The following is a 56,322-nucleotide window of genomic DNA, read 5'->3' as shown; positions in this document are numbered from 1 at the left end:
CCTCCCTACACCCCCCCTCATTCCCCCTCCCTCCACTGCCCCCCCCATCCCCACCCCTCCTCCCTACACCCTCCCCCTCCCTATCCATGGGTCTGATTCTGGGGGTGTCTGTGACCCCACTCTGTGGGACGTCCTGAATATAGTGTTGACCTGTCACATGTTGGGAACAGAGCAACGACCCCCCCCCCCCCCCCCCCCCCCCCCCATCTAGCAGTTTACTAATCATTGCAACATTGGCGACATTCTACTAATCCCCGGAATATGAAAGTACAGTTGTTTAACAATACGTGTTTAAATTAAACATGGGCAGTTGCTTTAGATATCCCTGTGTTTGCATCTCAATTCAGTCCGTACTACTTAAATATTTCAACTTTGTTTTTTTTGTACAGAATGGGACTCCCTGGCATCTTGTACCAGTCTCTGCACGATGAGCTCTCTCTCCCTCCCTCCCTCCCACCCTCCCTCCCTCCCTCCCGCCCTCTTCCCAAATCCGCACTGTACACATTGCCCCAGCTCCCACTGACACGGTCTCCGTCCCTCCCTCCCTCCCTCTTCCCAAATCCGCACTGTACACATGGCTCCCACTGACACGGTCTCCCTCCCTCCCTCCGTCCCTCCCTCCCTCTTCCCAAATCCGCACTGTACACATGGCTCCCACTGACACGGTCTCCCTCCCTCCCTCCGTCCCTCCCTCCCTCTTCCCAAATCCGCACTGTACACATGGCCCCCACTGACACTGTCTCCCTCCCTCCGTCCGTCCCTCCCTCCCTCCCCTCCCTCCCTCTTCCCAAATCCGCACTGTACACATGGCCCCCAGCTCCCACCGACACTGCCTTCGTCCAACACTGAAAAATTCACGGACCCTGGAAGTGCTCTCCAAAACCCCGGAGCTCATCCAGCCCCGGTGTGTTCACACCGTGGGCGAGATCCAGGGAACCACCGTGGGCGAGATCCAGGGAACCAGAGTTTAAATCCCACTCCGGCACTTTGAGAATTTCACTCCAATTTTAAATAATGTAAAAAGTGACCATGAAAAGCTGTTGGACTTTTGTACAAATCCACCTGTTTTCTTTAGAAAGGATTCCGACCAGATCCGGGTTCAGCCTGTCTGAGATTCCAATCCCAGGTCAAGACGTTTGACTCTTAACTGCCCCTTGACTTGTTTTTACGGGCTATGGGGCAGTGCTGTTCCAGCCAAGGTTTATTACCCATCCCTAATTGCCCCTGAATCACTATCAATGATTCAGCAATAACGTTTATTATATACAACCCTTAACTTAATAAAACATTCCAATCAGGTGTTCCAAGGGAGCATTGTAAATCCAAGTCTGATACTGAGACACAGAAGGGAAAGGTGGGTCAGTTTGATCTAAGAGAGAGATTTTAAGGAGCATCTTAAACGTGGAGATGTTTAGGTCTGAATTGCAGAGCTTGGACCATGGACAACCGAAGGCCCCGCCACCAACTAATATGGGGATGCATAAAAGGCCGAAGTTGGAGGAAGCACAGATATCCCGGGAGGGTCGTGAGACTGGAGGAGGTTAGAGATAAGGAGGGTTGTAGGGGTGGAGGCAGTTACAGAGATGGGGAGGGTTGTAGGATCTGGAGGAGGTGGCAGAGATAGGGGGGGTTGTAGGGGCAGGAGGAAGTTACAGAGATCAGGAGGGTTGTAGGGGCTGGAGGAGGTTACAGAGATAGGGAGGGGTGTAGGGGCTGGAGGAGGTTACAGATATCGGGAGTGTAGTAGGGGCTGGAGGAGGGTGGCAGAGATAGGGAGGGTTGTAGAGTTGGAGGAGGTTACAGAGATCAGGAGGGTTGTAGGGGCTGGGGGAGGTTACAGAGATAGGGAGGGGTGTAGGGGCTGGAGGAGGTTACAGATATCGGGAGTGTAGTAGGGGCTGGAGGAGGTGGCAGAGATAGGGAGGGTTGTAGAGTTGGAGGAGGTTACAGAGATCAGGAGGGTTGTAGGGGCTGGAGGCGGTTACAGGGCTAGGGAGGGGTTGTAGAGTTGGAGGAGGTTACAGAGATCAGGAGGGTTTCGGGTCTAGAGGAGGTTACAGAGATGGGGAGGGTTGTAGGGTCTGGAGGAGGTGGCAGAGATAGGGAGGATTGTAGGGTCTGGAGGAGGTGGCAGAGATAGGGAGGGTTGTAGGGTCTGGAGGAGGTGGCAGAGATAGGGAGGGTTGTAGAGACTGGAGGAGGTTACAGAGATAGGGAGGGTTGTAGGGTCTGGAGGAGGTGGCAGAGATAGGGAGGGTTGTAGAGTCTGGAGGAGGTTACAGAGATAGGGAGGTTGTAGGGTCTGGAGGAGGTGGCAGAGATAAGGAGGGTTGTAGGGTCTGGAGGAGGTTACAGAGATAGGGAGGGTTGTAGAGTCTGGAGGAGGTTACAGAGATAGGGAGGGTTGTAGGGTCTGGAGGAGGTGGCAGAGATAGGGAGGGATGTAGGGTCTGGAGGAGGTGGCAGAGATAGGGAGGGTTGTAGAGACTGGAGGAGGTTACAGAGATAGGGAGGGTTGTAGGGTCTGGAGGAGGTGGCAGAGATAGGGAGGGTTGTAGAGTCTGGAGGAGGTTACAGAGATAGGGAGGGTTGTAGGGTCTGGAGGAGGTTACAGAGATAGGGAGGGTTGTAGGGTCTGGAGGAGGTGGCAGAGATAGGGAGGGTTGTAGAGACTGGAGGAGGTTACAGAGATAGGGAGGGTTGTAGGGTCTGGAGGAGGTGGCAGAGATAGGGAGGGTTGTAGAGTCTGGAGGAGGTTACAGAGATAGGGAGGGTTGTAGGGTCTGGAGGAGGTGGCAGAGATAAGGAGGTTGTAGGGTCTGGAGGAGGTTACAGAGATAGGGAGGGTTGTAGAGTCTGGAGGAGGTTACAGAGATAGGGAGGGTTGTAGGGTCTGGTGGAGGTGGCAGAGATAGGGAAAGTTGTAGGGGCTGGAGGGCGTTTCAGAGATCAGGAGGGTTTAGGGTCTGGAGGAGGTTACAGAGATAGGGAGGGTTTAGGTCTGGAGGAGGTTACAGAGATAGGGAGGGTTTAGGGTCTGGAGGAGGTTACAGAGATAGGGAGGGTTTAGGGTCTGGAGGAGGTTACAGAGATAGGGAGGGTTTAGGGTCTGGAGGAGGTTACAGAGATAGGGAGGGTTTAGGGTCTGGAGGCGGTTACAGAGATGGAGAGGAGTACGCCCATGGAGGTACGCTCTACAACTCCACAGCCCTAGGGTAGAACCTTGCGTCAATCGGGGCTTGAAGCACTGTGCAAAGTTCTCATCTCCGGATAATCAAAAAGATATTGATGTATTGGCGAAGGTGCAGAAAAGATTTAAAAGGATGATCTCCGAACTGAGAGATAACTAACAGCAAAGGTTGGACAGACTGACTCTGTTCACTGGAAAAGAAAGTGTGTGGTGATCTGACTGAGATAGATCGTTAAATAGATCCCGATAGAGTCTGTCGGCAGTGAGGATGTTTCCTCTGGTGGGAGAGGTCAGAGCTAGGGGGCCATAAATATCAGACAATGACTAATAAATCCGATTGCAAACTCAGGCAAAACTTCTATACCACAGGGAGTGGGGGGAATGTGGGACTCGCTCCCACGGGGGAGTGGGGAGAATGTGGGACTCGCTCCCACGGGGAGTGGGGAGAATGTGGGACTCGCTCCCACGGGGAGTGGGGGGGGGAATGTGGGACTCACTCCCACGGGGAGTGGGGGAGAATGTGGGACTCGCTCCCACGGGGAGTGGGGGAGAATGTGGGACTCGCTCCCACGGGGAGTGGGGAGAATGTGGGACTCGCTCCCACGGGGAGTGGGGAGAATGTGGGACTCGCTCCCACGGGGAGTGGGGGAGAATGTGGGACTCGCTCCCACGGGGAGTGGGGAGAATGTGGGACTCGCTCCCACGGGGAGTGGGGGGAATGTGGGACTCACTCCCACGGGGAGTGGGGAGAATGTGGGACTCGCTCCCCACGGGGAGTGGGGAGAATGTGGGACTCGCTCCCACGGGGAGTGGGGGAGAATGTGGGACTCGCTCCCACGGGGAGTGGGGAGAATGTGGGACTCGCTCCCACGGGGAGGGGGAGAATGTGGGGACTCGCTCCCACGGGGAGTGGGGGGAATGTGGGACTCGCTCTCACAGGGAGTGGGGAGAATGTGGGACTCGCTCCCTACGGGGAGTGGGGAGAATGTGGGACTCGCTCCCACGGGGAGTGGGGAGAATGTGGGACTCGCTCCCACAGGGAGTGGGGAGAATGTGGGACTCGCTGTCACGGGGAGTGGAGAGAATGTGGGACTCGCTCCGTCGGGGAGTGGGGGAGAATGTGGGACTCGCTCCCACGGGGAGTGGGGGGAATGTGGGACTCGCTCTCACAGGGAGTGGGGAGAATGTGGGACTCGCTCTCACAGGGAGTGGGGAGAATGTGGGACTCGCTCCCACGGGGAGTGGGGAGAATGTGGGACTCGCTCTCACAGGGAGTGGGGGGAATGTGGGACTCGCTCCCACGGGGAGTAGGGAGAATGTGGGACTCGCTCCCACGGGGAGTGGGGGGAATTTGGGACTCGCCCCCACGGAGAGTGGGGAGAATGTGGGACTCGCTCCCACGGGGAGTGGGGGGAATGTGGGACTCGCCCCCACGGGGAGTGGGGAGAATGTGGGACTCGCTCCCACGGGGAGTGGGGAGAATGTGGGACTCGCTCCCACGGGGAGTGGGGGGGAATGTGGGACCTCGCCCCCCACGGGGGAGTGGGGAGAATGTGGGACTCGCTCCCACAGGGAGTGGGGAGAATGTGGGACTCACTCCCACGGGGAGTGGGGAGAATGTGGGACTCACTGTCACGGGGAGTGGGGGGAATGTGGGACTCGCTCCCACGGGGAGTGGGGAGAATGTGGGACTCGCTCCACGGGGAGTGGGGAGAATGTGGGACTCGCTCCCACGGGTAGTGGGGAGAATGTGGGACTCGCTCCCACAGGGAGTGGGGAGAATGTGGGACTCACTCCCACGGGGAGTGGGGAGAATGTGGGACTCACTGTCACGGGGAGTGGGGGGAATGTGGGACTCGCTCCCACGGGGAGTGGGGAGAATGTGGGACTCGCTCCCACGGGGAGTGGGGGGAATGTGGGGACTCGCTCCCACGGGGAGTGGTCTGGTGAATATTTAGGTACTATTAAGGGGATGCTGGTTAAACAAATGGGGGGAGAGAAGGATTGAAGGATTTGGAGATAGGGGGAGAAGATCTGGGGTCAGAGGGGGCTTGTGTGGAACAGGAACAACACCGAGCAGATGGGCTGAATGGCCTGTTTCTGTGCTGGAAATTCCATGTAACCACATGATTAGCAACAGGTAATACGCATGGGCAAGTGGCACAGTGGTTAGCACAGCTGCATCACAGGTTCAACTCCAACCTTGGGTCACTGTCTGTGCGGAGTCTGCGCCTTTTCCCCGTGTCTGCGTGGGTTTCCTCCGGGTGCTCCGGTTTCCTCCCACAGTCCAAAGGCATGCAGGATTAGCCATGATAAATTGCCCCTTATTGTCCAAAAGGTTAGGTGAGGTTCTGAGGTTCCAGGATGGGGAGGGGGGGGGGGGGGCCAGGGTCGAAGGCTCTTTCAGGGGTTCAGTGCAGACTCAATTCTATTCGATGAATATCCCAAGTCCTGAAAATAAATTGAACGGAATGATTCAATCAGAGTGGGGAAGCAACACAGGGATTTGCTTTGTGTGGGTCCACAATATCACTGACCGCAGTCAAACATCTCCCTCTGGTTTGAGCAAAGATACCTCCTCATGGGCACCCATGACATCAGCACCCTGCCTCGGTTACCCCATCGCACTGGCACCGTGACGTCCGCCTCGGTTACCCCATCGCACTGGCACCGTGACGTCCGCCTCTGTTGCCCCATCGCACTGGCACCGTGACGTCCGCCTCGGTTACCCCATCGCACTGGCACCGTGTCGTCCGCCTCGGTTACCCCATCGCACTGGCACCGTGACATCCGCCTCTGTTGCCCCATCGCACTGGCACCGTGACGTCCGCCTCTGTTGCCCCATCGCACTGGCACCGTGACGTCAGCCTCTGTTACCCCACCGCACTGGCACCAGTGACGTCCGCCTCTGTTGCCCCATCGCACTGGCACCGTGACCGTCAGCCTCTGTTACCCCATCGCACTGGCACCGTGACGTCAGCCTCAGTTACCCCATCGCACTGGCACCGTGACGTCCGCCTCGGTTACCCCATCGCACTGGCACCGTGACGTCCGCCTCTGTTGCCCCATCGCACTGGCACCGTGACGTCCGCCTCGGTTACCCCATCGCACTGGCACCGTGACGTCAGCCTCGGTTACCCCATCGCACTGGCACCGTGACGTCAGCCTCGGTTACCCCATCGCAGTGGCACCGTGACGTCCGCCTCGGTTACCCCATCGCACTGGCACCGTGACGTCCGCCTCGGTTACCCCATCGCACTGGCACCGTGACGTCAGCCTCGGTTACCCCATCGCACTGGCACCGTGAAGTCAGCCTCGGTTACCCCATCGCACTGGCACCGTGACGTCCGCCTCGGTTACCCCATCGCACTGGCACCGTGACGTCCGCCTCGGTTACCCCATCGCACTGGCACCGTGACGTCCGCCTCTGTTGCCCCATCGCACTGGCACCGTGACGTCCGCCTCTGTTGCCCCATCGCACTGGCACCGTGACGTCCGCCTCGGTTGCCCCATCGCACTGGCACCGTGACGTCCGCCTCGGTTACCCCATCGCACTGGCACCGTGACGTCCGCCTCTGTTGCCCCATCGCACTGGCACCGTGACGTCCGCCTCGGTTACCCCATCGCACTGGCACCGTGACGTCCGCCTCTGTTACCCCATCGCACTGGCACCGTGACGTCCGCCTCTGTTGCCCCATCGCACTGGCACCAGTGACGTCCGCCTCTGTTGCCCCATCGCACTGGCACCAGTGACGTCCGCCTCGGTTGCCCCATCGCACTGGCACCGTGACGTCCGCCTCGGTTACCCCATCGCACTGGCACCAGTGACGTCCGCCTCTGTTGCCCCATCGCACTGGCACCGTGACGTCCGCCTCGGTTACCCCATCGCACTGGCACCGTGACGTCCGCCTCGGTTACTCCATCGCACTGGCACCAGTGACGTCCGCCTCGGTTACCCCATCGCACTGGCACCGTGACGTCCGCCTCTGTTGCCCCATCGCACTGGCACCGTGACGTCCGCCTCGGTTACCCCATCGCACTGGCACCGTGACCGTCAGCCTTGGTTACCCCATCGCACTGGCACCGTGACGTCCGCCTCGGTTACTCCATCGCACTGGCACCGTGACGTCCGCCTCGGTTACCCCATCGCACTGGCACCGTGACGTCCGCCTCGGTTACCCCATCGCACTGGCACCGTGACGTCCGCCTCTGTTGCCCCATCGCACTGGCACCGTGACGTCCGCCTCGGTTACCCCATCGCACTGGCACCGTGACGTCCGCCTCTGTTGCCCCATCGCACTGGCACCAGTGACGTCCGCCTCTGTTGCCCCATCGCACTGGCACCAGTGACATCCGCCTCGGTTGCCCCATCGCACTGGCACCGTGACGTCCGCCTCGGTTACCCCATCGCACTGGCACCAGTGACGTCCGCCTCTGTTGCCCCATCGCACTGGCACCGTGACGTCCGCCTCGGTTGCCCCATCGCACTGGCACCGTGACGTCCGCCTCGGTTACCCCATCGCACTGGCACCAGTGACGTCCGCCTCTGTTGCCCCATCGCACTGGCACCAGTGACGTCCGCCTCTGTTGCCCCATCGCACTGGCACCGTGACGTCCGCCTCGGTTACCCCATCGCACTGGCACCAGTGACGTCCGCCTCTGTTGCCCCATCGCACTGGCACCGTGACGTCAGCCTCGGTTGCCCCATCGCACTGGCACCTTGACGTCCGCCTCGGTTACCCCATCGCACTGGCACCGTGACGTCCGCCTCGGTTACCCCATCGCACTGGCACCGTGACCGTCAGCCTTGGTTACCCCATCGCACTGGCACCGTGACGTCCGCCTCTGTTGCCCCATCGCACTGGCACCAGTGACGTCCGCCTCTGTTGCCCCATCGCACTGGCACCAGTGACGTCCGCCTCGGTTGCCCCATCGCACTGGCACCGTGACGTCCGCCTCGGTTACCCCATCGCACTGGCACCAGTGACGTCCGCCTCTGTTGCCCCATCGCACTGGCACCGTGACGTCAGCCTCGGTTGCTCCATCGCACTGGCACCGTGACGTCCGCCTCGGTTACCCCATCGCACTGGCACCAGTGACGTCCGCCTCTGTTGCCCCATCGCACTGGCACCGTGACGTCAGCCTCGGTTGCCCCATCGCACTGGCACCGTGACCGTCAGCCTCTGTTACCCCATCGCACTGGCACCGTGACCGTCAGCCTCTGTTACCCCATCGCACTGGCACCAGTGACGTCCGCCTCTGTTGCCCCATCGCACTGGCACCGTGACGTCAGCCTCGGTTGCCCCATCGCACTGGCACCGTGACCGTCAGCCTCTGTTACCCCATCGCACTGGCACCAGTGACGTCCTCCTCTGTTGCCCCATCGCACTGGCACCGTGTCGTCCGCCTCGGTTACCCCATCGCACTGGCACCAGTGACGTCCTCCTCTGTTACCCCATCGCACTGGCACCGTGACGTCAGCCTCTGTTGCCCCATCGCACTGGCACCGTGACGTCCGCCTCGGTTACCCCATCGCACTGGCACCAGTGACGTCAGCCTCGGTTACCCCATCGCACTGGCACCGTGTCGTCCGCCTCTATTGCCCCATCGCACTGGCACCGTGACGTCCTCCTCTGTTACCCCCATCGCACTGGCACCGTGTCGTCTGCCTCGGTTACCCCATCGCACTGGCACCGTGACGTCAGCCTCGGTTACCCCATTGCACTGGCACCGTGACGTCCGCCTCGGTTACCCCATCGCACTGGCACCGTGTCGTCCGCCTCTGTTGCCCCATCGCACTGGCACCGTGACGTCCGCCTCGGTTACCCCATCGCACTGGCACCGTGACGTCCGCCTCTGTTACCCCCATCGCACTGGCACCAGTGACGTCAGCCTCGGTTACCCCATCGCACTGGCACCGTGTCGTCCGCCTCTGTTGCCCCATCGCACTGGCACCGTGACGTCCTCCTCTGTTACCCCATCGCACTGGCACCGTGACGTCTGCCTCGGTTACCCCATCGCACTGGCACTGTGACGTCCGCCTCGGTTACCCCATCGCACTGGCACCGTGACGTCCGCCTCGGTTACCCCATCGCACTGGCACCGTGACGTCCGCCTCGGTTACCCCATCGCACTGGCACCGTGACGTACGCCTCGGTTACCCCATCGCACTGGCACCGTGACGTCCGCCTCGGTTACCCCATCGCACTGGCACTGTGACGTCCGCCTCGGTTACCCCATCGCACTGGCACCGTGACCGTCAGCCTCTGTTGCCCCATCGCACTGGCACCGTGACGTCCGCCTCTGTTGCCCCATCGCACTGGCACCGTGACGTCCTCCTCTGTTGCCCCATCGCACTGGCACCGTGACGTCCTCCTCTGTTGCCCCATCGCACTGGCACCGTGTCGTCCGCCTCAGTTACCCCATTTCACTGGCACCGTGTCGTCCGCCTCTGTTGCCCCATCGCACTGGCACCGTGACGTCCTCCTCTGTTGCCCCATCGCACTGGCACCGTGACGTCCTCCTCTGTTGCCCCATCGCACTGGCACCGTGTCGTCCGCCTCAGTTACCCCATTTCACTGGCACCGTGTCGTCCGCCTCTGTTGCCCCATCGCACTGGCACCGTGACGTCAGCCTCGGTTGCCCCATCGCACTGGCACCGTGACGTCCGCCTCGGTTGCCCCATCGCACTGGCACCGTGACATCCGCCTCGGTTACCCCATCGCACTGGCACCGTGACGTCAGCCTCTGTTGCCCCATCGCACTGGCACCGTGACGTCCTCCTCTGTTACCCCATCGCACTGGCACCGTGACGTCAGCCTCTGTTGCCCCATCGCACTGGCACCGTGACGTCAGCCTCGGTTACCCCACCGCACTGGCACCGTGACGTCAGCCTCTGTTGCCCCATCGCACTGGCACCGTGACGTCAGCTTCAGTTGCCCCATCGCACTGGCACCGTGACGTCCTCCTCTGTTGCCCCATCGCACTGGCACCGTGACGTCAGCTTCAGTTGCCCCATCGCACTGGCACCGTGACGTCCTCCTCTGTTGCCCCATCGCACTGGCACCGTGACGTCCTCCTCTGTTGCCCCATCGCACTGGCACCGTGACGTCAGCTTCAGTTGCCACATCGCTGAATTGACGAAAACATTCTCACATGAACAGGAAAAGGAGATTGTGTTGACTCCGCACTTCTCCACACTTCTGCTTTCCGTTAACAATAAGGGAGAGCGAGGGGGGAGGGGAGGAGTGGGATACATGGAACTGGGGGGAAGTCACAGCAGACAGATTCTGAATGGTTTTGAGGTGACAGGGCCGTCGTCGTTCCCCCCCGTGCCCCCCCCCCAGCAGCTCTCCTTCACCGAATAATGTTAACGTTTGTGGGCGGGTTCTGAGGGTCGACATGAATTGTACCGTCCGCTCTCTGATTGATCAACGAGTGATTCGCAGCAGTTATACAAACCGAAGCTGACTGTGACTGGGCAGAGAGACCAGCTGTTGGTGGATGTACTCTGTGCTGTTAGTGCAGTAAAATGGGGTTTGTTTCACACCCTGACTCGGAGCCTCCTCGCTCAGTTCTGTGGGACCCGGATCCCACCCGGAAAACTGGCCATTGTTCTCCTGCCTGACATTTAACCCCATTCCCTGAGTGAGATAGAGATCCAAACACACTTGCTGAATATAATCACCTCTGGTGCCCTCGTGCGCAGATCCGTTGTCCCCTCATTACAGTATTGGGGTCTTGCTTCACAGCGCCAGGGTCCCGGGTTCGATTCCCCGCTGGGTCACTGTCTGTGCGGAGTCTGCACGTTCTCCCCGTGTCTGCGTGTTTTCCTCCGGGTGCTCCGGTTTCCTCCCACAAGTCCCGAAAGACGTGCTGTTAGGTAAATTGGACATTCTGAATTCTCCCTCTGTGTACCCGAACAGGCGCCGGAATGTGGTGACTAGGGGCTTTTCACAGTAACTTCATTGCAGTGTTAATGCAAGCCTACTTGTGACAATAATAAAGATTATTATTATGAGGGGATATTTTCCTGGAGCTGTTGTCACCTGGCTCCACTTGCTTCTGCCATTGGTCACCCATCACGCCCTCCCCCCGCGCCCTGTGACGTCCCACCAGCCGAGGGAGAGATGATGGAATCACGGATTGGGTACAGCACAGAAAGAGGCCATTTGGCCAGACATGTCAAAGCTAGCTCTCTGGAAGGGAATCTCAGCTACTCCAAACCCCCCCCACCTTCTCCAAGTGGCTCAGTTTTCCTTTCCCAATTCCCTTTGGGAAATCACCATTGAATCTATCTCCAGGACACTCCCAGGCGCGGCACCACATCCTGATGATGATATTGTGAACCCTCCGTTATTGTCACTACTGGATCTTTGGCTCCCGAGTGAAAGTTAACGGCGACAGCGGAGGCTCCATGATTAATGGCTCCTTGTGGCCTACACGAAACAGGACTGTCCTCTGTAGGCCCCACAATCAGCATCCTGGACCGCTCCGAGCCCCATCTTCCCTCTGTCCCCACCATGGCAAGACCAACAACCTCATTCCCTGCACCTTCAAATCATACTTCCCTCCAGGGAGGGGGGCTGGTACTGTGTCTGAGGGTCTCCAACAACGCCTTCAACTCCTCCTCCCCCCCCCCCCCCCCCCCCCCCCCCCCCCCCCCCCCCCCCAACCCAATTCTGCTATCTTTCTCCAAACCTATTTGGACAAGAGTTTGAGTTGGGGAGTCAGAATTTCACAGGACTCAAAGTCCATGACGGTTCTTTCCCTGCTTCAACCCCTCAAACCCCCCCCCCCCGGTGCCATATTGGGGGTCGCTCAGCCCTGACTTGAGAAATCTCCTCGTAAACCTTCAAGGAAAGGGGAGATTGGAGCCAAGCTTGTGCCTTGTGCAAAGGTCAATGAGGAAAATATCAGCAATGGGAGTTTTGAGGGAGATAGTCAATAGTTCCTCTTCACCATTGTGAGACACAGAGACACATCTAATCATCACTCAGTATCCGAATCCCTCTCGATAAGCTCAGGGGCATCACCAGTCCCCAGGTAAACACTGCAGCAAAACCTTACCACATATTGTTGACAGGAAACATTGTGTTTTTCGAAAACTTTGTGTCCTTCACTTGGAGCCAATGAATCCGTGGAGAATCCCATCAAGATTAGACCCCCACACACCATCCCAACCAGATTCCGGCAACTTGACAAAAATATTTCGCGAAACTGCTTATCAGCATCGAGCTAGATTGCAGTTCGAAGCTCACGCTTGTATCTGAGGAGATCTCGAGGTATTGGCTCCCGCCTAGAGGCAAGACGAAAAGTTGGATATCATAACACTTTGTTTAATGCTGATGTCAGCTTATAAAAAGGATTTTGACTGTTATTACGACAATCTTAACTGAGTTAAGCATTTACATCTGTGTCACATGCTGAGTAATGTCTCATTTGCAGATTGGGTCGCCTGACACGTATAAAGACTTACTCACTGACTCGCTCAGAGGGAACTCGCCTGAGAGCAGCAGGTAAGGTTAGGAATGGTTCACCCATGATTCCGTCCCTGATAGATTAGCTCCCCCTCTCCCACCACCAGACCCGTACCCCAGTGAGAGTCAGTGTGTGTGGGGACCCGTACCCCAGAGAGAGTCAGTGTGTGTGGGACCCGTACCCCAGTGAGAGTCAGTGTGTGTGGAACCCGTACCCCAGTGAGAGTCAGTGTGTGTGGGACCCATACCCCAGTGAGAGTCAGTGTGTGTGGGACCCGTACCCCAGTGAGAGTCAGTGTGTGTGGGACCCGTACCCCAGTGAGAGTCAGTGTCGGTGGGACCCGTACCCCAGTGAGAGTCAGTGTGTGTGGGACCCGTACCCCAGTGAGAGTCAGTGTGTGTGGGACCCGTACCCCAGTGAGAGTCAGTGTGTGTGGGACCCGTACCCCAGTGAGAGTCAGTGTGTGTCTAACTCGTACCCCAGTGAGAAGTCAGTGTGTGTGGAACCCGTACCCCAGTGAGAGTCAGTGTGTGTGGAACCCGTACCCCAGTGAGGGTCAGTGTGTGTGGGACCCGTACCCCAGTGAGAGTCAGTGTCGGTGGGACCCGTACCCCAGTGAGAGTCAGTGTGTGTGGGACCCGTACCCCAGTGAGAGTCAGTGTGTGTGGGACCCGTACCCCAGTGAGAGTCAGTGTGTGTGGGACCCGTACCCCAGTGAGAGTCAGTGTGTGTCTAACTCGTACCCCAGTGAGAAGTCAGTGTGTGTGGAACCCGTACCCCAGTGAGAGTCAGTGTGTGTGAGACCCGTACCCCAGTGAGAGTCAGTGTGTGTGGGACCCGTACCCCAGTGAGAGTCAGTGTGTGTGGGACACGTACCCCAGTGAGAGTCAGTGTGTGTGGGACCCGTACCCCAGTGAGAGTCAGTGTGTGTGGGACCCGTACCCCAGTGAGAGTCAGTGTGTGTGGGACCCCTACCCCTTTGAGAGTCAGTGTGAGTGGGACCCGTACCCCAGTGAGAGTCAGTGTGAGTGGGACCCGTACCCCAGTGAGAGTCCGTGTGTGTGGGACCCGTACCCCAGTGAGAGTCAGTGTGTGTGGGACCCGTACCCCAGTGAGAGTCAGTGTGTGTGGGACCCGTACCCCAGTGAGAGTCAGTGTGTGTGGGACCCGTACCCCAGTGAGAGTCAGTGTGTGTGGGACCCGTACCCCAGTGAGAGTCAGTGTGTGTGGGACACGTACCCCAGTGAGAGTCAGTGTGTGTGGGACCCGTACCCCAGTGAGAGTCAGTGTGTGTGGGACCCGTACCCCAGTGAGAGTCAGTGTGTGTGGAACCCGTACCCCAGTGAGAGTCAGTGTGTGTGGGACCCGTACCCCAGTGAGAGTCAGTGTGTGTGGAGATATTTTGACAAATATGTGATCCAAATAATGACTTGGATTTAAGGGGAGCTGAACAGACGGTGGGTTAGTGAGGTGGTGATGTATGAAATGAAGATGACCGATGTGTTGGTCCCAGTGTTGCTGATGTTTTAGCTATGCCTTCCTCCATCTCTCTGTGTAGCTGCAGCAGCCACGCTTGGCCTCCTGACCACACGGTTCCAACATGGCTCCCACGCTCGCGACCGCGCACCACCGGCGCTGGTGGATGGCCTGCACAGCTGTGTTGGAAAACCTCCTGTTCTCGGCCGTACTGTTGGGATGGGGATCCCTCCTGCTCATGTTGAAATCTGAGGGATTCTACTCGTACCTCTGTGAGGAACCAGGTGAGGGATTCCCTCCATCTCCATGCCTCCCACATCCTGATTCCCGGCTCAATATCCCGCAATATTGTTCACCAGTATTCCCTGAGCACTTTTCACAACCTCGTCATTTCCAACACCCTGTACAGCCAATCAGCTGTGATCACTGTTGTAATGTAGCAAGTCCAGCAGACAATTAGCAGAGCAAGATCCCGTTATTATCAGCATATCTGTTATTTCGTGACGTTGGTTAAGGACAAATATTTCCCACACGAGTTGCGGTATTCTCCCGACCACACTCTTCTCACTGCCGTGCGATCTTCGATATCAACACAGTCAGGTGGAACCTCAGTCAAATACAGCACTTTTGACAGTGCAGCACTCCCTCAGTACTGACCCTCTGACAGTGCAGCACTCCCTCAGTACTGACCCTCTGACAGTGCGGTGCTCCCTCAGTACTGACCCTCTGACTGCAACACTCCCTCAGTACTGACCCTCTGACAGCGCGGCACTCCCTCAGTACTGACCCTCTGTCAGTGCAGCACTCCCTCAGTACTGACCCTCTGACAGTGCAGCACTCCCTCAGTACTGACCCTCTGACAGCGCGGCACTCCCTCAGTACTGACTCTCTGACAGCGCGGCACTCCCTCAGTACTGACCCTCTGTCAGTGCAGCACTCCCTCAGTACTGACCCTCTGACAGTGCAGCACTCCCTCAGTACTGACTCTCTGACAGTGCGGCACTCCCTCAGTACTGACCCTCTGACAGTGTAGCACTCCCTCAGTACTGACTCTCTGACAGTGCAGCGCTCCCTCAGTACTGACCCTCTGACAGTGCAGCACTCCCTCAGTACTGACCCTCTGACAGTGCAGCACTCCCTCAGTACTGACTCTCTGACAGTGCAGCACTCCCTCAGTACTGACTCTCTGACAGTGCGGCACTCCCTCAGTACTGACCCTCTGACAGTGCGGCACTCCCTCAGTACTGATGCTCTGACAGTGCAGCACTCCCTCAGTACTGACCCTCTGACAGTGCGGCACTCCCTCAGTACTGACCCTCTGACAGTTCTGCATTGAGAGTTTCAGCTTTGTGCGACAGGTCAGTGGGTTTAAGGATGGACATGAGGGAGGTCAGTGGGGTTAAGGGTGAGGTGGGTCAGTGGGGTTAAGGATGGACATGAGGGAGGTCAGTGGGGTTAAAGGTGAGGTGGGTCAGTGGGGTTAAGGGGAGGCGGGTCAGTGGGGTTAAGGGTTGACTTGTAGCCGGTCAGTGGGGTTAAGGGTGGATGTGAGGCGGGTCAGTGGGGTTAAGGGTGAGGGTGAGGTGGGTCAGTGGGGTTAAGGGTGAGGGGGGTCAGTGGGGTTAAGGGTGAGGTGGGTCAGTGGGGCTAAGGTGAGGGGGGTCAGTGGGGTTAAGGTGAGGGGAGTCAGTGGGGCTAAGGTGAGGGTGGTCAGTGGGGTTAAGGGTGAGGCGGGTCAGTGGGGCTAAGGTGAGGGGGGTCAGTGGGGTTAAGGGTGAGGCGGGTCAGTGGGGTTAAGGTGAGGGGGGTCAGTGGGGCTAAGGTGAGGGGGGTCAGTGGGGTTAAGGTGAGGGGGGTCAGTGGGGTTAAGGGTGGACGTGAGGGAGGTCAGTGGGGTTAAGTGTGAGGGGGGTCAGTGGGGTTAAGGGTGAGGCGGGTCAGTGGGGTTGAGGTGAGGGGGGCCAGTGGGGTTAAGGGTGGACGTGAGGGAGGTCAGTGGGGTTAAGTGTGAGGGGGGTCAGTGGGGTTAAGGTGAGGGGGCCAGTGGGGTTAAGGTGAGGGGGGGTCAGTGGGGTTAAGGTGAGGGGGGTCAGTGGGGTTAAAGTGAGGGGGGACAGTGGGGTTAAGGTGAGGGGGGTCAGTGGGGTTAAGGGTGAGGCGGGTCAGTGGGGTTAAGGTGAGGGGGGTCAGTGGGGTTAAGGTGAGGGGGGTCAGTGGGGTTAAGGTGAGGGGAGTCAGTGGGATTAAGGGTGAGGGGGGTCAGTGGGATTAAGGGTGAGGCGGGTCAGTGGGATTAAGGTGAGGGGGGTCAGTGGGGTTAAGGTGAGGGGGGTCAGTGGGGTTAAGGTGAGGGGGGTCAATGGGATTAAGGGTGAGGGGGGTCAGTGGGGTTAAGGTTGAGGGGGGTCTGTGGGGTTAAGGATGGACATGAGGGAGTTCAGTGGGGTTAAGGGTGAGGCGGGTCAGTGGGGTTAAGGGTGAGGGGGGTCAGTGGGATTAAGGTGAGGGGAGTCAGTGGGGTTAAGGTGAGGGGAGTCAGTGGGGTTAAGGTGAGGCGGGTCAGTGGGGTTAAGGTGAGGGGAGTCAGTGAGGTTAAGGGTGAGGCGGGTCTGTGAGGTTAAGGGTGAGGCAGGTTAGTGGGGTTAAGGTGAGGGGGTCAGTAGGGTTAAGGTGAGGGGGGTCAGTGGGATTAAGGGTGAGGCGGGTCAGTGGGGTTAAGGGTGAGGCGGGTCAGTGGGGTTAAGGGTGAGGCGGGTCAGTGGGGTTAAGGGTGAGGGGGGTCAGTGGGGTTAAGGTGAGGGGGGTCAGTGGGGTTAAGGTGAGGGGGTCAGTGGGGTTAAGGGTGAGGCGGGTCAGTGGGGTTAAGGGTGAGGCGGGTCAGTGGGGTTAAGGGTGAGGGGGGTCAGTGGGATTAAGGTGAGGGGGGTCAGTGGGATTAAGGTGAGGGGGGTCAGTGGGGTTAAGGGTGAGGCGGGTCAGTGGGGTTAAGGGTGAGGGGGGTCAGTAGGGTTAAGGGTGAGGGGGGTCAGTGGGGTTAAGGGTGAGGCGGGTCAGTGGGGTTAAGGGTGAGGCGGGTCAGTGGGGTTAAGGGTGAGGCGGGTCAGTGGGGTTAAGGGTGAGGCGGGTCAGTGGGGTTAAGGGTGAGGCGGGTCAGTGGGGTTAAGGGTGAGGCGGGTCAGTGGGGTTAAGGGTGAGGGAGGTCAGTGGGATTAAGTGAGGCGGGTCAGTGGGGTTAAGGTGAGGGGGGTCAGTGGGATTAAGGTGAGGGGGGTCAGTGGGGTTAAGGTGAGGGGGGTCAGTGGGGTTAAGGTGAGGCGGGTCAGTGGGGTTAAGGGTGAGGGAGGTCTTTGGGATTAAGTGAGGCGGGTCAGTGGGGTTAAGGTGAGGGGGGTCAGTGGGATTAAGGTGAGGGGGGTCAGTGGGGTTAAGGTGAGGGGGGTCAGTGGGGTTAAGGGTGAGGCGGGTCAGTGGGGTTAAGGGTGAGGCGGGTCAGTGGGGTTAAGGTGAGGGGGGTCAGTGGGATTAAGGTGAGGGGGGTCAGTGGGGTTAAGGGTGAGGTGGGTCAGTGGGGTTAAGGGTGAGGCGGTCAGTGGGATTAAGGGGAAGGAGTGTTTGAAGAATTAGGATCTGAACCTCTTTACACACAAACTCTGCTTTATCGGTGATTGAGGTCATTGCGAATGTAGCTGCCTTCGCGATGCTGTAAGTGACGCAAGTTGCTGATTGTATTTCCTCAGTGATTGGGTAAAGTCCGACAGTTTAATTGGGATATGATTGGTTTTGGAATGTGCTGTGTGTGATTTCTTGTCACCGAGTGTTGATAAAGTTGGTGCAGTAAAACTATTTGTCAAAGATAATTCTTCACTTGTTAATTAACTTGGAGCTGGTTTGAGTTCAGTAAAAAACACTCCTCTCATCAAAAATACAACTGCCCTTTGACCTGAAGAAGCACTGAGGGCAAAGGTTACAGCCTCGTGTGGCGTTAGCCGAAGGTCAGGGTTCCCTGTGCCGATCGGTGTGTTTATAACCCAGATTTATCCTGAGAACAGGAACAATCATTCACAGAATCCCGACCGTGCGGAGAGAGCCCATTCGGCCCATCGTGCCTGTGTCGATCCTCTGAGAGAGCACCCAATCGAGGCCCACTCTCCAGCCCGATCCCCGTAACCCCGCGCATTGATCAGGATCAATCCTAACCTGCACACCTTTGGACAATGCAACAAGTGACATCCAACCAGGGGAGCTGCACCGTATTAAATAGCGCAGCACGGTAGCACAGTGGTTAGCACTGATGCGTCACAGCACCAGGGCGCCCGGTTCGATTCCCGGCTTGGGTCACTGCCTGTGCGGAGTCTGCACGTTCTCCCTGTGTCTGCGTGGGTTACCTCCGGGTGCTCCGGTTTCCTCCCACAAGTCCTGAAAGACGTGCTGTTAGGTAATTTGGACATTGTGAATTCTCCCTCAGTGTACCCGAACAGGAGGCGGAATGTGGCAACTAGGGGCTTTTCACTGTAACTTCATTGCAGTGTTAGTGTAAGCCTATTTGTGACACTAATCAAGATTATTTAATTGAAAATAATAGCCAGTAGGAATAGGACCCATCTGCATTTTTTGTAGTGCCACTGCTGATGTCCCAAGTGTTTTACGGCCAATGAAATGACTGTCAGAATTGTAATCACTCATAGTGTAAACCTGAGGTTCAGACACTGCAGACCCCAGGCCCTCGGACAGTGCAGACCCCAGACCCTCGGACAGTGCAGGCCCCAGGCCCTCGGACAGTGCAGGCCCCAGGCCCTCGGACGGTGCAGGCCCCAGGCCCTCGGACAGTGCCGACCGCAGGCCCTCGGACAGTGCAGGCCCCAGACCCTCGGACGGTGCAGGCCCCAGACCCTCGGACGGTGCAGGCCCCAGACCCTCGGACGGTGCAGGCCCCAGGCCCTCGGACAGTGCAGACCCCAGGCCCTCGGACAGTGCAGACCCCAGGCCCTCGGACAGTGCAGACCCCAGGCCCTCGGACAGTGCAGGCCCCAGGCCCTCGGACGGTGCAGGCCCCAGGCCCTCGGACAGTGCCGACCGCAGGCCCTCGGACAGTGCAGGCCCCAGACCCTCGGACGGTGCAGGCCCCAGACCCTCGGACGGTGCAGGCCCCAGACCCTCGGACGGTGCAGGCCCCAGGCCCTCGGACGGTGCAGGCCCCAGGCCCTCGGACGGTGCAGGCCCCAGGCCCTCGGACGGTGCAGGCCCCAGGCCCTCGGACGGTGCAGACCCCAGGCCCTCGGACGGTGCAGGCCCCAGGCCCTCGGACAGTGCAGACCGCAGGCCCTTGGACAGTGCAGGCCCCAGACCCTCGGACGGTGCAGGCCCCAGACCCTCGGACGGTGCAGGCCCCAGGCCCTCGGACGGTGCAGACCGCAGGCCCTCGGACAGTGCAGGCCCCAGACCCTCGGACGGTGCGGGCCCGGACGCTGGGACGGTGCGGGCCCCGGACGCTGGGACGGTGCGGGCCCCGGACGCTGGGACGGTGCGGGCCCCGGACGCTGGGACGGTGCGGGCCCCGGACGCTGGGACGGTGCGGGCCCCGGACGCTGGGACGGTGCGGGCCCCGGACGCTGGGACGGTGCGGGCCCCGGACGCTGGGACGGTGCGGGCCCCGGACGCTGGGACGGTGCGGGCCCCGGACGCTGGGACGGTGCGGGCCCCGGACGCTGGGACGGTGCGGGCCCCGGACGCTGGGACGGTGCGGGCCCCGGACGCTGGGACGGTGCGGGCCCCGGACGCTGGGACGGTGCGGGCCCCGGACGCTGGACGGTGCGGGCCCCGGACGCTGGGACGGTGCGGGCCCCGGACGCTGGGACGGTGCGGGCCCCGGACGCTGGGACGGTGCGGGCCCCGGACGCTGGGACGGTGCGGGCCCCGGACGCTGGGACGGTGCGGGCCCCGGACGCTGGGACGGTGCGGGCCCCGGACGCTGGGACGGTGCGGGCCCCGGACGCTGGGACGGTGCGGGCCCCGGACGCTGGGACGGTGCGGGCCCCGGACGCTGGGACGGTGCGGGCCCCGGACGCTGGGACGGTGCGGGCCCGGACGCTGGGACGGTGCGGGCCCCGGACGCTGGGACGGTGCGGGCCCGGACGCTGGGACGGTGCGGGCCCCGGACGCTGGGACGGTGCGGGCCCCGGACGCTGGGACGGTGCGGGCCCCGGACGCTGGGACGGTGCGGGCCCCGGACGCTGGGACGGTGCGGGCCCCGGACGCTGGGACGGTGCGGGCCCCGGACGCTGGGACGGTGCGGGCCCCGGACGCTGGGACGGTGCGGGCCCCGGACGCTGGGACGGTGCGGGCCCCGGACGCTGGGACGGTGCGGGCCCCGGACGCTGGGACGGTGCGGGCCCCGGACGCTGGGACGGTGCGGGCCCCGGACGCTGGGATGGTGCAGGCCCTCCCTCAGTGCCTGCCTCTCTCTCACAAATTGTTTTTCTCTCAGGGTATCAATGCAGTCCCTGGTTTTACTCATTCCAAGGACAGGTTAATCTGGCGTGACCACTAATCTGTTACAGTATCCCGCCTTTGAACAGTATTCTTTGGATTGCGTTGAGCCCTGTAATGGAATATCTTTAACAATGCAATGATTGGATGGCTGGAGTTCCAGTCCATTAGTGAAGGTTCACCTGAGTGACAATGATCAGCAGAGGGGTTGATTGACAAAGCAGTGACCTAGATTTTGCTCTGCTCCATCTCAAAAACATTTAAATTCAAATCAAATTATTTTAATAATTAGCCACAGACTTCGCAGGACTGCCGAGTGTATCACTGTCAATGTTATTCACTGTGTTTGTGATTCTCAGTAACACTGCAAACTATTCAGCTGTGGGAGGACTCACAGCTGTGGGATAAGTGAATGTTGTATACTAGCTTCAGTGATTAATCCCCCTCCTCTATTTCTGATAACATTATCACGATGTCTATCTACATGTTATCAAAAGCCAATTAGACACTCTTCAAAGTTTCGTCACAATTGTAATGCAACAAATAGGCCAGTTAATTAATGCACAGGAAAATCCCACAAGCAGGGGTGATAATCATCGAATTTACACAGCAGGAGGCCATTCGGCCCATCGAGTCTGCACCGGCTCTTGGAAAGAGCACCCTACCCAAGGTCAACACCTCCACCCTATCCCCATAACCCAGTAACCCCAATTTTGGACTTACGGGCAATTTATCACAGCCAACCTACCTAACCCGCACATCATGGGACAGTGGGAGGAAACCGGAGCACCCGGAGGAAACCCACGCACACACTGGGAGGATGTGCAGACTCCGCACAGACAGTGACCCAAGCCAGAATCGAACCTGGGACCCTGGAGCTGTGAAGCAATTGTGCTATCCACAATGCTACTGTGCTGCCTAAACTGATGGAGTGCGAGGGGGGAGGTTAGGGGGTGGGGTTTGGGGATGTGTGATGTGATGAGGTTACGGTCGTGGGGGGAGGTTTGGGGGTGGGGAGCGTGTGACGTGATGGGGTGCGAGGGGGGGGTTGGACATCTCTTGCTTTCGTTCAAAATAGTGTTGTATCCCTAACACCCACTGACTATAGCAGCCAGAGCTTGGTTACATATCACATCTGAAAAACGGTGCCTTCAGCACTCCCTCAGTACTGACCCTCTGACAGTGCAGCACTCCCTCAGTACTGACCCTCTGACAGTGCAGCACTCCCTCAGTACTGACCCTCTGACAGTGCAGCACTCCCTCAGTACTGACCCTCTGACAGTGCAGCACTCCCTCAGTACTGACCCTCTGACAGTGCAGCACTCCCTCAGTACTGACCCTCTGACAGTGCAGCACTCCCTCAGTACTGACCCTCTGACAGTGCACTCCCTCAGTACTGACCCTCTGACAGTGCAGCACTCCCTCAGTACTGATCCTCTGACAGTGCAGCACTCCCTCAGCACTGACCCTCTGACAGTGCGGCACTCCCTCAGTACTGACCCTCTGACAGTGCAGCACTCCCTCAGTACTGACCCTCTGACAGTGCGGCACTCCCTCAGTACTGACCCTCTGACAGTGCGGCACTCCCTCAGTACTGACCCTCTGACAGTGTGGCACTCCCTCAGTACAGACCCTATGACAGTGCGGCACTCCCTCGGTACTGACCCACTGACAGTGCGGCACTCCCTCAGTACTGACCCTCTGACAATGCAGCACTCCCTCAGTACTGACCCAGTGACAGTGCAGCACTCCCTCAGTACTGACCCACTGACAGTGCGGCACTCCCTCAGTACTGACCCTCTGACAGTGCAGCACTCCCTCAGTACTGACCCTCTGACAGTGCAGCACTCCCTCAGTACTGACCCTCTGACAGTGCAGCACTCCCTCAGTACTGACCCTCTGACAGTGCAGCACTCCCTCAGTACTGACCCTCTGACAGTGCGGCACTCCCTCAGTACTGACCCTCTGACAGTGCGGCACTCCCTCCGTACCAACACTCTGACAGTGCAGCACTCCCTCAGTACTGACCCTCTGACAGTGCGGCACTCCCTCCGTACCAACACTCTGACAGTGCAGCATTCCCTCAGTACTGACCCACTGACAGTGCGGCACTCCCTCAGTACTGACCCACTGACAGTGCGGCACTCCCTCAATACTGACCCTCTGACAGTGCGGCTCTCCCTCAGTACTGACCCACTGACAGTGCAGCATTCCCTCAGAACTGACCCACTGACAGTGCGGCACTCCCTCAATACTGACCCTCTGACAGTGCGGCACTCCCTCAGTACTGACCCTCTGACAGTGTGACACTCCCTCAGTAATGACCCTCTGACAGTGCAGCACTCCCTCAGTACTGACCCTCTGACAGTGCAGCACTCCCTCAGTACTGACCCTCTGACAGTGCAGCACTCCCTCAGTACTGACCCCTCTGACAGTGCGGCACTCCCTCAGTACTGACCTTCTGACAGTGCAGCACTCCCTCAGTACTGACCCTCTGACAGTGCAGCACTCCCTCAGTACTGACCCTCTGACAGTGCAGCACTCCCTCAGTACTGACCCTCTGACAGTGCAGCACTCCCTCAGTACTGACCCCTCTGACAGTGCAGCACTCCCTCAGTACTGACCCTCTGACAGTGCAGCACTCCCTCAGTACTGACCCTCTGACAGTGCAGCACTCCCTCAGTACTGACCCTCTGACAGTGCAGCACTCCCTCAGTACTGACCCTCTGACAGTGCAGCACTCCCTCAGTACTGATCCTCTGACAGTGCAGCACTCCCTCAGCACTGACCCTCTGACAGTGCGGCACTCCCTCAGTACTGACCCTCTGACAGTGCAGCACTCCCTCAGTACTGACCCTCTGACAGTGCGGCACTCCCTCAGTACTGACCCTCTGACAGTGCAGCACTCCCTCAGTACTGACCCTCTGACAGTGTGGCACTCCCTCAGTACAGACCCTATGACAGTGCGGCACTCCCTCGGTACTGACCCACTGACAGTGCGGCACTCCCTCAATACTGACCCTCTGACAGTGCGGCACTCCCTCAGTACTGACCCTCTGACAATGCAGCACTCCCTCAGTACTGACCCAGTGACAGTGCAGCACTCCCTCAGTACTGACCCACTGACAGTGCGGCACTCCCTCAGTACTGACCCTCTGACAGTGCAGCACTCCCTCAGTACTGACCCTCTGACAGTGCAGCACTCCCTCAGTACTGACCCTCTGACAGTGCAGCACTCCCTCAGTACTGACCCTCTGACAGTGCAGCACTCCCTCAGTACTGACCCTCTGACAGTGCGGCACTCCCTCAGTACTGACCCTCTGACAGTGCGGCACTCCCTCCGTACCAACACTCTGACAGTGCAGCACTCCCTCAGTACTGACCCTCTGACAGTGCGGCACTCCCTCCGTACCAACACTCTGACAGTGCAGCATTCCCTCAGTACTGACCCACTGACAGTGCGGCACTCCCTCAGTACTGACCCACTGACAGTGCGGCACTCCCTCAATACTGACCCTCTGACAGTGCGGCTCTCCCTCAGTACTGACCCACTGACAGTGCAGCATTCCCTCAGTACTGACCCACTGACAGTGCGGCACTCCCTCAATACTGACCCTCTGACAGTGCGGCACTCCCTCAGTACTGACCCTCTGACAGTGTGACACTCCCTCAGTAATGACCCTCTGACAGTGCAGCACTCCCTCAGTACTGACCCTCTGACAGTGCAGCACTCCCTCAGTACTGACCCTCTGACAGTGCAGCACTCCCTCAGTACTGACCCTCTGACAGTGCGGCACTCCCTCAGTACTGACCCTCTGACAGTGCAGCACTCCCTCAGTACTGACCCTCTGACAGTGCAGCACTCCCTCAGTACTGACCCTCTGACAGTGCAGCACTCCCTCAGTACTGACCCTCTGACAGTGCAGCACTCCCTCAGTACTGACCCTCTGACAGTGCGGCACTCCCTCAGTACTGACCCTCTGACAGTGCAGCACTCCCTCAGTACTGACCCTCTGACAGTGTGGCACTCCCTCAGTACTGACCCTCTGACCGTCCGGCACTCCCTCAGTACTGACCCTCTGACAGTGCAGCACTCCCTCAGTACTGACCCTCTGACAGTGCGGCACTCCCTCAGTACTGACCCTCTGACAGTGCAGCACTCCCTCAGTACTGACCCTCTGACAGTGCAGCACTCCCTCAGTACTGACCCTCTGACAGTGCAGCACTCCCTCAGTACTGACCCTCTGACAGTGCAGCACTCCCTCAGTACTGACCCTCTGACATTGCGGCACTCCCTCAGTACTGACCCTCTGACAGTGCAGCACTCCCTCAGTACTGACCCTCTGACAGTGCGGCACTCCCTCAGTACTGACCCTCTGACAGTGCAGCACTCCCTCAGTACTGACCCTCTGACAGTGCAGCACTCCCTCAGTACTGACCCTCTGACAGTGCAGCACTCCCTCAGTACTGACCCTCTGACAGTGCAGCACTCCCTCAGTACTGACCCTCTGACAGTGCAGCACTCCCTCAGTACTGACCCTCCAACACGGGAATGTCACCTTACGGTCTATGTCTCTGGAGTGATATTTGAACCCACTTGCTTTGAGGAGCGAGGGTATTACACACCCTGCCCTGGGCTGAGTGGTGTACGTTTTACGGCTGGGACCTGGGGCAGGGTGATGTGGTGCAATTCAGGGCAATGTTTCAGTGGAATCTGCGTGAATAGGAAGCAGAGTCTCTGTGTGGACCAGCCCAGACACTGACTGCAGGAGGCTCTCAGTGACTCCCAGGCTGCTGGGTTTTTTGTTACGGTGGCTCTTTTCTCCGAGAGCTCCATCTGACAGCGTCCTGCAGCTTCGTACTGGTTTCAACCGGATCACTGCTTGTTTAATTTGAAAGCCTGTCTGCTTCCTCAATGACACCAAACCGCTAATTATTCATGCCTCTTGCTCCACAATAAAACTGCCAGCAACAGCGAGAGAGAGTGTGAGAGAGAGTGTGTGAGAGAGAGTGTGTGAGAGAGAGTGTGTGAGAGAGAGTGTGTGAGAGAGAGTGTGTGAAAGAGAGTGTGTGAAAGAGAGTGTGTGAAAGAGAGTGTGAGAGAGAGAGTGTGAGAGAGAGAGTGTGAGAGAGAGAGTGTGAGAGAGAGAGTGTGAGAGAGAGAGTGTGAGAGAGAGAGTGTGAGAGAGAGAGTGTGAGAGAGAGAGTGTGAGAGAGAGAGTGTGAGAGAGAGAGTGTGAGAGAGAGAGTGTGTGTGTGAGAGAGAGTGTGTGTGAGAGAGAGTGTGTGTGTGAGAGAGTGTGTGTGTGAGAGAGTGTGTGTGTGAGAGAGTGGTGTGTGTGAGAGAGTGTGTGTGTGAGAGAGTGTGTGTGTGAGAGAGTGTGTGTGTGTGAGAGTGTGTGTGTGAGAGTGTGTGTGTGTGAGAGAGTGTGTGTGTGAGAGAGTGTGTGTGTGAGAGAGTGTGTGTGTGAGAGAGTGTGTGTGTGAGAGAGTGTGTGTGTGAGAGAGTGTGTGTGTGAGAGAGTGTGTGTGTGAGAGAGTGTGTGTGTGTGAGAGTGTGTGTGTGTGAGAGTGTGTGTGTGAGAGAGTGTGTGTGTGTGAGAGAGTGTGTGTGTGTGAGAGAGTGTGTGTGTGTGAGAGAGTGTGTGTGTGTGAGAGAGTGTGTGTGTGTGAGAGAGTGTGTGTGTGTGAGAGAGTGTGTGTGTGTGAGAGAGTGTGTGTGTGTGAGAGAGTGTGTGTGTGTGAGAGAGTGTGTGTGTGTGAGAGAGTGTGTGTGTGTGAGAGAGTGTGTGTGTGTGAGAGAGTGTGTGTGTGAGAGAGTGTGTGTGTGTGAGAGAGTGTGGGTGTGTGGGGGCGGGTGTGTGGGAGCGGGTGTGTGTGGGGGCGGGTGTATTCTGTTGCTGTGATTGAGGAAAGCTGGTAGATGGTGTCAGACTCTCACGTCCACTCGAGAGTTGATTGAAGTGGGGTTGAACCCGAATGAAACGTGTTTGGCCATTGTGGAGGTGTTGCCGAGGGAACTGGGGGACCGAGGTGGTGGGCCTACTGGATGGTTGGGATAGCGGCCAGGGTAGGTCGGAATGAAAGAATGGCTTTTCTCTCGGACATTTCACAGACTCTGTCCTTCCCAAAGAGCTTTACCCATCACAGCCCCTCAAATACTCCATCAAAGATTGTCACTGTCCTAATGAAGGGAAGACGGCAGCAAATTGACACAGAGAAAGATCACACAGAGACAAGGGGATGAACCGGCAATCTGTGTCTGTGATCATTGCCACAAATATGAGTCATCACACAGAGGAGCCCCCCCCTCATTACAATAGAAAGCGGTGATGAGAATTAAACATTTCTTCTTGAAGATGGGAAACCTGACAGTGCAGCACTCCCTCAGTACTGACCCTCTGACAGTGCAGCACTCCCTCAGTACTGACCCTCTGACAGTGCAGCACTCCCTCAGTACTGACCCTCTGACAGTGCGGCACTCCCTCAGTACTGACCCTCTGACAGTGCGGCACTCCCTCAGTACTGACCCTCTGACAGTGCAGCACTCCCTCAGTACTGACCCTCTGACAGTGCAGCACTCCCTCAGTACTGACCCTCTGACAGTGCGGCACTACCTCAGTACTGACCCTCTGACAGTGCAGCACTCCCTCAGTACTGACCCTCTGACAGTGCGGCACTCCCTCAGTACTGACCCTCTGACAGTGCGGCACTCCCTCAGTACTGACCCTCTGACAGTGCAGCCCTCCCTCAGTACTGACCCTCTGACAGTGCAGCACTCCCTCAGTACTGACCCTCTGACAGTGCGGCACTCCCTCAGTACTGACCCTCTGACAGTGCAGCACTCACTCAGTACTGACCCTCTGACAGTGCGGCACCCCCTCAGTACTGACCCTCTGACAGTGCATCGCTCCCTCAGTACTGACCCTCTGACAGTGCAGCACTCCCTCAGTACTGACCCTCTGACAGTGCAGCACTCACTCAGTACTGACCCTCTGACAGTGCGGCACTCCCTCAGTACTGACCCTCTGACAGTGCGGCACTCCCTCAGTACTGACCCTCTGACAGGGCAGCACTCCCTCAGTACTGACCCTCTGTCAGTGCAGCACTCCCTCAGTACTGATCCTCTGACAGTGCGGCACTCCCTCAGTCCTGACCCTCTGACAGTGCGGTACCCCCCTCAGTACTGACCCCTCTGACAGTGCGGCACTCCCTAAGTACTGACCCTCTGACAGTGCGGCACTCCCTCAGTACTGACCCTCTGACAGTGCGGTACCCCCCTCAGTACTGACCCTCTGACAGTGCGGCACTCCCTAAGTACTGACCCTCTGACAGTGCGGCACTCCCTCAGTACTGACCCTCTGACAGTGCGGCACTCCCTCAGTACTGACCCTCTGACAGTGCAGCACTCCCTCAGTACTGACCCTCTGACAGTGCGGCACTCCCTCAGTACTGACCCTCTGACAGTGCAGCACCCCCTCAGTACTGACCCTCTGACAGTGCGGCACTCCCTCAGTACTGACCCTCTGACAGTGCGGCACTCCCTCAGTACTGACCCTCTGACAGTGCGGCACTCCCTCAGTACTGACCCTCTGACAGGGCAGCACTCCCTCAGTACTGACCCTCTGACAGTGCGGCACTCCCTCAGTACTGACCCTCTGACAGGGCAGCACTCCCTCAGTACTGACCCTCTGTCAGTGCAGCACTCCCTCAGTACTGATCCTCTGACAGTGCGGCACTCCCTCAGTCCTGACCCTCTGTCAGTGCTGCACTCCCACGGTACTGACCCTCTGACAGTGCGGCACTCCCTCAGTACTGACCCTCTGACAGTGCAGCACCCCCTCAGTACTGACCCTCTGACAGTGCGGCACTCACTCAGTACTGACCCTCTGACAGTGCGGCACTCCCTCAGTACTGACCCTCTGACAGTGCGGCACTCCCTCAGTACTGACCCTCTGACAGGGCAGCACTCCCTCAGTACTGACCCTCTGTCAGTGCAGCACTCCCTCAGTACTGACCCTCTGACAGTGCAGCACTCCCTCAGTACTGACCCTCTGACAGTGCAGCACTCCCACAGTACTGACCCTCTGACAGTGTGGCACTCCCTCAGTACTGACCCTCTGATAGTGCAGCACTCCCTCAGTACTGACCCTCTGACAGTGCAGCGCTCCCTCAGTACTGACCCTCTGACAGTGCGGCATTCCCTCAGTACTGACCCTCTGACAGTGCAGCACTCCCTCAGTACTGACCCTCTGACAGTGCGGCACTCCCTCAGTACTGACCCTCTGACAGTGCAGCACTCCCTCAGTACTGACCCTCTGACAGTGCGGCACTCCCTCAGTACTGACCCTCTGACAGTGCGGTACCCCCTCAGTACTGACCCTCTGACAGTGCGGTACCCCCTCAGTACTGACCCTCTGACAGTGCGGCACTCCCTAAGTACTGACCCTCTGACAGTGCGGCACTCCCTCAGTGCTGACCCTCTGACAGTGCAGCACTCCCTCAGTACTGACCCCTCTGACAGTGCGGCACTCCCTCAGTACTGACCCTCTGACAGTGCGGTACCCCCTCAGTACTGACCCTCTGACAGTGCGGCACTCCCTAAGTACTGACCCTCTGACAGTGCGGCACTCCCTCAGTACTGACCCTCTGACAGTGCAGCACCCCCTCAGTACTGACCCTCTGACAGTGCGGCACTCACTCAGTACTGACCCTCTGACAGTGCGGCACTCCCTCAGTACTGACCCTCTGACAGTGCGGCACTCCCTCAGTACTGACCCTCTGACAGGGCAGCACTCCCTCAGTACTGACCCTCTGTCAGTGCAGCACTCCCTCAGTACTGACCCTCTGACAGTGCGGTACCCCCCTCAGTACTGACCCTCTGACAGTGCGGTACCCCCTCAGTACTGACCCTCTGACAGTGCGGCACTCCCCTAAGTACTGACCCTCTGACAGTGCGGCACTCCCTCAGTGCTGACTCTCCAACAACAATTTTGGGTTTACGTTTTGGAGCAAGCTGGTAAATTGAGGACAAGGACACATCTGGTTGTAAACCCGCCATGATCCTATAGCCCACGAACATTTTCACTACACGTCCATCACTTCCTCTTCAGAGAGCTTTTTACCTCTCTCACAATCCTGTGTTCTCCTTCTCTGTCTTTCTTTCCACTATGAATCATGCTGTCTCTGTCCCTCTCATTCTCTTTCTCACTGCCTGTGTCTAATTCTCGTGTGTGTGTGTATCTCCACCTCTCTGTATCTCACTCTCGCACACACTCTGTCTTTCTGTCTCTCTCTCTGCTCTGTGTCTCGCTCTCTCTCTCTCTCTCTCACTCTCTCTCTCCCCCGCTCTCTTGCTCTTTCTCTCCCGCTCTGGCTCTCTCTCGCTCTCTCACTCCCCCGCTCTCTCTTTCTCTCTCCCCCGCTCTCTCTCTCTCTCTCTCTCTCTCTCTCTCTCCTCCCGCTCTGCCTCTCTCTCTCTCCCCGCTCGGCCTCGCTCTCTCTCTCTCCCTGCTCTCTCTCACTCTCTGCTCTCTCTCACTCTCTCCCCCGCTCTCTCGCTCTTTCTCTCCCGCTCTGGCTCTCTCTCTCTCCCCCGCTCTCTCTTTCTCTCTCTCCCGCTCTGGCTCTCCCTCTCTCTCTCTCACTCTCCTCCCGCTCTGCCTCTCTCTCTCTCTCTCACTCTCTCTCCCTGCTCTGCCTCACTCTCTCTCTCTCTCCCCGCTCTCTCTCCCCCGCTCTCTCGCTCTTTCTCTCCCGCTCTGGCTCTCTCTCGCTCTCTCTCTTTCCCCCGCTCTCTCTTTCTCTCTCCCCCGCTCTCTCTCTCTATCTCTCTCTCTCTCTCTCTCTCTCTCTCTCTCTCTCCCCGCTCTGCCTCTCTCTCTCTCTGCCTCTCTCTCTCTCCCTGCTCTCTCTCCCCCGCTCTCTCGCTCTTTCTCTCCCGCTCTGGCTCTCTCTCGCTCTCTCTCTCTCCCCCGCTCTCTCTCTCTCTCTCTCTCTCTCTCTCTTTCTCTCTCCTCCCGCTCTGGCTCTCCCTCGCTCTCCTCCCGCTCTGGCTCTCCCTCTCTCTCCCCGCTCTGCCTCTCTCTCTCTCCCCGCTCTGCCTCTCTCTCTCTCCCTGCTCTCTCTCCCCCGCTCTCTCGCTCTTTCTCTCCCGCTCTGGCTCTCTCTCGCTCTCTCTCTCTCCCCCGCTCTCTCTCTCTCCCCGCTCTCGCTGTCTCTCTCTCTCTCTCTCTCTCTCTCTCTCTCTCTCCCCACTCTCACTCTGTCTCTGTCTCTCTCTCCATCTGGCTCTCTCTCACTGGCTCTCAAGGTGCCTTCATTGCCATTATCCTCAATTGCCCCATTGTTCCTGTTATTTTCCTGTGTTTATCACTCTGTGACCTGTTACCCAGTTGTGTGTTTGCGGTGTTGATGTACAATGTGTTTCTGCTGAATTGCAGTGAAATGCAGCTGGTGGGCGGTGAGGGTGGAGGCTCTGCCCCCGCCCGCCCCCCCCCCCCCCCACCCCCCCGGCACTGATTGTGGAGAGGTCTTCAGCCTTTGGGTGGAACGGTGGCACAGTGGGTAGCACAGCTGCCTCACGGCGCCAGGGACCATGGCACAGTGGCTAGCACAGCTGCCTCACGGCGCCAGGGACCAGGGTTCAATTCTGACCTCCGGGGCGTCATTCTCCGCCGGCGGGAGTCTCCGTTCTGCCGGCGCCCGGGGGTTTCCCGACGGCGTGGGGCTGCCCCACAATGGGAAACTCCATTGACCGGCCGGTCGGGGCAGAAATGTGGCGGGGCGGGTAGGAGAATTTCGCCCCTGGTGACTGTGCGGAGTCTGCACGTTGTCCCCGTGTCTGTGTGGCTTTCCTCCGGGTGCTCCAGTTTTCCCCCACAGTGCGAAGATGTGCGGTTTAGGTGGATTGGCCGCGATAAATTGTCCTTGGTGACCAAAAAGGTTAGGAGGGGTTACTGGGTTAGGGGGATAGGGTGGGGCTTTTTCAGAGGGTTGGTGCAGACTCGATGGGCCGAATGGTCTCCTTCTGCACTGTCGGGTGTCTATGAGCCCGCGCTCTGTAAGAATCGATGGGGCTGTGTTTCATGCGAGATTCTGTGGGAAACCTGTCGCAAAGCCAAGCGGGAGAATCATGTCCTCGTTGTCCAGTTACCCCGAGCGGGATTAAACTCCAAGCAGGCTGTTTGTTCTTGTTGGTGGTTCTGATGTGGATCAGTGAGCTCGAGTTACTGAACACCAACTCCAGGCCGCACCTCACTGCCCGCGGGGGAGGGAGCAGTAACCGGAAAGGTCAAGGGTCGAGTGACCACTCTGGAAGGTCAGGGATCCCACAGATAAACAGACCCTGAGTTACCATGCAGATGCTGCTCGGCTCAGCGTGCTGATAGGAGGTTATTTTTAGCAGATTGACATTATTGAGGTTTATATGGAGTTGTTTTTCGACAGTAACTGGCAGATTAAAGTTCAGGGATATGTTTTGTCTGGATGGTGAATTACCTCATCCGCCTGGCTGTTTATGCAGCACATTGGGATCTGTGCAAAACACCAGCAGGACCCCAGTCACTGTGACACTTTCACAATTCGGGGCTACACTGGGACACAGACACGGAAACAAGCACAGCGCTGGACACACACTCGCACACTCACTCACTCACTCACTCACTCACTTGCACACACTCGCCCTTTCACACATACACTCCCTCAACACTGACCCTCTGACAGTGCGGCAGTCTCTCAGTACTGACCCTCTGACAGTGCGGCACTCCCTCAGTACTGACCCTCTGACAGTGCAGCACTCCCTCAGTACTGACCCTCTGACAGTGCAGCACTCCCTCAGTACTGACCCTCTGACAGAGCAGCACTCCCTCAGTACTGACCCTCTGACAGTGCAGCACTCCCTCAGTACTGACCCTCTGACAGTGCGGCACTCCCTCAGTACTGACCCTCTGACAGTGCGGCACTCCCTCAGCACTGACTCTCTGACAGTGCGGCACTGCCTCAGTACTGACCCTCTGACAGTGCGGCACTCCCTCAGTACTGACCCTCTGACAGTGCAGCACTCCCTCAGTACTGACCCTCTGACAGTGCGGCACTCCCTCAGTACTGACCCTCTGACAGTGCAGCACTCCCTCAGTACTGACCCTCTGACAGTGCAGCACTCCCTCAGTACTGACCCTCTGACAGTGCGGCACTCCCTCAGTACTGACCCTCTGACAGTGCAGCACTCCCTCAGTACTGACCCTCTGACAGTGCGGCACTCCCTCAGTACTGACCCTCTGACAGTGCGGCACTCCCTCAGTACTGACCCTCTGACAGTGCAGCACTCCCTCAGTACTGACCCTCTGACAGTGCAGCACTCCCTCAGTACCGACCCTCTGACAGTGCAGCACTCCCTCAGTACCGACCCTCTGACAGTGCAGCACTCCCTCAGTACTGACCCTCTGACAGTGCAGCACTCCCTCAGTACTGTCCCTCTGACAGTGCGGCACTCCCTCAGTACTGACCCTCTGACAGTGCGGCACTCCCTCAGTACTGACCCTCTGACAGTGCAGCACTCCCTCAGTACTGACCCTCTGACAGTGCGGCACTCCCTCAGTACTGACCCTCTGACAGTGCGGCACTCCCTCAGTACTGACCCTCTGACAGTGCAGCACTCCCTCAGTACCGACCCTCTGATAGTGCAGCACTCCCCCAGTACCGACCCTCTGACAGTGCAGCACTCCCTCAGTACTGACCTTCTGACAGTGCAGCACTCCCTCAGTACTGACCCTCTGACAGTGCAGCACTCCCTCAGTACCGACCCTCTGACAGTGCGGCACTCCCTCAGTACTGACCCTCTGACAGTGCGGCACTCCCTCAGTACTGACCCTCTGACAGTGCGGCACTCCCTCAGTACTGACCCTCTGACAGTGCGGCACTCCCTCAGTACTGACCCTCTGACAGTGCGGCACTCCCTCAGTACTGACCCTCTGACAGTGCGGCACTCCCTCAGTACTGACCCTCTGACAGTGCGGCACTCCCTCAGTACTGACCCTCTGACAGTGCAGCACTCCCTCAGTACTGACCCTCTGACAGTGCAGCACTCCCTCAGTACTGACCCTCTGACAGTGCAGCACTCCCTCAGTACTGACCCTCTGACAGTGCGGCACTCCCTCAGTACTGACCCTCTGACAGTGCGGCTCTCCCTCAGTACTGACCCTCTGACAGTGCGGCACTCCCTCAGTGCTGGCCCTTGTACCTAAGGCATTGTGACTTGACTGATTCACTACCGGCTTAGACACTGAACCCCAAGTTCGAAAACCCCCAACGACACTGATAGAGTGAATCGGAGCCTGCAGCGTCCTAATGAAATGTTTCCTTCCCCCCCCTTCCTCCCCATTGTAGAAAACATCACCAACAGCAGCCTCGCAGGAAACAACGAGACCGATGCTGAGCTGATACTGCGGATGAACGGCTGGCTTATCTGTAAGGACCAGGATGAGATGTTGAATCTGGCCTTCACCGTGGGCTCCTTTCTGCTCAGTGCCATCTCACTGCCTCTGGGCATCGCCATGGACAAGTATGGCCCGCGGAAGCTACGTCTAATTGGCAGGTCAGTGCGGCCAGAAATATTCGCTCGACACAGCCCTCCTTAAACCACTGCACGGGGCAGAGAGTTTGGGAGACTCCCCCCCCCCCCGGTCTGGTCGTTTTGGGAGAGGAAATCTGCCGTCCGTACCCGGTCAGGCCGACATGTGGCTCCAGGCCCACACAGCGATGTGGTTGAATCTTCCCTGTCCTCTCAGGAGGGGCACCGGAGATTGGAGTGGAATTCTGGACCCCGGGGTAATGAATGTTGTCACCGCGAGACTGCGCTCGCTGCGGTAACCGCCACCAATTAGAAAATGCTGCTGCAGGATTTATTTGGGCTCCGGTGGGAAGTGGGGGGAAAACGAGAGGGAAGAGACATTTAAAATCCAGCGTTCTAGAAAAATGCCATCCCTCTCTGGGAGTTGCAAAGCCAATTTGCGGAGAGAACGGGGAAAGCCCCAAATCCATCTCTCCGCATGATCCATTGAATCTAATTCATGTTCCCCACCCCCTGCACCAAGAGAGACAAACTATACCCAGCTAACATGAACAGGTGTTACTCCTGATCTCGCACATTGGGCTGCAATTTAACAGCAAAAAAGAGTCCTGTTGGGGCGGGTTTAGCCGATTGAAGCGTCACAACCGATCCTGTGATCGAACAGGACCCCCAGGCCACGCTTACCGGGTGAGTGGAGCTACTCCCAGCAGGAAGAGATCCGGAATGCCCCAGACCCTGCCTCCCGCCCCCCCCCCCCCCCACCCGCAACCCCCAACGTTCTGGGCAACATCGTGGGCCGAAGGGCCTGTTCTGTGCTGTATTTTCTATGTTCTATGTTCTGACTTAATTGTTGGAGGTTCTTGAGACCCCGCACATTACCTCATCAGGGCAAGGCACCCCAGGTCTACTCCCCAGCGCAGGCATAATTCCACCTGGGCACTGCCAGGGTGTCCGGGTGGCACTGCCGGGGTGGCAATCTGCGGGATGGGGCGAGGCGGGATGGGATGGGGCGAGGCGGGATGGGGCGAGGCGGGATGGGATGGGGCGAGGCGGGATGGGATGGGGCGAGGCGGGATGGGGTGGGGCGAGGCGGGGTGGGGCGAGGCGGGATGGGGTGGGGCGAGGCGGGATGGGGTGGGGCGAGGCGGGATGGGGTGGGGCGAGGCGGGATGGGGTGGGGCGAGGCGGGATGGGGTGGGGCGAGGCGGGATGGGGTGGGGCGAGGCGGGATGGGGTGGGGCGAGGCGGGATGGGGTGGGGCGAGGCGGGATGGGGTGGGGCGAGGCGGGATGGGGTGGGGCGAGGCGGGATGGGGTGGGGCGAGGCGGGATGGGGTGGGGCGAGGCGGGATGGGGTGGGGCGAGGCGGGATGGGGTGGGGCGAGGCGGGATGGGGTGGGGCGAGGCGGGATGGGGTGGGGCGAGGCGGGATGGGGTGGGGAGAGGCGGGATGGGGTGGGGAGAGGCGGGATGGGGTGGGGAGAGGCGGGATGGGGTGAGGAGAGGCGGGATGGGGCGGGGCGAGGTGGGATGGGATGGGGCGGGGTGGGGCGAGGCGGGATGGGGTGGGGCGAGGCGGGATGGGGTGGGGCGAGGCGGGATGGGGCGAGGCAGGGTGGGGCGGGGCGGGGTGGGGTGGGGCGAGGCGGGATGGGATGGGGCGAGGCGGGATGGGGTGGGGCGAGGCGGGATGTGGTGGGGCGAGGCGGGGTGGGGCGAGGAGAGGCGGGATGGGGCGGGGAGAGGCGGGATGGGGTGAGGAGAGGCGGGATGGGGTGGAGCGAGGCGGGATGGGGTGGAGCGAGGCGGGATGGGGCGGGGCGAGGCGGGGTGGGGTGGGGCGAGGCGGGATGGGGTGGGGCGAGGCGGGATGGGGTGGGGCGAGGCGGGATGAGGTGGGGAGAGGCGGGATGGGGTGAGGAGAGGCGGGATGGGGTGAGGAGAGGCGGGATGGGGTGAGGAGAGGCGGGATGGGATGGGGCGAGGCAGGGCAGGGTGGGGCGGGATGGGATGGGGCGAGGCAGGGCAGGACAGAGCGGGGTGGGGTGAGCCCCCACCACCCGGAGCCCCCACCACCCAGAGCCGCCACCCAGGGTTGTGGGGAACTGCTGCGTATTCATTATATTTGGATCTGGACAATTAATATTCATTAGCTCTTTGACTGCACAAGGCATCACCTGGCCTTTCCTGGTCTGTTTCCATGTGGGAGACACGGGAATGTTCTGAGGAACTGGAAGCCAGTCCAGGGATATTGAGTATCAATGTGGCCTCAGCTGTATCCACGCTGAGCATGAGCTCGGGGTCAGATATCCGTGGAAAAACAGCGCTGGGAATTTATCACCGGGAAATAGCACAGTATATAGCACATTAAAATATCAGGGGCTGGTTTAGCACAGGGCTAAATCGCTGGCTTTTAAAGCAGACCAAGGCAGGCCAGCAGCACGGTTCAATTCCCGTAACAGCCTCCCCGAACAGGCGCCGGAATGTGGCGACTAGGGGCTTTTCACAGTAACTTCATTGAAGCCTACTTGTGACAATAAGCGATTTTCATTTCATTTCAAAATATTCCAGAGAGAGAGAGAGTGCGAGGGAGAGAATTTATAGAGGGATGGAGAAAGAGGGGAGAAAGGTTGGAATGAGAGAAGGGGTTATGAGGGAACCCGGGAAGGAGGGGCAGGTTGGACTGGGATCATTGATCCAGTTCTTATTTCAGTTTTTTCTTTCTGTTTCAGCACCTGTTTTGCGATCTCCTGCTTACTGATTGCTTACGGAGCCAGTAATCCTGTCGGTGAGTGTCCTGTAACCCGCCCACCATCACCTCCGGCTCACCTGTCTGACATGCCCCTCCTTAACCCCGTTCAGGGACAGAGTGCAACAGAACACAACTTGTGGATGATGCTAAACCAGGAGGGAAAGCAGGCCGCGAAGAGGAGGCGAACTTACAGGCGGATGGATAGGCTAGGAGATTAGGTCAAAATCTGCTCGATGGAGTTGAAGTGGGAGGTTATCCATTTTGGCTGAAAAAAATAGAAAGGCAAATTATCTAAATGTAAACAATATTCAAAATGTGTCTGGGCAGAGGGATCTGGGTGTCTTTGGTCATGAATCGCAGCAAGTCGGTATGCAGGGGCAGCCTGTGATTGAAAAGGCAAAAGGCCTGGAGTATAAAGGTCGAGAAGTGTTGTTGCAATTGTATAGGGTGTGGGTGAGACCACATCTGGAGTATTGTGTCCAGTTTTGGTCTCCTTATTTGAGGAAGGATGTGGTGGCATTGGAGGCAGTTCAGGGGAGGGTCACCAGGCTGATTCCGGGGGTGGAAGGGTTAACGTCTGAGGAGAGACTAAACAGTTTGGGCTCATACTCGCTGGAGTTTAGAAGGATGAGAGGGGATCTGATCGAGGTGTATAAAATACTAAGGGGGATCGATAAAGTAAACATCGACCAAATGTTCCCCCTTGTGGGGCTATCTAGAACGAGAGGTCACAGGTTAAAGGTTCAGAGGCAGTAGATTTAAAACTGAGATGAGGAGGAACTACTTCTCGCAGAGGGTGGTGAATTTGTGGAACTTGCTGCCCCAAAGCGCGGTGGAGTCGGAATCATTAAATGGTTTCAGTAAGGAGATAGAAATATTTCTGATTTTTTTAAACGGGTTAAAACAAAATGGGGAACAGGGGGAGGTGGAATTGAGACGAGGACGAGATCAGCCAGGATCTGATTGAATGTCGGAGCAGGCTCGAAGGGCGGAATTTCCTAATTTCTATGTTCCTATTCTGTTCTCTTCTCCTTCCAGAACTTTCTGTGCTGATTTTCATAGCTCTCGCCCTCAATGGGTTCGGAGGGATGTGTATGACCTTCACCTCACTGACGGTAAGAAATGATCTCTGATTGACAAAAGCAGTTGTCTGAGGTGGAGAATTCAAACTTGGATTCTTCCCCCTGAGACATGGAGGGAAATCATTTAAAATGTCTACAATTGTAGAGAGAGTCCAACAAGAACTTCACTGCCCAACCCCTGAAGGTGGTGACTCTCACTGGGACACAGTTCCTGAAGGTGCTGACTCTCACTGGGACACAGTTCCTGAAGGTGCTGACTCTCACTGGGACACAGTTCCTGAAGGTGCTGACTCTCACTTGGGGACAGTTCCTGAAGGTGCTGACTCTCACTGGGACACAGTTCCTGAAGGTGCTGACTCTCACTGGGACACAGTTCCTGAAGGTGCTGACTCTCGCTGGGGGACAGTTCCTGAAGGTGCTGACTCTCGCTGGGGGACAGTTCCTGAAGGTGCTGACTCTCACTGGGACACAGTTCCTGAAGGTGCTGACTCTCACTGTGGGACAGTTCCTGAAGGTGCTGACTCTCGCTGGGGGACAGTTCCTGAAGGTGCTGACTCTCACTGGGAAACAGTTCCTGAAGGTGCTGACTCTCACTGGGAAACAGTTCCTGAAGGTGCTGACTCTCACTGGGACACAGTTCCTGAAGGTGCTGACTCTCACTGGGACACAGTTCCTGAAGGTGCTGACTCTCACTGGGCCACAGTTCCTGAAGGTGCTGACTCTCACTGGATGACAGTTCCTGAAGGTACTGACTCTCACTGGATGACAGTTCCTGAAGGTACTGACACCACTGGGGTACAGTTCCTGAAGGTGCTGACTCTCACTGGGACACAGTTCCTGAAGGTGCTGACTCTCACTGGGTCACAGTTCCTGAAGGTGCTGACTCTCACTGGATGACAGTTCCTGAAGGTACTGACTCTCACTGGATGACAGTTCCTGAAGGTACTGACACCACTGGGGTACAGTTCCAGAAGGTGCTGACTCTCACTGGGGGACAGTTCCTGAAGGTGCTGACTCTCACTGGATGACAGTTCCTGAAGGTACTGACTCTCACTGGATGACAGTTCCTGAAGGTACTGACACCACTGGGGTACAGTTCCTGAAGGTGCTGACTCTCACTGGGACACAGTTCCTGAAGGTGCTGACTCTCGCTGGGGACAGTTCCTGAAGGTGCTGACTCTCACTGGGACACAGTTCCTGAAGGTGCTGACTCTCACTGGATGACAGTTCCTGAAGGTACTGACTCTCACTGGATGACAGTTCCTGAAGGTACTGACACCACTGGGGTACAGTTCCTGAAGGTGCTGACTCTCACTGGGGGACAGTTCCTGAAGGTGCTGACTCTCACTGGGAGACAGCTGAGATATGATGCATTCATGATGAGGGGCTTTCTGCACTAATCGGAGTTTCACAATCATTACAACAGACACTTTGGTCATTGTTCAACCTGCAGTTTGTGGGACCTTGCTGTGTATTAAACAGCTCCCCCATTTGAAAAATTATTCAATATCTCTCTTTGAGTGGTGCAGAATGAAAGGAGCACTGGGAAAATACCCGTCTTTTCCCCTCCCTGTAGACCGCTGACCGCTTGGAGTTTCCCGCCTGAGTGAGCTGCATTGGCTGGAGTGGCCAGCTGTGTGTTTATTGACATAGCGAGTGGAGCTGATAGCTGTGTTGTACAGAGACCTTCCCTCTCGCTGTCAACAAGCTCACCATCGTACTTTTCCATCCCATTACAGCCTGGCTGTTTTCTAGAAACGCCCCTGTGGAAAATTCTGTCCCCTCAGCTTCCCAGCAGGCTCTCAGCGGGTGCTCGGGGTAGTGCCAGGCCTGAGTTTCCCACAGTGCCTGCGTGTCACATCAGCAAAACCATCCTGCCCACCTCGGAGAGTGAGAGGGAGAATGGGCGAGGGCTTTACAGCAAATCCACAATTACACCGGCAATGTTACACTGTGGGTATCACTGCAGCCCGAGTCCCCGCACAGCCGCGTTCCCCGCACAGCCGCGTTCCCCGCACAGCCGCGTTCCCCGCACAGCCGCGTTCCCCGCACAGCCGCGTTCCCCGCACAGCCGCGTTCCCCGCACAGCCGCGTTCCCCGCACAGCCGCGTTCCCCGCACAGCCGCGTTCCCCGCACAGCCGCGTTCCCCGCACAGCCGCGTTCCCCGCACAGCCGAGGTCCCCGCACAGCCGCGTTCCCCGCACAGCCGCGTTCCCCGCACAGCCGCGTTCCCCGCACAGCCGCGTTCCCCGCACAGCCGCGGTCCCCGCACAGCCGCGTTCCCCGCACAGCCGCGTTCCCCGCACAGCCGCGTTCCCCGCACAGCCTCGTTCCCCGCACAGCCTCGTTCCCCTCACAGCCTCGTTCCCCTCACAGCCGCGTTCCCCGCACAGCCGCGTTCCCCGCACAGCCGCGTTCCCCGCACAGCCGCGTTCCCCTCACAGCCGCGTTCCCCTCACAGCCGCGTTCCCCGCACAGCCGCGGTCCCCGCACAGCCGCGGTCCCCGCACAGCCGCGGTCCCCGCACAGCCGCACAGCCGCGTTCCCCGCACAGCCGCACAGCCGCGGTCCCCGCACAGCCACGGTCCCCGCACAGCCGCGGTCCCCGCACAGCCGCACAGCCGCGGTCCCCGCACAGCCGCGTTCCCCGCACAGCCGCGGTCCCCGCACAGCCGCATTCCCCGCACAGCCGCGGTCCCCGCACAGCCGCGGTCCCCGCACAGCCGCATTCCCCGCACAGCCGCGGTCCCCGCACAGCCGCACAGCCGCGTTCCCCGCACAGCCACGGTCCCCGCACAGCCGCACAGCCGCGGTCCCCGCACAGCCGCGGTCCCCGCACAGCCGCGGTCCCCGCACAGCCGCATTCCCCGCACAGCCGCGGTCCCCGCACAGCCGCGGTCCCCGCACAGCCGCATTCCCCGCACAGCCGCGGTCCCCGCACAGCCGCGTTCCCCGCACAGCCGCGGTCCCCGCACAGCCGCGTTCCCCGCACAGCCGCATTCCCCGCACAGCCGCGGTCCCCGCACAGCCGCGTTCCCCGCACAGCCGCGTTCCCCGCACAGCCGCGTTCCCCGCACAGCCGCGTTCCCCGCACAGCCGCGCTCCCCGCACAGCCGCACAGCCGCGGTCCCCGCACAGCCACGATCCCCGCACAGCCGCGGTCCCCGCACAGCCGCACAGCCGCGGTCCCCGCACAGCCGCGTTCCCCGCACAGCCACGGTCCCCGCACAGCCGCGTTCCCCGCACAGCCGCGTTCCCCGCACAGCCGCGTTCCCCGCACAGCCACGGTCCCCGCACAGCCACGGTCCCCGCACAGCCGCGGTCCCCGCACAGCCGCGGGCCCCGCACAGCCGCATTCCCCGCACAGCCGCGTTCCCCGCACAGCCGCACAGCCGCATTCCCCGCACAGCCGCGGTCCCCGCACAGCCGCGGTCCCCGCACAGCCGCGTTCCCCGCACAGCCGCGGTCCCCGCACAGCCACGGTCCCCGCACAGCCGCGGTCCCCGCACAGCCACGGTCCCCGCACAGCCACGGTCCCCGCACAGCCACGGTCCCCGCACAGCCGCGGTCCCCGCACAGCCGCGGTCCCCGCACAGCCGCGGTCCCCGCACAACCGCGGTCGCCGCACAGCCCGAGTCCCCGCACAGCCGCGTTCCCCGCACAGCCGCGTTCCCCGCACAGCCGCGTTCCCGGCTCAGCCGCGTTCCCCGCACAGCCGCGTTCCCCGCACAGCCGCGGTCCCCGCACAGCCCGAGTCCCCGCACAGCCGCGTTCCCCGCACAGCCGCGTTCCCCGCACAGCCGCGTTCCCCGCACAGCCGCGGTCCCCGCACAGCCACGTTCCCCGCACAGCCTCGGTCCCCGCACAGCCGCGGTCCCCGCACAGCCGCGGTCCCCGCACAGCCGCGGTCCACGCACAGCCGCGGTCCCCGCACAGCCGCGTTCCCCGCACAGCCGCGGTCCCCGCACCCCCGCACAGCCGCTGTCCCCGCACAGCCGCGGTCCCCGCACAGCCGCGTTCCCCGCACAGCCTCGTTCCCCGCACAGCCTCGTTCCCCGCACAGCCTCGTTCCCCGCACAGCCGCGGTCCCCGCACAGCCGCGGTCCCCGCACAGCCGCGGTCCACGCACAGCCGCGGTCCCCGCACAGCCGCGTTCCCCGCACAGCCGCGGTCCCCGCACAGCCGCACAGCCGCAGTCCCCGCACAGCCGCTGTCCCCGCACAGCCGCTGTCCCCGCACAGCCGCGTTCCCCGCACAGCCGCTGTCCCCGCACAGCCGCGTTCCCCGCACAGCCGCATTCCCCGCACAGCCGCGGTCCCCGCACAGCCACGGTCCCCGCACAGCCGCGGTCCCCGCGCAGCCGCGGTCCCCGCGCAGCCGCGTTCCCCGCACAGCCGCGTTCCCCGCACAGCCGCGGTCCCCGCACAGCCGCATTCCCCGCACAGCCGCAGTCCCCGCACAGCCGCGTTCCCCGCACAGCCGCGGTCCCCGCGCAGCCGCGTTCCCCGCACAGCCGCGTTCCCCGCACAGCCGCATTCCCCGCACAGCCGCGTTCCCCGCACAGCCGCGTTCCCCGCACAGCCGCGTTCCCCGCACAGCCGCATTCCCCGCACAGCCGCGGTCCCCGCACAGCCGCGTTCCCCGCACAGCCGCGGTCCCCGCACAGCCGCATTCCCCGCACAGCCGCAGTCCCCGCACAGCCGCGTTCCCCGCACAGCCGCGGTCCCCGCGCAGCCGCGTTCCCCGCACAGCCGCATTCCCCGCACAGCCGCGGTCCCCGCACAGCCGCATTCCCCGCACAGCCGCGTTTCCCGCACAGCCGCGGTCCCCTCACAGCCGCAGTCCCCGCACAGCCGCATTCCCCGCACAGCCGCGTTCCCCGCACAGCCACTGTCCCCGCACAGCCGCATTCCCCGCACAGCCGCATTCCCCGCACAGCCGCATTCCCCGCACAGCCGCAGTCCCCGCACAGCCGCATTCCCCGCACAGCCGCAGTCCCCGCACAGCCGCATTCCCCGCACAGCCGCATTCCCCGCACAGCCGCGTTCCCCGCGCAGCCGCGTTCCCCGCACAGCCGCACAGCCGCGGTCCCCGCACAGCCGCATTCCCCGCACAGCCGCGGTCCCCGCACAGCCGCGTTCCCCGCACAGCCGCGGTCCCCGCACAGCCGCATTCCCCGCACAGCCGCGGTCTCCGCACAGCCGCGTACCCCGCACAGCCGCGTTCCCCGCACAGCCGCGTTTCCCGCACAGCCGCGCTCCCCGCACAGCCGCGCTCCCCGCACAGCCGCCGTCCCCGCACAGCCGCGTTCCCCGCACAGCCACGGTCCCCGCACAGCCGCACAGCCGCGGTCCCCGCACAGCCACGATCCCCGCACAGCCGCGGTCCCCGCACAGCCGCACAGCCGCGGTCCCCGCACAGCCGCGTTCCCCGCACAGCCACGGTCCCCGCACAGCCGCACAGCCGCGGTCCCCGCACAGCCGCGTTCCCCGCACAGCCGCGTTCCCCGCACAGCCGCGTTCCCCGCACAGCCTCGTTCCCCGCACAGCCTCGTTCCCCGCACAGCCTCGTTCCCCGCACAGCCTCGTTCCCCGCACAGCCGCGGTCCCCGCACAGCCGCGGTCCCCGCACAGCCGCGGTCCACGCACAGCCGCGGTCCCCGCACAGCCGCGTTCCCCGCACAGCCGCGGTCCCCGCACAGCCGCACAGCCGCAGTCCCCGCACAGCCGCTGTCCCCGCACAGCCGCTGTCCCCGCACAGCCGCGTTCCCCGCACAGCCGCGTTCCCCGCACAGCCGCATTCCCCGCACAGCCGCATTCCCCGCACAGCCGCGGTCCCCGCACAGCCACGGTCCCCGCACAGCCGCGGTCCCCGCGCAGCCGCGGTCCCCGCGCAGCCGCGGCCCCCGCACAGCCGCGTTCCCCGCACAGCCGCGGTCCCCGCACAGCCGCATTCCCCGCACAGCCGCAGTCCCCGCACAGCCGCGTTCCCCGCACAGCCGCGGTCCCCGCGCAGCCGCGGTCCCCGCGCAGCCGCGTTCCCCGCACAGCCGCGTTCCCCGCACAGCCGCATTCCCCGCACAGCCGCGGTCCCCGCACAGCCGCGTTCCCCGCACAGCCGCGGTCCCCGCACAGCCGCATTCCCCGCACAGCCGCAGTCCCCGCACAGCCGCGTTCCCCGCACAGCCGCGGTCCCCGCGCAGCCGCGTTCCCCGCACAGCCGCATTCCCCGCACAGCCGCGGTCCCCGCACAGCCGCGGTCCCCGCACAGCCGCATTCCCCGCACAGCCGCGTTTCCCGCACAGCCGCGGTCCCCTCACAGCCGCAGTCCCCGCACAGCCGCATTCCCCGCACAGCCGCGTTCCCCGCACAGCCACTGTCCCCGCACAGCCGCATTCCCCGCACAGCCGCATTCCCCGCACAGCCGCATTCCCCGCACAGCCGCAGTCCCCGCACAGCCGCATTCCCCGCACAGCCGCAGTCCCCGCACAGCCGCATTCCCCGCACAGCCGCATTCCCCGCACAGCCGCGTTCCCCGCGCAGCCGCGTTCCCCGCACAGCCGCACAGCCGCGGTCCCCGCACAGCCGCATTCCCCGCACAGCCGCGGTCCCCGCACAGCCGCGTTCCCCGCACAGCCGCGGTCCCCGCACAGCCGCATTCCCCGCACAGCCGCGGTCTCCGCACAGCCGCGTACCCCGCACAGCCGCGTTCCCCGCACAGCCGCGTTTCCCGCACAGCCGCGCTCCCCGCACAGCCGCGCTCCCCGCACAGCCGCCGTCCCCGCACAGCCGCGTTCCCCGCACAGCCACGGTCCCCGCACAGCCGCACAGCCGCGGTCCCCGCACAGCCACGATCCCCGCACAGCCGCGGTCCCCGCACAGCCGCACAGCCGCGGTCCCCGCACAGCCGCGTTCCCCGCACAGCCACGGTCCCCGCACAGCCGCACAGCCGCGGTCCCCGCACAGCCGCGTTCCCCGCACAGCCGCGTTCCCCGCACAGCCGCGTTCCCCGCACAGCCGCGTTCCCCGCACAGCCACGGTCCCCGCACAGCCGCGGTCCCCGCACTGCCGCGGTCCCCGCACAGCCGCGGTCCCCGCACTGCCACGGTCCCCGCACAGCCGCATTCCCCGCACAGCCGCGTTCCCCGCACAGCCGCACAGCCGCATTCCCCGCACAGCCGCGGTCCCCGCACAGCCGCGGTCCCCGCACAGCCGCGTTCCCCGCACAGCCGCGGTCCCCGCACAACCACGGTCCCCGCACAGCCGCGGTCCCCGCACAGCCACGGTCCCCGCACAGCCGCGGTCCCCGCACAGCCACGGTCCCGCACAGCCGCGGTCCCCGCACAGCCGCGGTCCCCGCACAGCCACGGTCCCCGCACAGCCGCGTTCCCCGCACAGCCGCGTTCCCCGCACAGCCGCATTCCCCGCACAGCCGCGGTCCCCGCACAGCCGCGGTCCCCGCACAGCCGCGGTCCCCGCACAGCCGCATTCCCCGCACAGCCGCGGTCCCCGCACAGCCGCGTTCCCCGCACAGCCGCGTTCCCCGCACAGCCGCGTTCCCCGCACAGCCGCGGTCCCCGCACAGCCGCGTTCCCCGCACAGCCGCGGTCCCCGCACAGCCGCGTTCCCCGCACAGCCGCGTTCCCCGCACAGCCGCGGTCCCCGCACAGCCGCGTTCCCCTCACAGCCGCGGTCCCCGCACAGCCGCGTTCCCCGCACAGCCGCGGTCCCCGCACAGCCGCGTTCCCCGCACAGCCGCGGTCCCCGCACAGCCGCGTTCCCCGCACAGCCGCGTTCCCCGCACAGCCGCGGTCCCCGCACAGCCGCATTCCCCGCACAGCCGCGTTCCCCGCACAGCCGCGGTCCCCGCACAGCCGCATTCCCCGCACAGCCGCGGTCTCCGCACAGCCGCGTACCCCGCACAGCCGCGTTCCCCGCACAGCCGCGTTTCCCGCACAGCCGCGCTCCCCGCACAGCCGCGCTCCCCGCACAGCCGCCGTCCCCGCACAGCCGCGTTCCCCGCACAGCCACGGTCCCCGCACAGCCGCACAGCCGCGGTCCCCGCACAGCCACGATCCCCGCACAGCCGCGGTCCCCGCACAGCCGCGGTCCCCGCACAGCCGCGTTCCCCGCACAGCCACGGTCCCCGCACAGCCGCACAGCCGCGGTCCCCGCACAGCCGCGTTCCCCGCACAGCCGCGTTCCCCGCACAGCCGCGTTCCCCTCACAGCCGCGTTTCCCGCACAGCCTCGTTCCCCTCACAGCCGCGTTCCCCGCACAGCCGCGTTCCCCGCACAGCCGCGTTCCCCGCACAGCCGCTTTCCCCGCACAGCCGCATTCCCCGCACAGCCGCATTCCCCGCACAGCCGCATTCCCCGCACAGCCGCTTTCCCCGCACAGCCGCATTCCCCGCACAGCCGCGTTCCCCGCACAGCCACGGTCCCCGCACAGCCACGGTCCCCGCACAGCCGCATTCCCCGCACAGCCGCATTCCCCGCACAGCCGCTTTCCCCGCACAGCCGCGGTCCCCGCACAGCCGCGTTCCCCGCACAGCCGCGGTCCCCTCACAGCCGCATTCCCCGCACAGACGCATTCACAGCACAGACGCATTCACAGCACAGCCGCGTTCCCCGCACAGCCGCGTTCCCCGCACAGCCGCGTTCCCCGCACAGCCGCGTACCCCGCACAGCCGCGTTCCCCGCACAGCCGCGTTCCCCGCACAGCCGCGATCCCCTCACAGCCGCGATCCCCTCACAGCCGCGGTCCCCGCACAGCCGCTTTCCCCGCACAGCCGCGTTCCCCGCACAGCCGCGTTCCCCGCACAGCCTCGTTCCCCTCACAGCCGCATTCCCCGCACAGCCGCGTTCCCCGCACAGCCACGGTCCCCGCACAGCCGCATTCCCCGCACAGCCACGTTCCCCGCACAGCCGCGTTCCCCTCACAGCCGCATTCCCCGCACAGCCGCATTCCCCGCTCAGCCACGGTCCCTGCACAGCCGCATTCCCCGCACAGCCACGGTCCCCGCACAGCCGCATTCCCCGCACAGCCACGGTCCCTGCACAGCCGCATTCCCCGCACAGCCGCGTTCCCCGCACAGCCTCGTTCCCCTCACAGCCGCATTCCCCGCACAGCCGCGTTCCCCGCACAGCCTCGTTCCCCTCACAGCCGCATTCCCCGCACAGCCGCATTCCCCGCACAGCCGCATTCCCCGCACAGCCACATTCCCCGCACAGCCGCATTCCCCGCACAGCCGCATTCCCCTCACAGCCGCGTACCCCGCACAGCCGCATTCCCCGCACAGCCGCATTCCCCGCACAGCCACGGTCCCTGCACAGCCGCATTCCCCGCACAGCCGCATTCCCCGCACAGCCGCATTCCCCGCACAGCAGCGGTCCCCGCACAGCCACGGTCCCTGCACAGCCGCATTCCCCGCACAGCCGCATTCCCCGCACAGCCTCGGTCCCCGCACAGCCGCATTCCCCGCACAGCCGCGTTCCCCGCACAGCCACGGTCCCCGCACAGCCGCATTCCCCGCACAGCCGCGTTCCCCGCACAGCCGCGTTCCCCGCACAGCCGCGTTCCCCGCACAGCCGCGTTCCCCGCACAGCCTCGTTCCCCGCACAGCCTCGTTCCCCTCACAGCCGCGTTCCCCGCACAGCCGCATTCCCCGCACAGCCGCATTCCCCGCACAGCCGCGGTCCCCGCACAGCCGCATTCCCCGCACAGCCACGGTCCCCTCACAGCCGCGTTCCCCGCACAGCCGCGTTCCCCGCACAGCCGCGTTCCCCGCACAGCCGCGTTCCCCGCACAGCCGCGGTCCCCGCACAGCCGCGGTCCCCTCACAGCCGCGTTCCCCGCACAGCCGCGTTCCCCGCACAGCCGCGTTCCCCGCACAGCCGCGTTCCCCGCACAGCCGCGGTCCCCTCACAGCCGCGTTCCCCGCACAGCCGCGTTCCCCGCACAGCCGCGTTCCCCGCACAGCCGCGTTCCCCGCACAGCCGCGGTCCCCGCACAGCCGCGGTCCCCGCACAGCCGCGTTCCCCGCACAGCCGCGTTCCCCGCACAGCCGCGGTCCCCTCACAGCCGCATTCCCCGCACAGCCGCATTCACAGCACAGACGCATTCACAGCACAGCCGCGTTCCCCGCACAGCCGCGTTCCCCGCACAGCCGCGTTCCCCGCACAGCCGCATTCCCCGCACAGCCGCATTCCCCGCACAGCCGCGTTCCCCGCACAGCCGCGTTCCCCGCACAGCCGCGATCCCCTCACAGCCGCGATCCCCTCACAGCCGCGGTCCCCGCACAGCCGCTTTCCCCGCACAGCCGCGTTCCCCGCACAGCCGCGTTCCCCGCACAGCCGCGTTCCCCTCACTGCCGCATTCCCCGCACAGCCGCGTTCCCCTCACTGCCGCATTCCCCGCACAGCCGCGTTCCCCTCACAGCCGCAGTCCCCGCACAGCCGCATTCCCCGCACAGCCGCACAGCCGCGTTCCCCGCACAGCCGCACAGCCGCATTCCCCGCACAGCCGCATTCCCCGCACAGCCGCATTCCCCGCACAGCCACGGTCCCCGCACAGCCGCGTTCCCCGCACAGCCACGGTCCCCGCACAGCCGCGTTCCCCGCACAGCCGCGTTCCCCGCACAACCACGTTCCCCGCACAGCCGCGTTCCCCGCACAGCCACGGTCCCCGCACAGCCGCGTTCCCCGCACAGCCACGGTCCCCGCACAGCCGCGTTCCCCGCACAGCCGCATTCCCCGCACAGCCACGGTCCCCGCACAGCCGCGTTCCCCGCACAGCCGCGTTCCCCGCACAGCCGCGTTCCCCGCGTTCCCGCAAGCCGCGTTCCCCCGCACAACCACGATCCCCGCACAGCCGCGTTCCCCGCACAGCCGCGTTCCCCGCACAGCCGCGTTCCCCGCACAGCCGCGTTCCCCGCACAGCCGCGTTCCCCGCACAGCCGCGTTCCCCGCACAGCCGCGTTCCCCGCACAGCCGCGGTCCCCGCACAGCCCACGGTCCCATCTGACAGTGCAGCACTTCCTCAGTACTGACCCTCTGACAGTGCGGCACTCCCTCAGTACTGACCCTCTGACAGTGCAGCACTCCCTCAGTACTGACCCTCTGACAGTGCAACACTCCCTCAGTACTGACCCTCTAACAGTGCGGCACTCCCTCAGTACTGACCCACTGACAGTGCGGCACTCCCTCAGTACTGACCCTCTGACAGTGCGGCACTCCCTCAGTACTGACCCTCTGACAGTGCGGCACTCCCTCAGTACTGACCCTCTGACAGTGCGGCACTCCCTCAGTACTGACCCTCTGACAGTGCGGCACTCCCTCAGTACTGACCCTCTGACAGTGCGGCACTCCCTCAGTACTGACCCTCTGTCAGTGCGGCACTCCCTCAGTACTGACCCTCTGACAGTGCGGCACTCCCTCAGTACTGACCCTCTGACAGTGCGGCACTCCCTCAGTACTGACCCTCTGACAGTGCGGCACTCCCTCAGTACTGACCCTCTGACAGTGCAGCACTCCCTCAGTACTGACCCTCTGACAGTGCGGCACTCCCTCAGTACTGACCCTCTGACAGTGCGGCACTCCCTCAGTACTGACCCTCTGACAGTGCGGCGCTCCCTCAGTACTGACACTGTGACAGTGCAGCACTCCCTCAGTACTGACCCTCTGACAGTGCGGCACTCCCTCAGTACTGACCCTCTGACAGTGCAGCACTCCCTCAGTACTGACCCTCTGACAGTGCGGCACTCCCTCAGTACTGACCCTCTGACTGTGGTAATGGCCTCGGTAGCTTTCACACCATATTTGTGGGGGAGGGTTCACAAGTTGCTTTATTGGTTATCCATTGATTATTGATTATTGGTGGGTTATTGATTATTTGTGGCTGTTTTTCAGTTGCCGAACATGTTTGGCGATTTGAGGTCGACTTTCATTGCTCTGATGATTGGTTCGTACGCGTCATCTGCTGTGACGTTCCCAGGCATCAAGGTGAGCGGAGGCGGGGACAGGGGGGAGTCAGGGGGAGGGAGGGGAGGGGAGGGGAGGGGAGGGGGAGGCAGGGGAGAGGGAGAGGAGAGGGGCACTCTCCTGCTCTCTCGCGCTCTCTCGCACTCTCTCGCTCTCCCGCTCTCTCGCTCTCTCCCGCTCCCTCGCACTCTCTCGCTCTCGCGCTCTCTCGCGCTCGCTCGCTCTCTCCCGCTCTCTCGCACTCTCGCACTCTCTCGCTCTCCCGCTCTCTCGCACTCTCCCGCTCTCTCGCACTCTCCCGCTCTCTCGCACTCTCCCGCTCTCTCCCGCTCTGTCCCGCTCCCTCGCACTCTCGCGCTCTCTCGCGCTCTCTCGCACTCTCGCTCTCTCGCACTCTCTCGCTCTCCCGCTCTCTCGCACTCTCCCGCTCTCTCGCACTCTCCCGCTCTCTCCCGCTCTCCCGCTCTCTCGCACTCTCCCGCTCTCTCGCACTCTCCCGCTCTCTCGCTCTCTCACTCTCTCGCACTCTCCCGCGCTCTCTCGCACTCCCCCGCGCTCAATCGCACTCTCCCGTGCTCTCTCGCACTCTCCCGCTCTCTCGCACTCTCCCGCTCTCTCGCACTCTCTCGCACTCTCCCGCTCTCTCGCACTCTCCCGCTCTCTCCCGCTCTCTCACACTCTCCCGCTCTCTCACTCTCTCCCGCTCTCCCGCACTCTCCCGCACTCTCCCGCTCTCTCCCGCACTCTCCCGCTCTCTCGCGCTCTCTCGCTCTCTCGCACTCTCTCGCTCTCCGCTCTCTCGCACTCTCCCGCTCTCTCGCACTCTCCCGCTCTCTCGCACTCTCCCGCTCTCTCGCACTCTCCCGCTCTCTCGCACTCTCCCGCTCTCTCGCACTCTCGCTCTCTCCCGCTCTCTCCCGCTCCCTCGCACTCTCGCGCTCTCTCGCGCTCTCTCGCGCTCTCTCGCACTCTCTCGCTCTCTCACTCTCTCACTCTCTCACTCTCTCGTACTCTCCCGCGCTCTCTCCCGCTCTCTCGCACTCTCCCGCTCTCTCGCACTCTCCCGCTCTCTCGCACTCTCCCGCTCTCTCCCGCTCTCTCGCACTCTCTCGCGCTCTCCCGCTCTCTCGCACTCTCCCGCTCTCTCACACTCTCCCGCTCTCTCGCACTCTCGCACTCTCGCACTCTCCCGCTCTCTCGCTCTCTCCCGCTCCCCTCGCACTCTCTCGCACTCTCGCGCTCTCCTGCTCTCTCGCACTCTCTCGCTCACTCGCACTCTCCCACTCTCCCGCACTCTCCCGCTCTCTCGCGCTCTCTCCCGCTCTCCCGCTCTCCCGCTCTCTCGCACTCTCCCGCTCTCTCGCATTCTCCCGCTCTCCCTCGCACTCTCCCGCACTCTCCCGCTCTCTCCCGCTCTCTCCCGCTCTCTCCCGCTCTCTCGCATTCTCCCGCTCTCTCGCACTCCCCCGCTCTCTCTCTCCCTCCTGCTCTCTCGCACACTCCCGCTCTCTCTCGCTCTCTCCCGCACTCTCCCGCACTCTCCCGCACTCTCCCGCACTCTCCCGCACTCTCCTGCTCTCTCCCGCTCTCTCGCACTCTCGCACTCTCCCGCACTCTCCCGCTCCCTCGCTCCCTCGCACTCTCCCGCTCTCTCGCACTCTCTCGCTCTCTCCCGCTCTCTCCCGCTCTCCCGCACTCTCCCGCACTCTCGCGCTCTCTCGCACTCTCTCGCACTCTCCCGCTCTCCCGCTCTCTCGCGCTCTCTCCGCTCTCCCGCCTCTCCCGCACTCTCCCGCACTCTCCGCTCTCTCGCACTCTCCCGCACTCTCTCTCGCACTCTCTCACACTCTCACACTCTCCCGCTCTCCCGCTCTCCCGCTCTCTCGCACTCTCCCGCTCTCTCGCTCTCTCCCGCTCCCTCGCACTCTCTCGCTCTCGCGCACTCTCCCGTTCTCTCGCACTCTCCCGCTCTCTCCCGCTCTCTCCCGCTCTCTCGCGCTCTCTCGCGCTCTCTCGCGCTCTCCCCCGCTCTGACCCGCTCTCCCCCGCTCTCTCCCGCTCTCTCCCGCTCTCTCCTCTCCCCGCTCTCTCCCGCTCTCTCCCGCTCTCTCCCGCTCTCTCCCGCTCTCTCCCGCTCTCTCGCACTCTCCCGCACTCTCGCACTCTCTCGCACTCTCGCACTCTCTCGCACTCTCCCGCTCTCTCCCGCTCTCTCGCATTCTCCCGCTCTCTCGCATTCTCCCGCTCTCTCGCATTCTCCCGCTCTCTCGCATTCTCCCGCTCTCTCGCATTCTCCCGCTCTCTCGCACTCCCCCGCTCTCTCGCACTCTCCCGCTCTCTCTCTCCCTCCTGCTCTCTCGCACACTCGCTCTCTCTCGCACTCTCCCGCACTCTCCCGCACTCTCCTTCTCCCTCGCACTCTCCCGCTCCCTCGCACTCTCCCGCTCCCTCGCTCCCTCGCACTCTCCCGCTCTCCCGCTCTCTCGCACTCTCTCGCTCTCGCGCACTCTCCCGTTCTCTCGCACTCTCTCGCGCTCTCTCGCGCTCTCTCGCGCTCTCTCGCGCTCTCCCCCGCTCTCTCCCGCTCTTCCCCGCTCTCTCCCGCTCTTCCCCGCTCTCTCCCGCTCTCTCCCGCTCTCTCCCGCTCTCTCCCGCTCTCTCCCGCTCTCTCCCGCTCTCTCCCGCTCTCTCCCGCTCTCTCGCACTCTCCCGCACTCCCGCTCTCTCCCGCTCTCTCCCGCTCTCTCCCGCTCTCTCCCGCTCTCTCCCGCTCTCTCCCGCTCTCTCCCGCTCTCTCCCGCTCTCTCCCGCTCTCTCCCGCTCTCTCGCACTCACCCGCACTCTCGCACTCTCTCGCACTCTCCCGCTCTCTCCCGCTCTCTCCCGCTCTCTCGCATTCTCCCGCTCTCTCGCATTCTCCCGCTCTCTCGCATTCTCCCGCTCTCTCGCACTCCCCCGCTCTCTCGCACTCTCCCGCTCTCTCTCTCCCTCCTGCTCTCTCGCACACTCCCGCTCTCCCGCTCTCTCTCGCACTCTCCCGCACTCTCCCGCACTCTCCTTCTCCCTCGCACTCTCCCGCTCCCTCGCACTCTCCCGCTCCCTCGCTCCCTCGCACTCTCCCGCTCTCTCGCACTCTCCCGCTCTCTCGCGTTCTCTCGCGCTCTCCCGCACTCTCCCGCACTCTCCCGCACTCTCTCGCACTCTCCCGCTCCCTCGCACTCTCCCGCTCCCTCGCACTCTCCCGCTCCCTCGCACTCTCCGCTCCCTCGCACTCTCCCGCTCCCTCGCACTCTCCCGCTCCCTCGCACTCTCCCGCTCCCTCGCACTCTCCCGCTCTCTCGCACTCTCCCGCTCCCTCGCACTCTCCCGCTCCCTCGCACTCTCTCACACTCTCCCGCTCTCTCACACTCTCCCGCTCTCTCACACTCTCCCGCACTCTCCCGCACTCTCCCGCACTCTCCCGCTCTCTCCCGCACTCTCCCGCTCTCTCGCGCTCTCTCGCTCTCTCGCACTCTCTCGCTCTCCCGCTCTCTCGCACTCTCCCGCTCTCTCGCACTCTCCCGCTCTCTCGCACTCTCCCGCTCTCTCCCGCTCTCTCGCACTCTCGCGCTCTCTCGCGCTCTCTCGCACTCTCTCGCTCTCTCGCACTCTCCCGCTCCCTCGCACTCTCCCGCTCCCTCGCACTCTCTCACACTCTCCCCGCTCTCTCACACTCTCCCGCTCTCTCACACTCTCCCGCACTCTCCCGCACTCTCCCGCACTCTCCCGCTCTCTCCCGCACTCTCCCGCTCTCTCGCGCTCTCTCGCTCTCTCGCACTCTCTCGCTCTCCCGCTCTCTCGCACTCTCCCGCTCTCTCGCACTCTCCCGCTCTCTCGCACTCTCCCGCTCTCTCCCGCTCTCTCGCACTCTCGCGCTCTCTCTCGCGCTCTCTCGCACTCTCTCGCTCTCTCACACTCTCCCGCTCTCTCACACTCTCCCGCTCTCTCACACTCTCCCGCTCTCTCACACTCTCCCGCTCTCTCACACTCTCCCGCTCTCTCACACTCTCCCGCTCTCTCCCGCTCTCTCACACTCTCCCGCTCTCTCACACTCTCCCGCTCTCTCACACTCTCCCGCTCTCCCGCACTCTCCCGCACTCTCCCGCTCTCTCCCGCACTCTCTCGCTCTCCCGCTCTCTCGCACTCTCGCGCTCTCTCGCGCTCTCTCGCACTCTCTCGCTCTCTCACTCTCTCACTCTCTCGTACTCTCCCACGCTCTCTCCCGCTCTCTCGCACTCTCCCGCTCTCTCGCACTCTCCCGCTCTCTCCCGCTCTCTTCGCTCTCTCGCACTCTCGCGCTCTCTCGCGCTCTCCCGCTCTCTCGCACCTCTCCCGCTCTCTCGCACTCTCCCGCTCTCCCGCACTCTCCCGCTCTCTCACACTCTCCCCGCTCTCTCACACTCTCCCGCTCTCTCGCACTCTCGCACTCTCCCGCTCTCTCGCTCTCTCCCGCTCCCTCGCACTCTCTCGCACTCTCGCGCTCTCCTGCTCTCTCGCACTCTCTCGCTCTCTCGCACTCTCCCACTCTCCCGCACTCTCCCGCTCTCTCGCGCTCTTTCGCGCTCTCTCCCGCTCTCCCGCTCTCTCGCACTCTCCCGCTCTCTCGCGCTCTCCCTCGCACTCTCCGCACTCTCCCGCACTCTCCCGCACTCTCCCGCTCTCTCCGCTCTCTCCCGCTCTCTCCCGCTCTCTCCCGCTCTCTCGCATCTCGCTCCCGCTCTCTCGCACTCCCCCGCTCTCTCGCACTCTCCCGCTCTCTCTCTCCCTCCTGCTCTCTCGCACACTCCCGCTCTCTCTCGCTCTCTCCCGCACTCTCCCGCACTCTCCCGCACTCTCCCGCACTCTCCGCACTCTCCCGCACTCTCCTCCCGCACTCTCTCCCGCTCTCTCGCTCTCTCGCACTCTGCACTCTCCCGCTCTCTCCCGCACTCTCCCGCACTCTCGCGCTCTCTCGCGCTCTCTCGCGCTCTCTCGCACTCTCCCGCACTCTCCCGCTCTCCCGCTCTCTCGCGCTCTCTCGCACTCTCCCGCACTCTCCCGCTCTCTCGCACTCTCCCGCACTCTCTCTCGCACTCTCTCACACTCTCCCGCTCTCCCGCTCTCTCGCACTCTCCCGCTCTCTCGCTCTCTCCCGCTCCCTCGCACTCTCTCGCTCTCGCGCACTCTCCCGCTCTCTCGCACTCTCCCGCTCTCTCGCACTCTCCCGCTCTCTCGCACTCTCCCGCTCTCTCGCGCTCTCTCGCGCTCTCTCGCGCTCTCCCCCGCTCTCTCCCGCTCTCTCCCGCTCTCTCCCGCTCTCTCCCGCACTCTCGCACTCTCCCGCACTCTCCCGCTCTCTCCCGCTCTCTCCCGCTCCTCTCTCCCGCACTCTCTCGCACTCTCCCGCTCTCTCCCGCTCTTTCCCGCTCTTTCCCGCTCTCTCGCATTCTCCCGCTCTCTCGCATTCTCCCGCTCTCTCGCATTCTCCCGCTCTCTCGCATTCTCCCGCTCTCTCGCATTCTCCCGCTCTCTCGCATTCTCCCGCTCTCTCGCATTCTCCCGCTCCCTCGCACTCTCCCGCTCCCTCGCACTCTCCCGCTCCCTCGCACTCTCCCGCTCCCTCGCACTCTCCCGCTCCCTCGCACTCTCCCGCTCCCTCGCACTCTCCCGCTCCCTCGCACTCTCCCGCTCCCTCGCACTCTCCCGCTCCCTCGCACTCTCCCGCTCCCTCGCACTCTCCCGCTCCCTCGCACTCTCCCGCTCCCTCGCACTCTCCCGCTCCCTCGCACTCTCCCGCTCCCTCGCACTCTCCCGCTCCCTCGCACTCTCCCGCTCCCCCGCACTCTCCCGCTCTCTCCCGCTCTCTCTCGCGCTCTCCCGCTCTCTCGCGCTCTCATCGCGCTCTCTCGCGCTCTCTCGCACTCTCTCGCACTCTCCCGCTCTCTCGCACTCTCCCGCTCTCTCGCACTCTCCCGCTCTCTCGCACTCTCCCGCACTCTCGCACTCTCTCGCACTCTCCTCGCTCTCTCCCGCTCTCTCCCGCTCTCTCCCCGCTCCTCTCTCCCGCTCTCTCCCCGCTCTCTCGCACTCTCCCGCACTCTCGCACTCTCTCGCACTCTCCCGCTCTCTCCCGCTCTCTCCCGCTCTCTCGCATTCTCCCCGCTCTCTCGCATTCTCCCGCTCTCTCGCATTCTCCCGCTCTCTCGCATTCTCCCGCTCTCTCGCATTCTCCCGCTCTCTCGCATTCTCCCGCTCTCTCGCACTCCCCCGCTCTCTCGCACTCTCCCG

General features: G+C 61.9%; 1 protein-coding gene across 1 annotated transcript; it reads left to right on the top strand.

Annotated features, from left to right (window-relative positions):
* Positions 1-12,639: 12,639 nt before the first annotated feature.
* slc43a2a (solute carrier family 43 member 2a) lies at positions 12,640-50,046 on the top strand (the record flags this gene model as incomplete). The annotated part of the gene is made up of 6 exons (XM_072489646.1): positions 12,640-12,708; positions 14,229-14,430; positions 34,019-34,226; positions 36,934-36,989; positions 37,992-38,068; positions 49,945-50,046. Coding segments are annotated over exons 2-6 (603 nt in total), but the record flags the coding sequence as incomplete, so codon positions are not given.
* Positions 50,047-56,322: the final 6,276 nt, after the last annotated feature.

The sequence above is a fragment of the Scyliorhinus torazame genome, chromosome 24 (genome assembly GCF_047496885.1).
Source record: "Scyliorhinus torazame isolate Kashiwa2021f chromosome 24, sScyTor2.1, whole genome shotgun sequence".
NCBI lineage: Eukaryota > Metazoa > Chordata > Chondrichthyes > Carcharhiniformes > Scyliorhinidae > Scyliorhinus > Scyliorhinus torazame.
This window is presented reverse-complemented; position numbering and strand designations above follow the sequence as displayed.